Source organism: Athene noctua, chromosome 12 (assembly GCF_965140245.1).
Source record: "Athene noctua chromosome 12, bAthNoc1.hap1.1, whole genome shotgun sequence".
Classification (NCBI taxonomy): domain Eukaryota; kingdom Metazoa; phylum Chordata; class Aves; order Strigiformes; family Strigidae; genus Athene; species Athene noctua.
Window position 1 is genome coordinate 4037916 of NC_134048.1, and position 69544 is coordinate 4107459.

Here is a 69544-nt window from a genome sequence, read left to right on the forward strand (position 1 = left end):
CGTCAGCACAGTATGAATAACCCGGCTAGCGCCCTCTCCCCACTGCTGGGGAAACAACCCTATCCTAGCTGAACCAGAACGCCCCCTTGCACTCCCAGCAGGCAGTAGGCGCTCCGTAGTTCATCGGCGGTCACAGGTTCAGGTTCAGCTGAGAAGTTCCGACTAGTTAACGGGTGTTGGCTGAACTGCTAGTAACGGTGAGGGCGGATCCTTTCTGGGTACGATGAGACCCGCTAATTCTACATGGCGCCGCCGGTAAAACAAGGTTGACGCTCGGTGTTGATGTTTCCTTCCCGATGGCTTTTTCCCAAAACCATGGACTTTGTTTGACAGCTGAAGAGAACCCCGTTGCTTGATGCATTTTAGTGTTGGACTCCCAAAGGAAACGCACGTGAGGCTTCATAACTGGAGAAGCTTGTTCCCCCGACGTGTGCCCTCCCGTCTTTTGGGGACAGGCTGCTGCCAAACGGCAGCAGTAGTGGGATGAATTGATTTAGTCCAAGCATTATTTCTCTGAGTTCTTTGTGCAGCTACTTGTCATGTTTTGTTCCATCCCAGGTCATATTTTTAAAGTTCCAGATCTGTCTTTTCTACTGAGGTAAATCTCAAAAACCAGACAAACCGACAAAAGAAAAAAAACCAAAAAACCACAAACAAACAAACTTGTTTCGTATTTCGAGGCCACACTACTTCTCCTATGCCCTTTTCCCAAAGAACTGTAGTCAGTCCTGATGCTAGCATTTAGCTCTAAGAGTATGCTTTTTGCCTGAAATTCCTTTTTGTAAGGGAGCCCCGAACAGCGAGTGCATGTGCAGCGCTGCCGGCTGCTGAGTTACTCTAGAACGGAGCGACAAATTCTACGTATAAGCCCAGCCTAGAGTGTAAGGGTAGAGGCAAACATTGGGAAGTGCTGTTCGGGGAAGGGGGACGAGTGGCGGCTGATTCAGAGCAGCCCCCGATGTGCGGGTGAGAAGTACCAAGGAGAAGAGCGAACCGTGAAGTGTCCCTGCGCTGCGGGAGAGCGGACGGAGCATTGCGACTGGTGGTGAGAGGCGGCGCAGTTCCGCTCCTCCATGCCACTGCTTTCCTCAGCAGAAGGGGCGAGGAGAAAGTCCTCGAAGCTCGAACGCTGCAGCGAGCTGTGCAATTCGCGGAGGAGACTGTGCTGTCGGAGCGAGGGGAACAGGCTCGTCAGAGTCTTCACGTCATCTTCGACTTGGCATAACATCGCCGGATACATTTTCCTCCCGTGCGGAAGGAGTAAGAGAGTGCCGGGCCGTCGTTGGTTTGTTCTTGCTTTGCGGTGGGGATGTCGGCGAGGAGGAAGGAGGAGCTGTCGGGGAGAGACGGCAGCGCAGGAGCTCCCCGCCGGGCGGGCAGCGATGTCTGTGTCGGTGGCGCCGGTGCCGTCCCCGCGAGGTGTCCGTGGGCAGGGCCGGGCGGGCAGCGCTCGGCAGCGCTCGGTGCCTGCAGTGCCGGGAGGAGGCTGCGGGCGCCGCTGTTGACCGAGGAGGAGCGAGAGGAAGGCCGGAGCGCTGCAGGCAGCCCCGCCCGCTGCGGCCCGGCTCGCTCGCTCGCTCGCTGGCTGGCTCGGCGGCCGGGCGGTCTGCGAGCGTCCCCGCGGTGCGGAGCCGTGCTGCAGCGAGGCGGAGGGGCCGGCGGCAGCGGCCGGGGCCGGCCACAGGGAGCGGCAGCCGGAGAGGGAAGAAGGAGGAGGATCAGGATCCAGAGCCGTGAACGGGAGCCGGAGCCGGAGCCAGAGCCAGAAGCGATTCGGCGGGCGGCGGCGGGTCGGTGTCGGCGGTGTTGCGGGGCCCCAGGGGCCGCGGCGGAGATGTGCGCGGCGGGGAGGCGCCGGGGCCGGCGGGAGCGAGCCCTGCTGTGGTGCGTGCTGGTGGCGGCGTGGGAGGCGGCGTGGGGGCAGCTGCGCTACTCGGTTCCCGAGGAGATGCCCAAGGGCTCGTTCGTGGGCGACGTGGCCAAGGACCTGGGGCTGGAGCTGACGGCGCTCCGCGACCGCGGCCTCCGCATCTTTGACAAGGGTAGGACGCAGTATTTCTCCCTGCACGGGAAGACGGGACACTTGGTGACGGCGGAGAGGATCGACAGAGAGCAGCTGTGCGAGAGTGTGCAGCGATGCGTGCTGCGGTGTGAGGTGATAGTGGAGGGAGAAATACAGGTTTACGGAATCGAAGTGGAAATCACGGACATTAACGACAACGCTCCCAGCTTCCGAGAGGCAGAAAAGGAATTGAGAATAATCGAGACGACATCGCCGGGATCCCGTTTTCCGCTGCCCAGGGCTCACGACCCGGACTCGGGAGCGAATTCCCTGCAGCGCTACGAGCTGAGCGGCGACGAGCACTTCTCGCTGGCCGTGCAGGCGGGCCCCGGCGGGGACCAGCGTCCCGAGCTGGTGCTGGCGAAGGCGCTGGACCGCGAGGAGGCGGCGTTTCACGAGCTGGTGCTGAGGGCGAGCGACGGCGGCGACCCGGCGCGGACGGGCACGGCGCGGATCCGCGTGGCGGTGCTGGACGCCAACGACAACGCGCCCGTGTTCGGCCAGGCGGAGTACACGGTGCGTGTGCCGGAGGACGTGCCCGTGGGCTCCACCCTCCTCACCGTCACGGCCACCGACGCCGACGAGGGGATCAACGGGAACATAAAGTATTCACTTCAAAAGTTCCCTGTGAAAGCATCGAAGATTTTACATCTGGACGCCGAGACGGGAGCGATCACACTGGTGCGGAGCCTGGACTTCGAGGAAGCGGCTCTCTACGAACTGGAAGTGGAGGCACATGACGGCGGTGAGCTTTTCGACACAGCGAAAGTGGCGATCACGGTGACAGACGTAAACGACAACGCGCCTGAATTGAGGTTGTCGTCGACGTTGAGCGAGATCTCTGAGGACGCCCCGTCGGGGACGGTGGTGGCCCTGCTGCACGTGCAGGACCGCGACTCGGGGGCGAACGGCGAGGTGCGGTGCAGCATCGCGGAGAACCTCCCGTTCCGGCTGGAGAGGTCGTTGGGGGACTACTACCGCGTGGTGACGTCGAGGCAGCTGGACCGGGAGGAGGTGGCGGAGTACAACGTGACGGTGCGGGCGGCCGACGGCGGGTCGCCGGCGCTGCGGAGCAGCGCGGTGCTGGCGCTGCGGGTGCTGGACGTGAACGACAACGCGCCGGTGTTCGCGGAGGCGCGCTACAGCGCCCGGCTGCCCGAGAACAACGCGGCGGGCGCGCTGGTGCTGACGGTGCGCGCGGCGGACGCGGACTGGGGGCAGAACGCGCGCGTGCGGTACCGGCTGTCGGAGGGGCGGGTGCGGGGCGCGCCGCTCTCGTCCTACGTGTCGGTGCAGGCGGAGACGGGCGCGCTGTACGCGCTGCGCTCCTTCGACTACGAGGAGGTGCGCGAGGTGGGGCTGTGGGTGCGGGCGGAGGACGGCGGCGCGCCGGCGCTGAGCAGCAACGTGTCGGTGCGGCTCGTGATCGTGGACGAGAACGACAACGCGCCGCAGGTGCTGTACCCGCCGCCGGCGCCGGGGCCGGGCGCGGGGCCGGGCGCGGGCTGGGCGGGCGTGGAGCTGGCGCCGCGCTCGGCGGAGCCCGGGGCGCTGGTGGCCAAGGTGGTGGCGGTGGACGCGGACGCGGGGCAGAACGCGTGGCTGTCGTACGAGCTGGCCAAGGCGACGGAGCCGGGGCTGTTCCGCGTGGGGCTGCACAGCGGCGAGGTGCGCACGGCGCGCTTCCCGCTGGCCCGCGACGCGGCGCGGCAGAGCCTGGTGGTGGTGGTGAAGGACCACGGGCGGCCGGCGCTGTCGGCCACGGCCACGCTGACGGTGGTGCTGGCCGAGAGCGTGGCCGAGCTGCTGTCGGAGCTGGGCAGCGCGGCGGCGGCGCCGGGCGAGCCGGCCGGCAGCCTGACGCGGTGGCTGGTGGTGGCCGTGGCGGCCGTGTCCTGCCTCTTCCTCGCCTTCCTGCTGCTGCTGCTGGCGCTGCGCCTGCGGCGGTGGCGCCGCTCGCAGCTGCTGGCGGCGGGCAGCGGCGCCTTGCGCGGCGTGCCGGCCTCGCACTTCGTGGGCATCGACGGCGTCCGCGCCTTCCTGCGCTCCTACTCGCACGAGGTGTCGCTCACGGCCGACTCGCGCAAGAGCCAGCTCCGCTTGTCGGCCGGCAGCTGCTGCGACACCCTCCCGGCCCGGCCGCCGCCCGACGAGCCCGCGCCGCTGCTCGGGGAGGACCCCGCCGCTGCCCCGGTGAGTTCCCGTGCCCGGACTTCCCGGCTCCGCGACGCTTCGCTCTGCTGCTGCTCGGGCCTGGCCGCGCCGCGTCCCGCCCGCTGCGGAGGGGGGTCTCGCTCCCAGGCAGGCAGCGCTTCCCGCGGCACCGCGCCGGCTGCCGCTGCCTCTGGCTGGCGGGAGGGGAGCGTGGGACCGGGGCTCAGCGCTGCCGCTGCTGCCGGCCGCGGGACAAGGGGCTCACTGTCGGCTGGAGTTTCCTTTGAACGGGGCTTTGTGCTCTTATCGCTCGCCACGTCCTTTCTCATTTTGTGCCCTGCCACGTGTAATACTCGTTTTGCTCTCGGTATTCGTGGGTGTTGCGTTAATAGCAAATGGAAGTTTACGTTATTACCAGGGGCTGACGTTTTCCCGACAGCACATGGGTGAGATTGTTTCCAAACGGACCGTTAATGGTCCCGTGTATAAGCTTTGAGGTCACTTAATACTTTCCATGCGGCCTTATTGCTGCTTTGGTACCATCGCCTGCTCGCGTGTAGTAGCACTTCATCTTTCACTGTTTATTAGATACTACCGTAAAATCCGGGTGTGAGGAAGAGAGTACTGTGTATTATTTATCACCGTACTGGTTAGAAAGGTGATTCCTCTTGTTCTGTGTTCCTTACCAGCCACTGATCAGTTTTACTTATAGGATTTGACTGTTACAAACCCTCAATTATTTTTATCGTGAACGGCGTGCTAACTGAGGTGTTTTTCTCAAGTGCCTCTTTGGTTCATTTAATCAGCACTCTTCTCTTGCTACACATCGTTTTCATTTAACATTGTTTAGGATGACTGGAAGCCATCGTCTGAAACTAAGAGCCGGCTGTGCCTGCTTTAGGGCCGGTCTTGTGCTTGTCTCATAGGTGAAAGCTCCTCACACAGTGTGTTCCTCAGCCAGTACTGACAGCAGTGTCCATTTTGGGCACCAGAATGCAGTGTGCGTGAAGTACCTCTTGCTCAACGGGAAGACCATTCCCAGACGTTCCTGCGAATTCCTTGTTGCTTGCGGGAAATTCCGTGGTTGGGTCAGTAGTGAGCTCCATGCTCCGGATTGAGCGAGAGGGTGAAAGAGGAGTGAAATTACTTGTTGATAGGTATTAAATTCTAAGGTACATGTGTGTACACGAGCACTAGTTGTTCACCCTGGTGGTGAGCCACCGCTGTGCTCTTCAAAGATGTAGCAGAGTTAAGGACCTGGATGTTCCCAGGCTGAATATGTGCTTATAGACTCTCCTGGGGCCTTCAGACGTAGGTGAACTGTTAGAAAGTAGAGGGTATTGCTGCGGTTTCTGCTGGGGTGTGTTACGGACGGCATGGCACCTCAAGAAATGTCAGGATACTTCTGCTGTGAAGGATTATTCACTTGTGCTTTTCATGTCACCTTACAGCTTGTTTCGTATTGCTAGCCCTCATGTAGCAGCGCTTGCTCTTTCGATGTTAAGTTTTTAAAACTGACGTGAAACGGTGTGTGTGTGGAACAGAGCAGCACGCCTTTTTAATAGTGCTCCTGGTTAGAAAGGTTGTTTCCTCCTTCTGTGCTCCTTACCAGCCGGGGAGCACAGCTGGAATCTTTCTACTGTTGGAATGGTTTTGTGAGAACGCTCTTGTTGTCCACGAGAAGCTTGTTCATGCAGCAACCTTGTGGCCTTTCTGCCAAATGAGAGTTAATCTCCGAGGGATCGTTACTGTCCCCTCGGCACTTTCAATCTGCTTTACTGTTTGTCATCATGTCTTTTACAGAGGGGTGTAGTTAGAGGTAGCGGTGTAGCTGGGGGTGTAGCAACAGTTTGTCCTCTTGTGCCTAATGGCAATATAATGTTTAGTTCTTGCTCGGCAGCATTACTCATAGGATTGGACTATTAGACATACCCAGGTATTTTCATCATGAATGTCTTATTCGTTGAAGGTTTTTCTAAAACTCTATCCTTCATTGCTTTATTTATCACCATTGTCTCACAACACAGAGTTTTCATTTCACGTTAATTATTTGAAATGCATGTGAGCGTGTACCTTAGTAATGCATGCAACAAGGTCGAGGAAGGGTGAGATGCTGTGTAAATACCTGCTCAGTATGGGTAGGTGATCTTCTTGTGCATGTCTCTCTACCTGAAGCAGTGTGGCTGCTCCTTTGTGAGAATGGTCTTGTTGGCGAGGAAGAGCCTGTTCTCACAGCAATATTGTGGCTGAGTGATCGTTTCCTAGTAACTGCTATGGCGGAAGAAGCTTGTGACGGGGAAACGGAGTCCTGTAGTCCATGTCTTAGTATATATTGAGGGAGAGGCAAGAGTGGCATAACCGGGAGCTAAGTTATCACCAGGACCCTGTAAAGGAGCACAGTACTCCTCCATGGAGTCGTCTCTTCTTTGGAGCAATAGGAGTGATAGGGAAATCTGCTGTACCTGTAGTTTCCAAGCTCGTGGTCTGTGTAATGATTAAAATGATTCAGGTAATCATAATGTGCCCTGCTCTCTCCATGGTCATGAACTACGATTTGTTCGTTCACCGAGCACTTTGCATTCCACAACTTCCTTTGATTGTCGCTGAGATGTGGTGTTACCATACAAACAAGCACTGAGGAGGATCAAGTACATTTTCATAGGATTTGCATTCAGGTGGGATTTATCCTTTCCATTTCCAGACCACCCTACGTCTGGAGTGTCCTGTGTATTACCGGTGCAAAGCACACGTTGCTGTGTTTGTGTCATGAGTAAATTGTCCTCTCTGGTGGTGCCCCTCTCACTTTTCTTCCTGTGACGTTTTCTTCCTTCCTTTATCCGCCAGTGTCTGACTGTCACTGGGAAAGGTAGCTGATGTGGCATACACCACGGAGGAGTATGCCACGCCTTTTTACAACTTCGGAATAGCACACTGGTAATTGAAGTATTCTGGGCGCATGGACACCTTTTTGCTGCCCGTCCATGTTCTTAGATCAATTTACTTACCGTGTTCCCTGAAAGAAGCAATTTTAAGAAATGCTCTAAGAGGTTTGTCTTCCCAGTTCTAGAGCAAGAAGTTGTGATGATCTCCGTGATTTGTAAAACTGGGAGCATGTACTGATACCGCTTTTGTGGAGAGCAAGGCTTGCCATTTTCTCCCAGTCTCAGTTTCTCTAGGAGGTATATACAGGGATATAAACAAGAGTCCTCTCAAAGGAAACGGGAGCTCTGGTGCTTCCTTTCTACAACAGCTTATCCTCGGAAGTATTTTGCACCTGTTGCTCCTCAGAGCTCGTAGAAATGAAATAAAAGAGCTGGGGAAAGACAACCCACAGCAATAGTAGGAGCTGTTGGAATGTGTCAGACACTTGCTTCAAAGTTACCGGCTTGCACTTACCTCTGCTCCCGGGTGCTGTACGAAGTCTGCCCGCTCCTCCACCGCTCGGTAACACGTTCCCCAGCCGGACTCTTCATTGCCCGTCCCGAGCACAGCTGCGTGGTTCGCCCTTCCGCGGGCATGAGAAAACTCCCCCGACTGAGAGCGGAATCGAGCTTTTCCGTGGCCGATGGCGCCGACTCCCGGCAGCTGCTGGCAGAGCGGCTCCGAGCGCGGGGGCCGAGGCACCGTACGGCCATCGGGCGGCTGCGGTGGCGTCGCGGCGCCTCCGGGTGCCGCTGTTGGCCGCGGGGAGCGGCGCTGGAGCCGGAGCCGGCGCCGCGTCCTGCCCCCGCCGGCTGCTCGCTCGCCCGGCGCCGGCCAGAGCGGCAGCGGCGCGGGCAGCAGAGGCGAGAGGCGGCGCGGCGCGGGGAGCAGCGGCGTCCGAGCCGGCGCCGAGCTCGCTGCCCTCCGGCGGCCCCTGCGCTCGGTGCGGAGAGCGGCTGGAAGGGCGGCAGGGCAGCGGCGGGAGGGAGGAGCGCGGCGAGCGCTGGCGAGGATGGCGGGCGGGCGGCGGCAGAGCCGGCGGCGAGCAGCCGGGCCAGTGCTGCTGCCCGCTCTGCTGCTGGGCTTGTGCTGCCGGGCGGCGCCGGAGCGGATCCGCTACGCCATCCCCGAGGAGCTGGGCAGAGGCTCGCTGGTGGGGCCGCTGGCGCGGGACCTGGGGCTGAGCCCGGCGGAGCTGCCGGCACGCAAGCTGCGGGTGGCGACTGCCGCTGAAAGGCAGCTGAAATACTTCTCGGTGAGCGCGGAGAGCGGGGAGCTGTACGTGAGCGAGAGGCTGGACCGGGAGGAGATGTGCGGCGAGGCGGCGTCCTGCTCCGTCAGCTTCGAGGCGCTGGTGCAGAACCCGCTCAACGTTTTCCACGTCGAGGTGGACATCCAGGACGTCAACGACAACTCCCCGCGCTTCCTGCGGGACACTTTCCAGCTGGAGATCAACGAGTTTACTTCTCCCGGCGCACGGTTTTCCCTGGGAGTGGCCGAGGACCCGGACGTGGGCAGCAACGCGCTGCAGGGCTACGAGCTGGAGAAAAACGGGTACTTCGCGGTGGAGGTGAAGCAGAGCCAAGACGGCAGCAAGTTCGCGGAGCTGGTGCTGCGCCGGGCGCTGGACCGGGAGAGCGAGCAGAGCCTGCGGCTGGTGCTGACGGCGCTGGACGGCGGCGACCCGCCCCGGAGCGGCACCGCCCAGCTCTGCATCAACGTCACCGACGCCAACGACAACGCGCCCGTGTTCGCACAGGACCGGTACCGCGCCAGCCTGCGCGAGGACGCGCCGCCGGGCTCGACGGTGCTGCACGTGTCCGCCTCCGACGCCGACGCGGGCTCCAACGCCCGCATCACCTACGGCTTCGGGAAAACGCCGGCCAAGGTGCTTCAGAAGTTCGTGGTGGACGCGGAGAGCGGGACGGTCACGCTGCAGGAGGCGCTGGACTTCGAGGACACGCGAGGCTACACGCTGCTGGTGGAGGCGAGGGACGGCGGCGGCCTGGTGGCCCACTGCGAGGTGGAGGTGGAGGTGCTGGACGTGAACGACAACGCGCCCGAAATCACGCTGTTGTCGGTGTCGAGCCCGGTGCCCGAGGACGCGCCGGTGGGCACGGTGGTGGCCCTGCTGAACGTGATGGACCGCGACTCCGGGGAGAACGGTCAGGTGTCGTGCGAGCTGTCGGGCGAGGCGCCGCTGTCGCTGGTGGCGTCGTCGTCGGGCGGCTCGTACAAGGTGGTGACGGCGAGCGCGCTGGACCGGGAGCAGGCGGGCGAGCACCGGGTGACGGTGGTGGCCCGCGACCGGGGCAGCCCGGCGCTGTCCGGGCGCGCGGCGCTGGTGCTGGAGGTGTCGGACGTGAACGACAACGCGCCGGTGTTCGAGGAGGCCGCCTACAGCGCCTACGTGGCGGAGAACAACGCGGCGGGCGCGCCGGTGCTGCGCGTGCGCGCGCGGGACGCGGACGCGGGCGCCAACGGGCGCGTGAGCTACTGGCTGGCGGGCGGCAGCGCGGGCGCGGCGCCCTACGTGTCGGTGGAGGCGCGGAGCGGCGCGGTGTACGCGCAGCGCTCCTTCGACTACGAGCAGTGCCGCGAGTTCGCGGTGGCGGTGCGGGCGCAGGACGGCGGGGCGCCGGCGCGGAGCTCGACGGCCACGGTGCGCGTCTTCGTGCTGGACCGCAACGACAACGCGCCGCGGGTGCTGTGGCCGGCGGCGGGCGCGGGGCCGGGCGCGGTCGCGGCGGGGCCGGCGCCGTTCGAGGTGGTGCCGCGGTCGGCCGAGGCCGGGTACCTGGTGGCCAAGGTGGTGGCGGTGGACGCGGACGCGGGGCGCAACGCGTGGCTGTCGTACGAGCTGGTGCAGGCGCCGGAGCCGGCGCTGTTCCGCGTGGGGCCGCACAGCGGCGAGGTGCGGACGGCGCGCGCCGTGTCGGAGCGGGACGCGGCCAAGCAGCGGCTGGTGGCCGTGGTGAAGGACCACGGGCAGCCGGCGCTGTCGGCCACGGCCACGCTGCACGTGGTGCTGGCCGAGAGCTTGCAGGAGGCGCTGCCGGAGCTGAGCGACAGAGACACTGTGTCCGAGCTGGCGTCTGATTTAAACATCATCCTTGTAGTCGCGCTCGCTGTCGTGTCCTTACTGTTTGTTTGCACAGTCATTCTGATATTGTTCTTTAAATGCCGACGCTCAAGGAGCCCCCCCGTTTTTTTAACTTCTGATAAGGAACTGTATTCCAGCCTAGGCTCAAAAGCACAGTTCAACTACTGCAGCAGCACGCTGCCTTTACCCTACTCCTACGAGGTGTGTTTAGCCTCCGAGTCCGGCCAGAAGGACTTCACGTTTCTGAGACAAGGGGCGGCAGCGCTGCCTGACCGCCTCCTGGCCGGGGAACAGGGCTCAGACACTCAGTCCGGGAAGGATTCTCCTAGCCCCGGGCGCTCGGCACAGGTGAGCTTCTGCCCTGGGGTCCCTCCTTGATGGCTTATCCGAGTAATCTTCTCCCGTTCCGCGGTCGGGGATTGTGAGCCACCAGCAGAGCTCAACGTCGCCGCCGGGCCCACTGCTCAATAGCTCGGGGGGGGAGTGTGTGATCCTGACTTTTCCCTTTGATCTGCTCGATCTCATCCGCGAATTGTCGGTTGTGCCCCGAAAAGAGACGCTGTGTTGTCAGTACTGATGTCTGTCTGTCCTACTCCCGGTGGGAGCTTCACCGAGCCGGAGTGGTTGTTGTGGACTCGCGGTGGAGAGGGTGCAAATGTGTTGTGGGATCCGAAGCTCAGACAACCTTTTCATCCTGGTGTAGTGACTGCTTCATTCATTGCCTCTGCCACATTTGAGCGCTTGCCTGTGATAAAGATGTGTGATCTATCCCGGTCTGTTCACCCGGTGAGGGCAGCAACTCTGTAATTCTGTTTTCCCTTCCAGCGTGGTTCTTTTCGTACTGTGAATCCCTCAAGAGGAAGATGTGTGTACACCCTTGACACCTTCGTCTGGGGTGCTGGGGCTGGTGCCTCCGAGCCCAGAGCTAAGCAGAAAATGCTTTGGATCTGCTGCTGCCACCGGCTCCTCTGGAGCCCCGGCAGAGCCGGGAATAGCGCTGAGTGAGTGGCTCTGGCTAGGATTTGTCTTGAATCCGTCCCCGAAGGAATTCCTGGTGCAGTGGAAAGGCGTCTTTCCCCTTACCTGTCGCACGTTTCCACTCCTCGTCCTCCAAATAGGGCTTTCAGGACCTCCGAGTCGGGCTTCCCATCAAAGTGAGGAGACGTAATGTCTCCAGATCAGTCGAAATAAGGGAGATGGAAATGCTCAGTCCTTTCCCGAGATCTCTTCGCTGTACTCAGCTCTTCGCTGCTTGCCCCTCCTACTGCTGCTGGGATTAAGTGTCCAAGGTACTCTGAATACAGGTCGTGTGTGCACTCGTGTGAAGAGAAACTCCTTAAGAAATGTGGTACGCATGGTAGAGAAATTGCTCAATAAAGCAGAGTTTAGAAAAGACACGAAATGTGCAGTGGTTGGGAAAAAGATTGAGAGCTTATTTCAGAGAAAATAAGCGGCTGGAGACCATTTCAAGATTTGTTTTGAAGAGAGCTGTGAAGCTTCTTCTTTTCAGATTATATATAAGAAAGGTGATTGGTATTTGGTTGCGTAAGGGCCTATGAGAAAAGAAATCTGCTGTCAGCACTGTGAGCCTGCAGACACGGTTTGTTACAGAAGCGCTCCAGAACGGACAGAGGGTCATAACATGTATTTATGTGCACGGTGCAGCTGCGGTGGGTAAAGCATACTCTTTTCCTTCTCAAGTCTTTAAATTGCTCCAGAATTAAATTCTATTAAAATACACCGTTAGATGACTGACTTGGGTCTTACCGGGGTGAAGCCTATACTTTTATCACATTGTGTGGACTGGTGATAAGAATGCTCAGTAGAGCTGATAATGGTTTATCTTTCGGCAACGACTATTCGATAGGAAATAACTGAGCACGTAAGACTGTGCTGACCCCTTTGATATTGTTGACTCTTCATATAAGCGCAGAAATACTGCGTCTCTGGGTGAATCCCGGGTGCTCACAACAGTTAACATGACTGTGCGGGGCGAGGACACGTAGCCAGGGTTGAGGTCTCTGGCGGGTGTCGTGTCTCCCACATTGGTGCGGGTGACTTGCAGCCCTTCCACGACTCGCCCAGCCACGACAAGCAGCGGCGTAACAGACAATCAGCCGCAACGTTTCTGAGACAGTTCCGCGGAGAGTTTTCTCGTTTCTCTCCATAAGCGAATCCACGCGTGGGCGCTGTTTTCCAGTCCGGTTTCTTCCCCAGTCATCGCCGTTCCTTCCACAGTCTCAGCCATAGGGCTCCTGGAGCTCCCTTCTCAAACTTCCTTGGCCCCTTCCCATTAGACCGTGACAGCTGAGCGGTTGTGAGCGTGACAGCCGAAATTGCGGTAGTTTTATCCATATGGGCGCTCGAAACGTTGGAAAAAACGACGTGTCACGAGTTGTCGTTGATAGCAACAACTCCAAACGCAGGCAAACAGGCCGGCAAGTGGCTGTTTCTTGCCCAGGCGCTGCCGGTACCGTGGTCCACGCGATGCCGTGACCTGCCGGGCTGTTGCTGCGCGGGAACGGGAACGGCTTCAGCCCCCGGTGAACAAGCACGTCGCAGACTGGGATGCCCCTGCGTCTGGCCGGTGGAAACAGGTACCGTGGAGCAAGCTGGGAAGTGGCGAGAGCAGGAGAGCGTATTAGACCGAGATTTCTACGATATGCCGGGGAAGATGCCTGCTGGGACGGTGGTGGAGGTGGGGAGCAGGAGGACGATGCTCCTGGGAACCCTGCGGCAGGAGCTGCCCCGCGGGGTCACTCTGCTGCGCCCGGGGCAGCTGCTCGTAACTCGGCAGCACGAAATCCGCGTCCTTTTGCCGGCCACACTGCTTTGGTGGCACACAGAGGCGCGACGCCGTGGGATGTCAGGAAGGGGCTGACCAAGCACTGGGGTGGAGGGGCGGCCTCCCGAAGGTCCCGAGGGTGGCAGAGCTGACTCAGAGCTGGCGCGTCTTGCCGGGGGTGATTCTCCCCGGCTCCCTGCGCGCCCACACCGATCCTCCCCACCTCTCGTCCCGCCCGCCCCGCCTCCCCTTGCTGCTCCCGCTGCCCCTTTCCAACGAGATTTTCCTCGAGGGACAGTCCCCCCCGTTTCCATGTCGCCCCTTTTGGCGCCAGCCTTTCCTCCAACTCTTACACCCTCCTGCTCGCACACGTAGTCCCCGTGCCCGACCCACGCAGCCCCTGCCAGCGCTCTCCCAGCCCCGCTGCCCGTTTCAGCTGCGTTTCTCGCAGGGCTGTGCTCTCCCTTCAGAATCGACGGCTTGAGCCCCGCTGCCTTCGGGCCGGGGCGGCCGCGCTCGGTCCCGGCGGGGCTCGGCGGGCGGATGCCCCGCGGTGGGGGCCCCGGCAGCCCTGCGCTCCGTGCAGTTATTGACCGGGACTCTGTGTGCCGCTGTCGGCCAATGATGGAGCGGGGGGATCTGCCGGCCCGGCCCCGCTCGGAGCCGGACTGAGGCGCAGACGGTCTCAGAGCGAGCCTGAGAGCGAGTCGCCGCCGAGCGATGCCCGCCTCCCCGCCGGTCGCCGCTTCCCGGGGCGCGCTGGGCAGCGGCATGACGGGGCGAGCTGAGCATTTCTAGCCGGGGCGGGGCGGGAAGCGGGGAGCGCGGCCGTCCTGTGCGATGAACGGCGTTGCTGTAAGGAGCCGCGGGGTGACGACGGGGCAGGTACTGAGCCTCTTGCTTTTGTTCGGCGTTTCCGACTGGGTTTCCGCCGCGATTCGCTATGCGATCCCCGAGGAGGCGCGGAGAGGCTCCGCGGTGGGGAACGTGGTAGCCGACCTGGCGCTGGACCTCGGGCGGCTGCCGGGTCGCCGGTTGCGGGTGGTGTCCGGCGGCACCAAGAAGTACTTCGGGGTGGACTTGGCGAGCGGCGCGCTGCTGGTGAGCGAGCGGATAGACCGGGAGGAGCTCTGCGGCGCGCTCTCTCCCTGCTCCCTCAGCTTTGAGATCGTGGTGGAAAACCCGCTGGAGCTGTACAGCGGCACCGTGGAGATCCAGGACATTAACGACAACGACCCGGTTTTCCCCAGCAGCCAGGCGAGGCTGGAAATCAGCGAGTCGGTGGTGGCCGGAGCGCGCTTCCCGCTAGAGAGCGCGCAAGACCCCGATGTGGGGATTAACTCTTTGCAGACCTACCAGCTCAGTGCCAACCCGCACTTTGCACTCGACGTGCAGACGAGGGTGGATGGCAGCAAGTACGCGGAGCTGGTGCTAGAGAAGGAGCTGGACAGGGAGGAGCAACGGGAACTGCACTTGGTCTTGACTGCGCTGGATGGAGGAAGCCCGCCGCGGTCAGCCCATGTACAGATCCACATTGATGTTGTGGACGCCAACGATAATGCCCCAGTCTTCAACCAGTCCACGTACAAGGCAAGCGTGAGGGAGAACACGCCCAGCGGTACCCTGGTCGCCAGGATCAGTGCGTACGACCTGGATGATGGGCCCAATGGAGACATCGTCTATTCCTTCAGCAGTCACACGCCCGCCAAGATGCGAGAACTCTTTGCTCTGGACTCAGCCACAGGGGAGTTGAGGGTCAAAGGACAGCTGGACTATGAGGAAACAAAGCTGTATGAGATTTACTTACAGGCTAAAGACAAGGGCGCTGTTCCTGGTGTAGCTCATTGCAAAGTGCTGGTGGAAGTCGTGGATGTGAACGACAACACTCCAGAAGTGACAGTGACTTCTGTGTACAGCCCTGTGCCTGAAGATGCAGCCCCAGGGACAGTCGTAGCTCTGCTGAGTGTAACAGACTTGGACTCCCATGACAATGGTCTGGTGAACTGCCTCATTTCCCCTGGGATCCCATTCATGCTCAGCTCCTCCCTCAAAAATTACTACACGTTGAAAACAAAAGCAGCTTTGGACCGGGAAAAGGTATCAGAGTATAACATCACTATCACAGCCAGGGACTCGGGCTCACCACCCTTGTCTGCAGTAAAACAGATCCTGGTGCAGGTGTCAGATGTCAACGACAATGCACCCAAGTCTTCCCAGGACTCCTATGATGTGTATGTGCTGGAGAACAACATGCCTGGCATCCCTGTCCTTAACGTGAGCGCCACAGACCCAGACCTTGGGCGCAATGCCCATCTCTCCTATACCCTCTTGCAGGGTGACACCACTGTAGGCCACCTCTTCTCCATCAACCGGGACAATGGCACCCTCTACCTGCTCACCTCCCTGGACCACGAGGACCAGGTGGAGTTCCACATGATGGTGCAGGTCCAGGATGGCGGCTCTCCGCCTCTGGCCACCAATGTCTCAGTCAGTGTGTTTGTCACTGACCTCAATGACAATGCCCCAACTGTGCTGTACCCTCTCCCTAACACCACCGCCACCTATACCGATGTGGTGGCACCAGGCTCTCCTGCTGGGCACATGGTCACCAAGGTAGTGGCGGTGGACGCAGATGCAGGGTACAATGCCTGGATCTCCTATACCCTGTTGCAGGCCACTGACCCCAGCCTCTTCTTAGTTGGGCTGCACAGTGGGGAGATCTTCACGGCTCGCCAGCTCCGGGAGGATGATGCTCCCCAGCATGCCTTAGTCATCCTGCTGAAAGACCATGGGGAGCCCGTTCTGTCTGCCACTGCCACTGTCTCCATCTCTGTGGCTGAGATGGTCAAGGAGGTGTTCCCTGACCTCTCTGATGTGGCACCTGCCAATGACCCCAGGAGGCATGTGACTTTCTATCTCATCCTGGCTGTGATTTTGGTGTCAGGAGCTTTCTTCATCACCATGTTGTCAGTGGGCATCTTCAAGTGCTACAAATGGAGGCAGTCAAAGGAGCTGTTCAACAGCTCCAGGAACACCCTGTACAGGACACCAGGGCCCTTCCACCACATTGATGCTGTGCGAGGCGGCTTCACACCACCCAACTTCTACCACCAGGTCTATCTTACCACAGACTCTCGCCAGAGTGATCTCCTGTGTAAAAAGCCCTTTACTTCCAGCCCTCTGGGCAGTCGACAGAGCACCATGAGGAATGGTGAGCCAGGGCTGTACCACCAGATTGTGGGCACCGCCAGCCGGCTCCCCACACCTGCTGAGGTAATGTAGCTCCTTCCTTGGCACGTCCCAGTGCCAGGCAGAGCCATGGTTCATTTATGCCATACGCATAAGGTAGCAGAATGGGGTTGGGGGGAATATTCAGTTGCTCCGCGCCTCTGAAGAGTGGTTAGCTGTAGCTGAACAGGTCTTCTTTGGAGTCAGGTGAGCCGTTCTGAGTGTCAATGACGTTTGTACTGTGGTGAGCAGGCTCAAGTGAGTCAGTTTGCTCAGGTTATTGAACATATGTCTTTCTGATGCAGTTTTGGATACGCCTTGTGTGAGTAACCGGTGAAGGCTGAGGTCAGCTTGTAACCAGTTGCAAATCCTTGGCAGAAAGTTTGCTGCTAATGGTATTTCCTTCCCTTTGCAAAATGAGAGCTGAGGGGAACACTTGTGGGGTCAGGCACTGGGAGGGGAACGTAGTCTCTCTGTGTCGTGCGCTGATGTGGGCTGAGGAGTTGGTGGTAAAAATGGGGCTGGGAGCCACCAGATGCCAGTGGGGGACTGGGGTGTCACTTCCCACAGCATAGCATGCAAAGCTGAAGGATGATTCTGGTTCCTGCATTTGACAGACCATGGCCACAGATCAGTCCCTTCCGTCCGTGTCTCACCTCATGTTTGACTCCTGATGGTTCCGTTCCGGTTTTGTTTCTGTAGAAGTTTTGTGACGATGTTCACTTTCGGGTGGGGGACGGGATTGCAGACTAGTCCAGTTGCTTGCAGAGCTCCACTGAGCTGGACTGTGCTCTAGGCAGGATGGTGAGTTCTCCACGCAGGTGTTGTTTTAACAACCCTGTTACAAGCCCTGCATGATTTGTAATATGTTATCTCCGGGTGTCTAATGTCCTCACTGCACAAACTGCAGTCAGAAAGGCGTTTGTGCATGGCAGGCAGCTTCTGTGCTTCTTCCCCAGTGAGAATTATGCAGCTTAATTTGAGAGCTTTCAATTACAGGAACGCTTCGATCTTCAGAGCTGAGGTTGGGTAGTGGATCCAGCAGAAGGGGGGTGATCTGATGGATTTCCAAGGTGGTTGATGCTGGTAATGTGTCCATGCCTGGGAAGCTGTGAGTAGGAGCGACCGGTTCCTCTGAGCAGAAGGAAGTGAGGTGCAGCGGAAGCTGCGCAGGGGTGTGGGGCTGCGTCTGCTGCCTGCTCACTGCAGCCAAATCACAGATAGAGGCAGAAACCTCTCAGAATTATTTTTTTTTTTTTTTTTTTCCCTACTGTGTCGCTGCTCAGACTCAGCACTTCTCATTTGTGGCAGGTGGAAATGGCTGCAGCAGCTGCAAAAGCAAGTGTTCCTCTGCATTGTGTGGGTTGTCCTACAGCTAGGGACAAGGATGTCCCCTCCACCAAAGGGTCCTGGCAAGATGCCTCTGGGGTTGGGGACAGTAAGTGATTTGAGAGTGGGAATGGAAGGAGCTGATAATCGGCAGGTGGTAAACCTGAGACCTAGCCATGGCTCCCCCCTACTCCCCAGTATACACTGGAAAGGCACTAGGCAGTGAGAAACCAGCTGGGCTGGCACTGGGCCCTGGATTTTCAGTCTTTATGGTCAAAGAAGATCCAGCCCAATGCCACAAACTGTGTCAAGCCTGCAAAAGCTTTACACCTCTTTGCTCGGCAGGGCAACAGTCAGACTGCAAAACTGATGTAGTGAGCAGGGTGCTGCCCCTATCTGCGGCAGGTGGCGTGATCTGCAGGGTCTCCAGTGATCCCTCAGTTCCCTGGGTAGTCTGGGTCAGAGACTTTCCATAGGGTGACCTCTGGCCCTCTCAAAGGGGGACATCTCTTTCTGTGTCCTAGACACCCCACACCTTTCCTGCCTTGCCACCATCCCCATCCTGGGCTTTGGCAGACCCAAACAACAGCAGGATCCCCCGTGTGAAGCCTGTTCCTTGCTCCAGCCCCTTGGTGGCTGAGCCACCTTGGGATGCTGAGTGGATTCTCTGAGACCATGTGGGCTTCACAGGGGCCTTCTGCTGAGGCACCACAGCAGCATCAAACCCGTTCCCAAGGGCGCAGCACCCTGTGTTGCCAGCGGCAAGGTCTGTCACCCGGCTGTGCTATCCCGGGCCCTGCCTGGGATGGGGACAGGGCACATCCCAGAGTCGAGGTTACTGCAAAAGCTTCCTGCTAGTGGCACAGTCGGAAGCCCTCGGGGAATGAGTAGGTCTGAGCAGGTGTTGGGCTCTGGACAGTGGGGAATCCACTTGTCCAGCGTTTTGTTGCATTGGGCCTTTAAGAATGCCTTCTCCCCTTCCCCGGAGCAGGCAGTAGGTGGGACCCGGGCGCTATTCTGCACCAATCGCGACGTTCCTTTCTCCATCTCTCCCTGACTGGCAGCGCGCCTGTTCCGCCCCGTGGCTCTTGGAATGGGCAGGGAGGGGGCTGCACCGGGGAGGGAGGCCCCTCGACGGCAGCACTTCCACCGTCTCTGTCCTCGCCCAGAAGGATAGTGTCCCTGCCACCGTCCACTGTGCCGGGCATGGTTGCCCCTAGCCTCTCTCACCTGTTCCCCCAGGTCCCCTTGGTGCCCGGGTGGTGGGTACAGGCAGGGTCCCAGGCAGGAGCTGGCTCCCCTGCCTGCCATACCACTGTGGACCCCAGCCCCCAGGGTCTGCCTGCACCCAAGGGGGGCCAGGGGGGCCTTTGAGTGTGCCAAGGATGGGACTCCAGGGCATGACTGCACAAGGCTTCTGCAGGGATGTGAACCAAACTAACACTCTGCAGCTTGCCACTCTACTCTGGGACAGGGAGAGGGGAAAATTACTGCCCCACTCCTCCTCGGGGAGGCTGAGACCCCTGCTTTTGCCCTCCAGGAGATTGGTTAGCTGCAAAGCTGTGTCTGCCACAGAATTTCATTGTGTGTGTCTGTCACATACGAGACTTGGGCCTCCTTCCCAATCTAATGTCCCGACCCTCTGTTGTGATCCGATGGTGGTCTAGTGGACTTGTCGGCTGGTTCTGTGTGTGTTTGCAGTAACTTGGGTCCTGAGAAGGTCGACCCCTTACTTATCCCAGGGTGAGGAAGGGGCATCCAGCTGTGTGTGTGTGTGTGTGTGTGTAGCAATTGCATTCTAGTTTTGAATGGCTCACCTACCTCTGCCTTCCCACACTCTGCCTCCGACACCCATGGGGGCTGGCAGGGGTGGGCATCCCTGTCTTGGTGCGAGCTTTCCTGGCTGATGGTGGTACTGGTGGTAGTGATGCCTCACTTACAGAGGCAATCCTGGGGTCCGGGTAGTAGCCAAAGCATTAGCTGGAGGGGAGAAAAGGGTTGGGAGAAGAGCCCCTGGCACCTCAGGGCTCTAACAAGCACCTTTTCATCAGGCATGAAAAGTCCTTTGGCCCGCGTTCATGACAGCTGCCCTTTGTCTGTGGGCATGATGTGAAGCCACCATTGAGGCAGGGGGAGAGCACAGGGAGGGCTTGTACCTAGCTTCCAGGCTGCCAGGACGTGCAGTTTCCCTGCGAACGGGAAGGGAGCTGTTGGAGCAAGTGACTCAGGCTGGCGGAGGGGAGGCCGGGGGTGGCAGCCCCGCTGATGCCGGCTCGGGCCCCCGCTTCCCGCACCTCCGTGAAGCCACCACTGGCCGAGAGGCGACGGAGCTCTCGGCCAATTGGGCGCTGATCTGAAGCGGGGGGGGGGAATCTGCTTCTCCCCCCCCCCCCCCCCCCCCTTCCACCTCCGCGCTGGGGCTGTGATTCAGTTCCCCTCCCCCAGCCCACCCCCTCTGCTCGGAGGCTGACAGCCGGAGCCGCAGCTTGCTGGAGCCCAGGAGCTGTTTTCCGAGCCGTGGAAGAGAGACCCAGGGATTTTTTGCAGTTCCCCAGCGCCTGCTGCGTCCCGGGCCGGACGCGCGCACGGACATGGAGAGAGTCAGCCTCCAGCGACCCGCCTGGAAATGGCAAGTACTGAGTTTGTTTTTGCTCTGCGGCTGGGGCTGGGTCTCCGGGCAGATCCACTACTCGGTGGTCGAGGAGTCAGAGGTGGGAACCGTGGTGGGGAACGTGGCCCGGGACCTGGGCTTGAAGGTGGAGGAGCTGCCGGGTCGCAGGCTGCGCCTGGGCTCAGAGGAGAGCCTGCGCCACTTCGCCGTGCGCCTGGACACTGGTGCGCTGGTGGTGAGCCAGCAGCTGGACCGGGAGCGTCTGTGCGGAGCAGCTGCCAGCTGCGTGCTGTCGGTGCAGGTGGTGACAGAGAACCCCCTGCAGCTCTTCCGCCTGGAAGTGGAGATCCTGGACCTGAACGACAACTCCCCGAGCTTCCCCACCACTCACCGCACTCTGCGCGTTGCCGAGTCTGCCACAGTGGGTGCACGCTTCCCCCTGGAGAGCGCGCAGGACCCCGATGTGGGCACCAATACCGTGGGGTCCTACTGGCTGAGCCCCAACTCCCACTTTTCCCTGGACGTCAAACAGCAGCAGGATGGCAAACTCTTCCCGGAGCTGGTGCTGGAGCGTGCCCTGGACCGGGAAGAGCAGCCAGAACTGCAGCTGGTGCTGACGGCCGTGGATGGGGGAAGCCCAGCCCGCTCGGGCACAGTGCAGATAACAGTTCTGGTCCTGGATGTCAATGACAATGCACCCACCTTTGACCGTGCCACATACAAGGTGCAAGTCCCGGAAAACACTCCTGTGGGGGCCCTGCTCCTCCGGCTCAATGCGTCTGACCCCGATGAGGGGCCCAATGGGGAGACGCAGTACTCCTTTGGGGTTCACACCTCCGACTTGGTCCGGAGGCTCTTCACCTTGGATCCCCACAGTGGTGAGGTCCGGGTGAGTGGGGCCCTGGACTTTGAGGAATCACCTTTCTATGAGATCTATGTGCGAGCCCATGATGGAGGGGTCCCGGAGATGGAGGGCCACTGTGTACTGCAGGTGGAAGTGGAGGACACCAATGACAATCCCCCAGAGGTGCTGCTCACCTCCCTGCTGAACCCAGTGCCAGAAGACACCCCACCAGAGACCGTTGTGGGGCTCTTTAACATACGGGACCGAGACTCGGGGGCCAATGGGGATGTAAGCTTGGAGATCTCCCCCGATGTGCCTTTTGCTATCAGGTCCCTTCAGAACCACTTCTCCCTGGTCACACGGGACAGCCTGGACCGGGAGTCCACCTCACAGTACATAGTGGAGCTGATTGCCCAGGATGGTGGATCTCCTGCCCTCACCACGACCCTCACACTGCTCCTCAACATATCTGATGTGAATGACAACCCACCACACTTCTTGCAGCCCTCCTATGATGCCTTCCTCCTGGAGAACAACCCACCTGGCTCTCTGCTGTGCACTGTCTCTGCCTCAGACCCTGATGATGGGGATAATTCCCGGCTTGTTTACTCCATAGAGAGTGGCCAAGTGCAGGGTGCCCCTATCTCTTCCTTTGTCCATATCAATCCTGACAATGGCAACCTCTACGCTCAGCGCACCTTCGACTTTGAGCTGCTGCAGGTTCTGCCCGTCTCTGTGGCTGTGCGGGACTCAGGGTCCCCCCCGCTCCATGCCAACGTTACTGTCTACATCTTTGTGTTGGACCAGAATGATCACCCCCCCACCATCCTGCACCCTACCAGCGACAGCGACATCCCAGCACCACGGAGGGTCCCGCTGTCTGCCCCAGCAGGCTACCTGGTCACCAAGGTGACAGCAGTGGATGCGGATGCCGGGCACAATGCCTGGCTCTCATACCACCTGCTGCCACAGTCCACCGACCCCTCCTTGTTCCACGTGTCACTGTACACCGGGGAGGTGCGGACGGCACGTGCCCTCCGGGACACCGACGTGGGAACACAGCAGCTCATTGTCCAGGTGACGGACAATGGCGACCCCCCACTCTCCACCACTGTCACCATCACCTTGGCCCTGGAGGAGGCAGCTCTCGAGGAGAGCTACAAGCCTCGGGATTTCCTGGCTGGTGCCAAGGAGAAGCCGGACCTGACCCTCTACCTGATCATCGCGCTGGCAGCCGTTAGCACTGTGGCGCTCGCTACTGTCACCCTCCTGGCTGCCCGGTGCCTCCGCCGCAGAGGCCGTGCCGCCGCCTCGCCCTGCTGCTGCTGCTGGCTCAGCGAGTCGCCCTCCCGGGACTTCTTCAAGCACTCCAGCCCCAAGCTCCAGCTCAGCTCCGACGGCACCCTTAAGTACATGGAGGTCACCCTGCGACCCACTGACTCCCAGTCCCAGTGCTACAGCACCTGCTTCTCCCCCGGCTCCGACCGGAGCGACTTCACCTTCCTGCGGCCTTGCCCACCCCCCGCGACCCTGCCGAGGGCAACCGGGGCTTTCCTCCCCGCTACCGGTACTCTGCGGGACCCCGGCCAGGTGAGAGCCTAGGGGCAGGGGAAGGCGGTGCCGGTGCGGGACTCGCCGGGCGGCCGGGCCGCGCCTTCCTTCCCCCCCACCCCCCGCTATCCCCGGAGCCGCCCTCGCTGCCCCGGCCCGGCGCGGGGGGTGCGCGGGGGGTGCGCGGGGGGCGCGGAGCCGCCGCCGGCGCGCGGGGAAGCGCCGCGCAGGTTCGCGCCGCGCGGCAACAGGCGGCGGCTGGCGATTGGCGCCGGTGTTGCTGTCCTGGGAAAGGAGCGCGGCCATTGGAGGAGCCGCGCGGCCTCGGAGCCAATGGAGAGGCGGCTGCGCGGAGCCCCGGCGCCCCCCGCCCGCGCCGAACCGCGTCCGCCCCAAACAATGAATGGGAGCGGCGAGCGCTGAGCGCGGCCCCGCAGCGCGGAGGGCATCGCTCCCCGGCCGCCCACCCGGCAAGGATGCCCAGGGCAGGGAAGGCGGGCCGGGCCCTGGGGCTGCCGCCTGTCTTCTCTTTCTGTTTGTTCTTGCACAGCTCCTCTGCCCAGATCCGGTACAGCATCCCGGAGGAGCTCACCCGGGGCACCTTCGTGGGCAATATCGCGAAGGACCTGGGCACCGATGTGGCGAAACTGGCGGCAGCTAATCTGCAGGTACTGTCCGATTCGGATTCTCAGTACTTCTCGGTCAATGTGAACACCGGTGTCATAATGGTCAGCGAGCGGATAGACCGGGAGCAGCTCTGCGGGCAGAACCCCCGCTGCTTCCTCCACCTGAAACTTGCCATCGAGAACCCAGTGGAGTTTTACCGCATTGAGGTGGAGATCCTGGATATCAATGACAACCCCCCAGAGTTCCCCAGTGACGAGGTTTCCTTGCGCATCTACGAGCTGGCGTCCCTGGGTGCCCGCTTTCCCATCCAGCCTGCCCAGGACCCTGATGTGGGCACCAACACCTTGCAGACCTATCACCTGAGTGCCAATGAGAACTTCAACCTCAACGTGAAGGCACGCACTGACGGTGGGAAGTTCCCTGAGCTGGTGCTGGAGAGGGCCCTGGATCGGGAACTTAGAGCTTTCCATCACCTGGTCCTGACTGCTGAAGATGGGGGCTTTCCCCCCCAGTCCAGCAAGATACGCATCACTATTCAGGTCCTGGATGCCAACGACAACCACCCAGTCTTTGACAGACCATCGTATGGAGCCCGCTTGGTGGAGAACTCACCACTGGGAACCCTCGTGGTGAAGTTAAATGCCACCGATGTGGATGAAGGGCCCAATGGAGACATACGCTACTCCCTCAGCAGCCACAACTCAGCTGCCCTACACCAGATCTTTGCCATCGATGAGCAAACTGGGGAGATTCGTGTTCAGGGCAACCTGGACTTCGAGGAGGCGACGGTGTATGAGATCGAAGTGGAGGCCAAGGACATGGGGTCACCCACAATGGAGGAGCACTGCAGTGTGGTGGTGGAAATCACTGATGTGAATGACAATGCCCCTGAGGTCATTCTCACCTCCTTCTCCAGCTCCCTGAGTGAGGACGCACCCCCGGGCACAGTGGTGGCCGTGATACACGTCAGAGACAGGGACTCTGGTGAGCAGGGCAGGGTCCAATGTCATGTCTCTCCAGACCTTCCCTTCCAGCTGCGTAAGGACTATGAGCACCAGTATTCGCTGCTAACCAGCACCCATTTGGACCGGGAGCAGATTGCCTACTACAACATCACCATCTCTGCCTCAGACCTGGGCAGTCCCCCACTCTCCCGCCATACCACTTTGCCAATCGCCCTGGCAGATGTCAATGACAACGCGCCCCAGTTTGAGCAAGCATCCTACGAAGTGCTGGTGGCAGAAAACAACCCAGTGGGCAGCGTGCTGGTTACAGTTTCTGCTGCCGACCCTGACTCGGAGCAGAATTCCCGCCTCTCCTATTCCATCCTGCGAGCTGGTGGGACAGATCCAGGCCTGGATCCAACTCGCTACCTCTCCATACATCCCACAAGTGGGCAGATCTCTGCCAAACTCCCCTTTGACTATGAGCAAACCACCTATCTCCAGTTTCATGTGGAAGTCTCTGATGGTGGCTCCCCGGCCCTGAGGAACAGGACGCTGGTTCATGTTTTTATAGTGGACCAGAACGACAATGCCCCACGGGTGCATTTCCCCAGGGCCGGGGAGGACTCCGCTACCCAGTTCCGAATCTCCCCCTCCACTGCCCCTCCTGCTCTTATCACCAAGGTGGTGGCAATAGATGCGGACTCGGGGCGCAATGCCTGGCTCTCCTACCACCTCGCGGAAGCCACAGACCCGGGGCTTTTCAGCGTGGCCCTGCGCTCCGGGGAGATCCGGATCATGCGGGCCCTGCAGGAGACGGATGCCTCTGCGCACGAACTGCTGGTGGTGGTCCGGGATGCCGGGGAGCCCCCACTCTCCACAGCTGTCACGCTGGTGGTGCTGGTGGAGGAGAGGGGCCCAGAGGCTTTGCAGGGCTCTGAGGCTCGGGCCACTGACGGTGGGGGCTTGCCCACAGTTACACTTTATCTGATCGTGTCCCTAGTGCTCATCTCCACCGTCTCGCTGGTGGGACTGGCAGTGCTGGGCGTGCGGTGCCTCCGGTGGGGCTCTGCGCCTGCCAACCAGAGCTGCTGCGTGGAGAGCGTGAACACGCTTCAGCCCCCTCCCAGCCACATTTTTGGGCACTTGCACTATGAGCCTAAGCAAGGGGACACGGTGATGGGCGTCCAGGTGACAGCCACGGCACCCCCTGCCCCGCGGTACCGCTCCTGCTTTTCGCCGGTCTCGGACATCAGCGAGTTCATGTTTGTGAAACCCTCGGCGGGTCCAGCCGGGGCCAACCCGCCGGATCCCACACTGTGCAGCGAGGTGAGCTCGGGAGCGTGTCCCCCAGCCTGACCGCAGCCCCGGTGTCTGCGGGGCTCGGCTCCGGAGCCGCTCGGGGTGCGGCACCCCCGGCTGGCTGCGGGGAGGGGGGTGCCCGCCGGTGCCGGCTCCCAGCAGCCGGGCGGGGCGGGGAGGGGCGGAGCGGGGGTTCCCGCTGCCGGGAGTCCCCGGCGCCCTCCCGGCGCGGCGGGAGCGCAGTGGCGGCGGCGGGGCGCGGGGGGGGGATGGTTACGCCGTGCGTATTTTGGGGAAGGCGGCGGCAGAGGGAGAGGAGGAGGAGGAGGGAGAAAAAAGGAGGAGGAGGCGGAGGAGGGGGCTGTGGAAAGACGTAAAACTGTCACTAGGTCCATCCCCTCCGCTCGCCGACTTTGTGTGTCTTTGCGTGCCGAGGAGCGGCTCAGCCGGCCGGGCTGCGATCGCCGCCGCCCCCCCCCCCCCCCCCCCTCCGCCCCTCCATCCCTCCCTGCCCGGCTCCGGCGGCTCCGGCGGCGGCTTCCTCCCTGCGCAACCCGCTCGGACCCCCCCGGGGCGCGGGGGTTCCGGCGCGGCGGCGGCTGCCGGGGCCGGCAGCGGGGGCGGGGAGGCGGGGGAGGCTGCGCGGAGCCGCCGCCGCTCCGCTCCGCGCTGCTCCGCTCTCACACCCGGCACGGGATGCTCGGGGGACGGAGTTTGCCATGGCAGCTCCCGCTGCTGCTCGCAGCCCTCTCCTGCGTGCCGGCTCCCAGCAGCTCCCAGCTCCTCTACTCCGTGCCCGAGGACCGAGAGCCGGGCTCCTCAGTGGGCGACCTGGCCAAGGACCTAGGGCTGGAGGTGCGGAGCCTGGCCGCCCGCAACCTGCGCCTGGTGAGCGAGGGTGGGCAACGGCACTTCCAGGTGGACCTGGCGGCGGGCGTGCTGCTGCTGGCCAGCCGGCTGGACCGGGAGGCTCTGTGCGGGCAGAGCCCCACGTGCTCCCTGCACCTCCAACTCGTCATGGAGAATCCCCTCCAGCTCCACCGTGTTGAGGTGGACGTCCTCGACGTGAACGACAACGCGCCCCAGTTCCCCAAGCCGGAGGTGGTCTTGGAGATCACTGAGGTAGCCAACCCTGGGACTCGGCTACCCCTGGAGGTAGCAGAAGACCCGGATATGGGCTCCAACTCCATCTCCACCTATGAGCTCAGCCCCAGTGAGCACTTCACCCTGAGTATCAACGTGAGAGGAGATGGTGTTAAGATGCCTGAGATGGTACTTGAAAAAGCACTGGATAGAGAGAAAGTGGCTGTTCATCACCTAACCCTGACAGCCCTGGATGGAGGGAATCCGGTGAAATCTGGCACTGCCAAGGTTACCATCCATGTCCTGGATGCAAATGACAACCCTCCTGTCTGTGACCCACCCGTATCCAAGGTACATTTGGAGGAGAACGTGCCAGTGGGCACTCTGGTCACCAAGCTGAATGTCACCGACTTGGATGAAGGTCCCAACGGGGACGTGGAATATTCTTTCAAAACTAGCAATAATGCGCCTGGTAAATTCACCAAGCTGTTCTCCTTAGACCCCCGGACAGGGGAGATCAGAACCAAAGCCCCGCTGGATTATGAGGAATCCAGTGCTTATGAGATTGCAGTTCGAGCCAGGGACAAGGGTTCCCCAGCCATGGAAGGACACTGTCACCTGCGAGTGGAATTAATCGATATCAATGATAACAGCCCAGAGATCATGCTGACCTCTCTCTCCAGCCCAGTGCAGGAGGATGCAACCCCAGGAACTGTGATTGCCCTCATTGGTGTGAAGGACAGCGATTCTGGTGACAACGGGCAGGTCCGTCTGCAGATAGCGAAAGAGCTTCCATTTAAATTGGTGTCATCTTTTAAAGAGCACTTTTCTCTGGTCACAAATGGTCCCCTTGATCGGGAGAAGGCCAGTGGATACAACATCACGGTGAGGGCTGTGGATTCAGGATCCCCACAGAGGGCCACACAAAAAACCTTTTACCTCCGAATTGCTGACGTGAATGATAACGCACCGAATTTCTCCAGCCCTTTTGATACAGCCCATGTTCAGGAAAATTCCTTTCCTGGAACTTCTGTTTTTTCGGTGTCAGCATCTGATCCTGATGAGGGTAGCAACGCCAAACTGTCTTACTCCATCCTGGACAATGGGATGCAGGATGTACCCATCTCAACCTACTTCAGGATAGACCAGGACAATGGCACCATCTACACCATGAGGGCTCTGGACTACGAGCAAGACAAGGTGTTCCAGGTGCCTGTGGAAGTGAAGGATGCTGGGTCTCCTGTGCTCAGTAGCACTGCTGTGGTCCATGTGTTCGTCCTGGATGAGAATGACAATGCCCCCACCATTGTCTACCCATCCGTCCCCAAGGGCTCTGCCTTCCACCAAACCATCCCGGTCTTGGCAGAACCTGGCTATCTGGTCACCAAAATTGTAGCTGTTGATGCTGATAGTGGCCATAATGCCTGGCTGTCCTACCAGCTGCAGGAGACCGCAGAGGTTTTGCCTTTCCAAGTGGAACGCCGCTCTGGAGAGATAAGGGTTGCACAGGCTCTTAGGGAGTCAGAAGATCCCCACAGGCTGGTGGTTGAAGTGAGGGACAATGGGACACCGTCCCTCTCGGCCTCCGTGGTAATAGTCATTTCACCAGAGGAAAACAGTGTTCAGGACTTTGCCAAGTCCTTGGACCTCCCCAAATCTTCTCCCCAGGAGACCAACCTAACGCTTTACCTCATCATCTCCTTGGTGTCCATTTCCCTTGTGTCCTGCGTGATGTTTGCTGTGGTGGCTGCCCGGTGTCTCAAAGCTGGCACTGCCAGCTGGACCTTTGCGGATTGCTGCCGAGGGACTGGCCACAAGCCTGCCTCCCATTTCCGTGGGCAGATGAAGCCAGATGGCTTCATCAAGTACCTGGATGTGGGAGGAGCGGGCTTGACCTCCCAGGCACAGAATTACACCTCTTGTTTCTCACCTATGTCTGACCAGAGTGATTTCCTCTTTGTAAAACCTTTCAGCCATTCTAGCACTGCGGAGACCGTGGCTGCCTACGAGCAGGTGACCAGCACCTTAGCGAGTCCCTGCGACGGGGTAAGAGGGGGGTGTTTCTTACTGTCCTGTCCACTAGCACAATGGTCCATAATATCTGGGCCAGCTGGCTGTTCTCTGTCTGTCCTTCCACCTAAGAAGGTGGCTTCAGGGCACGTGTGTCACTGTCACCTCCTGGGAGGTGGCAGGTGAAAGCTTTGGCTCAGCTTGATGGGAGTGGGGGAAGGGGCTGGGCGGCACTATAAAGTCAAAGACTGTGTGTTTGTAGAAGTGGAGAGTTTTCCCTTGGCCCCGTTCATATTCTTTTATTTTTAAAGTGATTCTTAACATGGTCAGGAACATATTTTTTGGGCGTTTAACTTCTTGATTCTGCGTGGCATATGAACTGCGATGCGGGAGGATGTTATCTGAAAGCAAAGTTGTCAATGTTTCCTTTACTCTGTTTTAGAGGTGCTTTGTAGAAATTTCTCATTTCTTAACTCCTAAGTGTTATTAATTACTGGTTTTGCCCCGACAAGGGATCATTTTCCAGCTTGGTCATTTTAAGCGAGGGGCTGAATTCACTATTCATCACTAAACGTAGTGACATTATTTCACAAAGATCCTGGTGACCTTACATGCCCTTGGGCTTGCAGAGACCTAGGCAGCGGCGTGCTTTGAAAACTTTAGCCACTTGTATTCAGATGTCTAAATATGGATGTAGGTGACTGTATTTAGCTGTAGCTTTTATAACTTTGGGATATAAAAAGTAAAGTAATTTTGTGTCATAAATGCCTGTCCTAAATTTGAAAGTGGTAATTACAACAGGAATTCAAAATATAGATTGGGAAGGTCTTATCTAGTTCAGGATTGTGTGTCAGCGTGTGCAAAAATGTGTATCTGAAATCCGCAGGGCAAGTATTTTAACAGCTTAATTTGCATGCAGCATGGGTACCAGTGGGGCCTCTATTTTAGGGGAGTAATTTATTCTAATATATTCTTTCATAAGAATCATCAAAGCTGTGGAGAAATTAGTGAAATCACATTTACTAAATAAAAATCTAGGTCAGCTGTACCCATCTTCACTTTTCCTTAGTAATTGCATGTACAAGCAGAATAATCCTATAATATTGATGTTCTACTCTCTGGACTATGAACTGCTCATTCCTAAGGTTGTCCTTTCCAGGTAGCATGTTATCATTCTGGAGTTAATTAAGAAGATTATGATTTTCGGAAGTATGCATCTTCCAGACAGAAAACAGTTCTGCTACTTAGTGCTCTTCACAAAGGCGTGATTCAAACAGGAATACGCAAGCCTGCTTCATGTCCTTCCTTATTTACAAAATCTCTATTGTCTGATAGTAAAATAACACAAGCAGAAAGTGATATTACTAATGAAGTTACAAAGTGTGCTGCTGTGTCCGAAGTTTACTGTGTCTCCTAGACAAATAATGCTTTTTTCTTTTGCTGTTGGAAGTTCATTCTTTTCTCTGCGGACAGAAAAATATTGTAATGCTCCGAGGCCACAGCATCTAGGAAAAGTCATTCAAATACAATGTGTGAAATCAAGATCTCAGGCAGGCCTTTTTTAAGGACAGAAGAAGGACAGATTAGGAAGGTCTGTTATCATTTTACCTTCTGGCATTAAAAGCATCCTTCTCAGTATCAATTAACTGTGCTACCCCCACCCTCCTCCAAGCTCATTACTTTGGTACCATTGCTTCTGCTGAATTGATGCCCTTATCAGTTTATTTCATGCTTCATTTCTTTCACAGCCTGGTTTCCTGAGCTGCTTTGGAAGATTATTCGCTGAATAGTTTTTGTCATGCTTTTTAGTATTCATGCTGGTTCAGAAATACTCAAGAAAGGGGGCAGGGGAGCTTTCTTTTTGTTCTAATTGATTTGCTTTACTTGGAAAGAACACGCTGATATTCCAGACTGAAGTAATCCAGGATCAGTTCACTTTCATTTTCAAAGGCAAGAATGGAGGTATTAAAACAACTCTTCTATTTTCTCTGCAGCAAGCTCAGCCTAACACAGACTGGCGCTTCTCTCAGACCCAGAGACCTGGAACGAGTGGGTAAGTGCCTCTTTCTCCATATATATGTCTGGTGAAGGTTTCTTTCCTTTGCATGCCACTTTCAGGGCTGAAAAGTCCTCAACTCACAGCTCTGAGAACGGGTGTTCCCTGTCATTGGGAGAATTGTCCAGCCAAAGAGTCAGAAGTAGGGCTGCTTCTGTGTCAGCTTTGTTTGCTGGTGGTGTGACAGCTGTTGTTTGTTTTGGTGTCTACAGCTTAAGGAGGACAGTCAGGAATCAGAGGCAATTCCAGGTGAAGTTATGAGATGGTTAAAGGACTGGAAAACATGCTTCACAGAGAAAGGCTTCTTTAAGGCGATTTTGAGCATTTAGACAAGACTCAGAATCCAAAATCTTGATTATTCCCCTTGCTACTGGAAATCACTGTGTGAGTCCTTTTACCAGCCATGGAGCCTTGAGCTCTGTGCTGCTGAAGTGTATTGCCTGCTCTGGCTTGAGCACCTCGTGCCAAACCACTGTGTAAGACCCTGTAACAGCCAGAAGTGAAGTGAATGAGCCTGAGGTCCCCAAAGGCTCCTCTAGAAGAGTGTGTCCCAGCCATATCTAACGCAGCAGGAGCAGGTCCCTCATGCAATGCCACTGTATGTCCTTTCTCCTGTGGGCTAGTCTGGCTGAACTGGAGTTGGGACCCCCAGATCCAACTATATTTTTGGGGGAGTTTGGAATCTTTCTTGCGGTCTCTGGGAAGTACCATCACCAACACGGGGTGGTTTATCCAGGTGAGGAGCCTTCTGCATGCTTCCCACTGGAGCTGGACCACTGAGCAGATGGAGGCTAAAGAAGAAGAAATGAAACCTAATGGGTCAGGAGACTCACAGGAAGGATGTCTCCTAAGGTCTGGTCTTGCTGTCAAAACCATGGCTGAGTTTTTGCCAATTCTCATGTGATGTCAAAAAGATAAGAAACTCTGACAGAAGAGCAGTGACCTACCTCCTGAGATAGTGCCTCTCTCTTAATTGTGCACTCTTTCCTCTGGCCCAACGAAGTTTGTTTTTCTTGGTCCACAGTGAGAAAGCACTGAGAAGAAAATGTTGAGCAGATGCCCTTCTCCTCTCACATCTTCCCTCCTGGTTCATAAGCAGGGTCAGGGATCCTTCTCAGATGGTGAACTTCCTTGAGGTTACTGTCTATGAGGAGACTGGGTCCAGGTTAATTTATATGTGAAAAAATTATATCCTTTGGGGCACACCCAAGTACTATACCCTTGGAGCAATCAGGAGTAAATTCAGATACTGTGCTTCCTTGGCTGGCTGGGTCAGGCCCTGTATCTCTGAGGAAAAGAGAGGAGCTCACACCACTGTGCTTTTATCATTCCTGGTGACCACTTGGGCAGCTCCCTGGAGGTTTAAAGGGTACCACAGGGAGCATCGGGTTCTGGGTTTCAGTGTTGGAGCTTGCAGTTAAACATCTGCAGCAGCTGGTTGTGTCTGAGTCTTTCTCTGGGTCTGGCTCAGTAATTTAGCATAATAGAAAATTAGACTGCTATAGCCAAGTTGTTACAGTGGTTAAACTTTGTTACTAGGCTTTTCTAGCTGACAAAGCTAAAATGGATTGAGGGTCTGATGTAAAGTAGATAAAGCATTCCTACTAGAAAACAGCCATTGACTTTAAAACAAGGCTGTCGCTGGAACAGTTTTCTCAGAGGTCTGTTGAATTCCCCATCACTGACAACATTTTAATCAAGGAAAATCTTTCTAACCATTTATGCTCTAGTTCAAATGACACTTAACAAAGCCCTGTTATTGCAGAAGTGCGCCAGAGCTGCTGTAATAGTTTGGTTACGAGAAGCGAGTAAATGAGCCCCATCAGAGCAAGCTCGATTACTGCCTGTTCTAGCATCATGCTGGAGCTCTTCAAGGCACAGAGCTGATGCAGTCCAGGCCTACTTAAGTCAGTGACAGGGACATTTTCTCAGGTCATGGGACAGTGACCTTCACTCCAGCCCCCAGCCTCTGCCTGAAGCTCCTTGCAGCATGTGGGGTGGGAAGAGGGGGGGCAGGAGAAAAGGCAGCCTCAGAGTCTGTTCATGGGCAGCTGGGCTAGCATGACATGTTGGTTCTGGTGCACAAGCCGTGATGTTACCCCCAATGATCTGTGAGCTGGGTGCCCACAGTAGTCCCTGAAACAGCCATCAGTGGCTCCTGTCGGTGCCTGTTGAGGCAGGGGTTCCCGTAGCATGGGCTGCCCAGGCTGGTCCCCGGGTTTGGAGAGAGACTTTGCCTAAGAACAGGCTGGTACTGAAATAAGTCAGTGGATTTTAATTCCTGTTGATTTTCCACACCTGCCTGTGTGCAGATACCGCATTTGCAATGAAAGAGCTCTTGATGATTTTTTTTCCTCTGTTTCTTTTATCTTGTTTTAAGTTAAATCAAGGGAGATGTTTTTATTCTAAACCTGTTACAATACTGAAGGATGGAAATACAAAGTTCGGCATGTTCAGTGCTCAGCTGATATCTCTCTTGTGATCAAACAGGCAAATCCTGAAGAGCAGTCCATTCCCTGTTGTGCTTTTCCCAGTGTTTTGATATCTGTTGTGTGAATTCCCCAGACACTGGTTGGTAGTACAGCTATTAAAGAGAGTGCAAGGCCAGCTGCTTGAGCCCTGTTATGCTCTCCAGTGTTATCTCACTGTATATCCTGCTGACAGGTGAACCTCTCTAGCTCTCTGAGCTGCAGAGCTTGGGGGACACAGACCACTTCTTATATGAAAAGAAAAAAAAAAGGGATGTGCTCTTAACTGCATTTGTTTGACCCAAATTAAATAACAATAAAGACAAGAAAGCTTAGGCTAGTGGTTTGAATGGATCCCGGAGGGCAGTCCAGCACTGACCTTAAGCCAGAAAGCAGGCTTAAGCTCATGTTGTGATTTCTCTTTTACTGGGAGTTGGAGAAGGAACAATTCAGTCTTCTCTCAGCATAGCCCTGCCCACCAAAACAAAGCCCACATGTCTCTGAGCACCTGGAAAACTCAGGATAAGCTCAATAGGGCAGGAACTGTCTCCTGATCTCATATATTGCTGCATTCAGGATGCTGTTACAACACAACAAAGAGAATTTGATCTTTGTTCTGAAACACAGGAGAGCTCTGGTGCACATGCTCAGAAAATAAGAGCTCAGGCAATATCCTCTGAAAATGTAGTAGGGAGTCAGACTTGAGTAGACCAATTCTCCGTTAATCTTGTTGGGAGAAAGAGAAGGATAGATTAATTCATTTAATCATTCTTGTATTTTGTTTTCTAAAAAAAAAAAAAAAAGCACCTGTGCAAATGTACATGAATACAGAATGATACTGAGCAGCAGATGCCATTGCCAGACAAATTAGATCAGTGGCTGGGCTGTAGTGGAGATTACAGCAATGAATTGTCCAAAGTGAAGGAGATGTACAGTCCGGCAGCATTGCAGGACATCCCTGCGGGGTCAGCAGTCCGGGGTCTCCATAGCGGCGCGTGGGGGTATGGAGGGAGAATGCAGGAACTGGGACTGGTACTTGTTGCTGTTTCACTAGTTGCCAAAGGAACAGAGACCAGGTTTGTGCCCTGTGTGTTCACGGTACTTGCCTGACCCCTGTAGCTCCTTGTTTTGATCTCTGTGTGACAGTTTATTCAGGAAAACACCAGGATCAAGTCAGGATTTCCTTCCTGGAGGAGTGGGGAGGGTTCTGTGGTGCTCACAGGTGGGCATGGGAGGGTGAGACATCCCGGGCTGGGAAGTGCCAGTGTGTCCTGGGCAGCTCGTGGAGGAGTGGGGACAATCTCAGGCCGTGTGGGCAGGCTAGAAGGAGATCCCAGGCAGGAGGCACCCCAGAGACCGTGGTGGGGGACTCACAAGGAGATGGGAAGCAGTGTGGGAATTCCAAGTCACTCTGTGGGAGGGAGGAGCAAAGCATGCAAAGAAGATACAGAGTGTCATTTCACACCTCCTCTCTCCCGTTTGTTTTCTTTAATCCTAAATGTCTCGGTGCTACTGGTTTCCCACACTGTTGCAAGCCAGACTCCCCTTCCCAGGGCCAACACAGTTTGTTAAACAGCGTCACAGCCACCTGGTCTGACCCCAGCCATCATCACCCAGGCTGTGCAGAGGGAGGAAGGAGGGTGCAGCAAAAGGCTTTGCAGCAGACAACAGAGGTGCCCATAGGAGACCTATGAAGGAAAAGGGTTTTTTCATTCTTTTTTTTCATTTTCATGCCCGAGCTCCAAGAATTGGGCTTGCAGGGCTAATGACAGCCTGCCTGTGCGTGGTGGGAACCAGGGAGGGGAAAAAAGGTGTTCCAAGGGTAGTCCTTAAAGCTCTCAGGAGTGTTCTTGGTATGCAGAGTCTGCAGGTACCACCAAAGGGTGACTGCAGCTTGGGGGGCTTCTAGTGTGTGTTTGGGATGGGCGGGAGGTCCCGCATAACAGCAGCACCCAGCAGCCCCAAAACATGCTCCCATCAAAGGGACCCCACATGTGCGTGTCTGGGTGGGACATCTCAGAGCACACAGCAGCTGGGGCCAGAGGACAGAGGCAGAGGGACACACCGACGTTCATGGGTTTATGCGATGCGGGGGCAGATACACAGCAGAAAGACAACTGGCCACTGATGCAGGCTTTAGCATGTCCTTCCTAAAAAAAAATACTTGCTAACCCAGCAGCCACAGGCGTGTCTGCCGGTGTTGTAACCCCCTAGGAATTTACGTTGCAAGTTTGTGTAACATTACATAGCGGATACAGTAGCGAGTGCCATAAACCATACGCACAGCTGCACCAGTGGGGTTGTCTGGGTAAACACTGACAGATTGACCTTCTGTCCACATTTTGATTGAAAACGTTGTGAAAACTGACATGTGCTGGGCAGAGGCGCTGGCCAAGCTGCAGCCTGAAGCAGTTCTCTCCCTCCCTTCCAGTGCTACCACTGGGCTGCAGAGCCAGGTCCCCGTGACTGTGACCCCTCCGTCCCTCTCATGCCCCACTACGGCTCTTACGGCGTCTTTTCATGGAAACACAGGAGAGTTTGGGTTGGAAGGAACCTTCAAAGATTTTTTACCACGGACAGGGACACCTTCCACTAGCCCAGTTGCCCAAAGCCCCGTCCAACCTGGCCTTGAACCCTTCCAGGGAGGGGGCAGCCACAGCTTCTCTGGGCAACCTGTGCCAGGGCCTCACCACGCTCGCTGTAAGGGATTTCTTCCTTATGTCCAACCCAAACCCTACCCGCTTTCAGTTTAAAACTGTTGCCTCTTGTGCTGTCACACCAGGCCCTGACAGAAAGTTTTTAGCTTTCTTACAAGCCCCCCTTCAATACTGAAATGCCCCAGTAAGGTCTCCCTGGAGCCTTCTCTCCTCCAGGCCGAACAACCCCATCTCCCTCAGCCTCTCCCCACAGCAGAGCTGTCCCAGCCCTCGGACCATTTCGGTGTCCTCCTCCGGACCCGCTCTCACAGGTCCATGTCTGTCTTGTGCTGGGGGCCCCAGAGCTGGACGCAGTGCTGCCGGGGGGTGTCAGGGGCGCAGAGCAGAGGGGGACGATTCCCTCCTCACCCTTTGGGCACACTGCTGCTGATGCAGCCCAGGATGCAGTTGGGCTATGAGTGCACATTGCCAGCTCGTGTCCCACTTTTCACCCACAAGTACCCCCAGTCCTTCTCCACAGGGCTGTTCTCAATCCCTTCATCCTCCATCGTGTACTGATATTGGGGATTTCCCTGACCCATGTTCAGGATCTTACACTTGGCCTTGTTGAACCTCATGATGTTCACATGGCTCACTTCTCCAGTCTTTTAAGGTCTCTGGTGTTTTCCACCAATATATATATTTCACCACAATATCTGCTCTTGCTGCCCTCTCGTGCACTATGCAGTGAGGGCCTCCGTATGCTCCTCTTCTCCATTCCTCACCACATCTGCAGCCTCCTGCTTTCTCTGAGCCCATCCCCAGCACCACTGTCATCCCACACAGCACCCCAGACTGTGCCCAGCTCTGCACCAGCAGCAGAACAAGCAGCTTTTGCAATTTCCAGCTACCAATGTGATGACAGGCAGTGACAGGTGAGCTTGTGGGTCAAGCATGGCTGGTAACTGAGCCTTACCCTAGCAGGAAACACCAGTGAGGGTCTTTTTGTTGATTTGCATGCAGATGGTGGAAGAGTAGCATAACAGAAACTTCAAATCTGGTTGAAACCGCTCAGCAGTTTCCAGAAGCCAGGGCTAATGGAATCAGTGGATGGGCAGCATGGGGGAAATAGGTTGAAAAAGGGAAAAGGAGACAGTTGTCAGGACAGGTGTCACCAGGATAACATGCAGCTAGTGGGATATGCACCACAGCTGGTGTCACCATGGTTCCTGGGGAAAGCCAGGAGCCCTGGGAGCAACTGCTGGCCCTTCTGGGCTGTGCAGGTTTCCCACCCTCAGCTTCTCATTGACAGAGCCAAGAGGAGCAGCAGAAATAACTGCCACCCCGGGAAGTTTAGGAAATAATTTTAATCCTCAGGTTTCCATCCCAAATGCACTCAAGGGTGCAGTGGTATTTGCTTTGCCAGGTGAAGTGCCACGTTTTGCAACACCATGCAACAGTCTTTGGGCTAAAATTACTGCTTCTTCAGGCTGGTTTCTATTCGTCTGCCTATTCAGATGCTTGAGTGGTTGCTCTACTGTTCCTGCAGCGTGCAGTGTGGAGCTGCTCTCAACTGCCACCCCAGGGCCTCAGGAAGGTGTGAGTGGAGCCCAGCAGCTTGAAAAAATCACAGCAGTCTCTGGAGATTCCTTTGAAGTCATTGCTTTTCAGGAGCAGCCATAATCTAAGTAATACAGCACTCTCCTAAGATTGAGAGCCTTTGCAACTTTAATGTGAGCTGCAGACCCCTCAGTGAAGGAAGAGTTGTGTTAGTAAAGGGGCTCTGCTCTGAAGGAAGTGTTTTTACCCTGTCAAAACCTCTGGGGCTGCAGAGCTCAGATCACCAGCTCTGTTGGTGTTCTGGTGTAGCTTGTGTCAGATCCTGTGGAACCTGAGAGAGGACTTGCCTTTCTGGGGAGTACTTGAGGTGGTTGTTCATGCCTGATGATGTAGCCAATGCCATCCCCCGGCCTGCTTGTGTCTTTTGCTCAGTAAACACCTTGGAGGGAACCACTGGAGCCCAGCAAGGGCTGGATGGTCACATCTGTCAGATTTGGTGTTGCCCTGGTGGGTCTTGAAACAGGAGAGGTTGAAAATCAGTCAGAGGCTCATGGCTTTGGGGTGCTGGAGTGTGGCCAAAGAAGAGCAATGAAGCCAGTGAAGGGTATGGAGAACAAGTTTTATGAGAAGTGGCTGAGGGAACTGGGGTTGTTTACTCTGGAGAAAAGGAGGCTGGGGGAGACCTCATCACTCTCTACAGTTACCTGAAAGGAGGTTGCAGCAAGGAGGGTGTTGGCCTCTGTTCCTAGGTAACGAGCGCTAGGATGAGAGAAAACAGCCTCAAGTTGTGCCAGGGCATGTTTAGAAGGGATATTAGGAAAAACGTCTTTACTGAAAGGGTTATCAAACACTGGAACAGGCTGCTCAGGGAAGTGGTTGAGTCACCATCTCTGGGGGTATTTAAAAGACGTGTAGATCTGGTGCTTAGGGACATGATTTAGTGGTGGACTTGGCAGTGTTAGGTTAAGGGTCAGACTCAATGATCTTAAAGGTCTTTTCCAACCTAAATGATTCTATTGTTCTATGAATGTGGTTTCCTATAAAATGCTGCAGAGAAAACACTGCTTTAAGGCATTATGATGCTGCTCAGAGCCTGGATTTCCTCTGAGCATGCGCTACAGCCCCACAATGCAATTTTGGGATGCTGGGACAGACAGGAACTGTTTTGATGCTGGGAGCAGGAGTTGTCCTTGAATAACTGCTCTCCTTTCCCTGCCTTCCTGCAGAGCTGACCCAATACTGGGATTGGAAATGGAAAGTTTTGTAGTGATGTGTCCCAGTCCCACCTCACCTCCTTTTCCACAGCCAGGAGACCACAGAGCTGCACTGCCAAGCTGTGCACAATACCCGTGAGCATCCCTGCTTGCAGGGTTCACCCTTTTGTCTATTAACAGCCCAAATCTCAGCAGATACAGTATCTGAGCTTCTTTCTAGATCATGTAGCCTTCTTCAGCTGAATGTTTCCTTCCCTTATTGACCATCTTGGGCCAATAATCCCTTTATCTGCATTGTGATGGCCCTTGAAGTCTGAGCCATCCAGATCCTGCCAGGCAGGACAAAAGCTGAAGAGTCTTTTATGAAGAAAGAGAAATATTATAATGATGGGACATGTTTCTCATTCTGGAAAGCCCCTAGAATATCAGGAGTTTCATCATCACAGTGTTATGTATAGAAATGTTATTTTAGGTAATTTAGCAGGTGCTATATGTACTGGTTTAATTTTTCTGTCTCCATCTGCTTCCTGCGCAGCTGAGCACATGCCATGGCTGGCTGCAGAGGCACAGGGATCTGACAAATAGGCACAATAACCTTTCTAAAGAATTTCTCAAAATATCCTTCCTGGCGTGTTTGGGGCATGGATGGCGGCAGGGTGGGCTGGGTGAAATAATACTTGTCTCAGTTCCAGCTCATCCAGGAGGAATGAAGAACCCCTGGGAGGGGGGACTGCCCCTGGTCCCCATTTTAGAGACATCATGGCCTTTTTTTGTTCTGCCTCTGCCTGGCAGAGCAGTATCCCAGCAGCTCTTGCTGGCTGGAAGTAAGGACTTGCTGGTGCTTTGGGAGGCTGCAGATCTTCCCCTTGCTTGCCTGCTAGCATTTTCAATCCCATCTTTGCACAGTCATGATCTTAAAGCTGGGTCTCATCCAGATCGTCTCCAGCCCTTGTAATTGCATTACGGAAGCGGCAGGGAATGTGTGGAGCCGGGGGAGCATGGGGGAAGGGCCAGCAGCATCCTCTGTTAAGGAAGGGAGAAAGGATTGTGGTAATTTTGGATCCGGTTCCTTCTTTTTGGAGGCTAGGGGAGGCAGGAGGGTGGTGGGCTGTAGGTTGGGGCTGCAGGAGGCTGGTGTGGGTGACGGGACAGAGGGATGCTGACCCTGGGGCTGCATCCCCAGCCATGGGACCGTGTCCCCAGGACACCTTGAGTGTAGCAGAGACTCAGCACCGTCAGGGACAGATCTGTTCCCTCTTGCTTGTCACTTTGCCAGTCGAGAAACACGCAGGCTGAGATTTTATTTCTGCTGCTGCCTCCGGCTGGAGCTGTGTGTGGGAGGTGGGAAGGGGGGGGGCAGAGAGGGCTTAGAGGAAGCTGGGAGAGAGGAAACAGCATTGAAGGGGAAGTTAGTCTGGGGGTGCAGCCTCGGGGGAGCAGGAACTGCCCGGGAAGGGGGCTAGAGGAATGGGCTTGAAGATACCCCCTGAGCCTGGGAACTGGGTGGGGAGGGAAGGGCAGAGTCCTGCCCCAGCCAGCCTCCCAGTGATGGGATGCAGGAAGCAGCAGCCAGAGGTGGGGAGCAAATGGGAACAAAAGGGGAAGAGGCTGGGAGGAGACACAAACCCCAGCCACATCCCCCTCCTGAGAGTGGGGAAGCCTGGCAGCAGCTGGGGCCATGGGTTGGGAGAAGTGATGGCTGGGGTGCCACTGCCATAGGAGCCAGAAAACCTCAAAGGAGGGAGGATGCTGAGGGTGTCCTAGGAAAAACCCCCGGCCAAACACTGCCCACAGTCCTGCCAGGCACCCCTGGGGTGCCAGGATCTCATCCATGGGGTGCTGAGTTGTCCTCTCCAGCCCTTGGGGCTGTGACAGCACCGCTCTGGCATGAATAAACTTCAGCTTGTTGTGGCACTGCTACGGCTCGTGTTTCCAGCTGCAGAGTGAGAAAAACAATTTTTCAGGAATCCACCGGGCAGTTGTGCAAATAAATGTTTGCGAGGCCTTTGGCTGCCATAGTGACGAGCTCCATAGCAACCCCACAAGGAAATGAATAATTCTGTGCTCGAAGAGGAAATTAAAAAGGGATGTGGTGGCTGGGGGTGCCACAAAAGAGCTGGTCAGTAAAGCTCCCCGGTCCACCCTACGCTGCCTGGGCAGCTGCTTGTGGAAGCCCTCGGTAATGGGGCAGCTTAGCGACATAGCACGTGGTGTGGCTGTGTCAAGGCTGCAGGGCAAGCCTTTCATTTCAGCATTCCCTGATTTCCATGTAGCCAGGTTTAATGAAGGCATTTGCAGATTGTACACCGGCTGTACCTGCCTCTGCTGGCACAGCCCCAGTCCTGTGCTCCATGTCCACCATGCCCTGAGCCCCCTAAGATGCTGCATTCCTGGGTTTGTCTCAAACGTGGGTTCACTTCTCTCTCCAGTCCTAGCTGTGCTGGAAACGTTCCCAAAAATGAAAGCCAGCTCTTTGCTGAGCTTTGAAGTGTGGAGTAGAATTGAGCAGAGAGGAAAAAAAAATCTATCCTATGGGGGATGGGTTTTTAGAAAAAAACCTATTGAGTCGACGGCATTTGTATTAAAACCAGCAAGTCCTTGGAGTCATTTCCATAGGAACCACCCCCCCTGTTCCCAGCAGCCTCCCCGCAGCAGCGCCCAAGGCTGTGGCTGAGCGGGGAGCAGTGCTGCAAGGGGGGGCTCTCCTGAGGTCTGCCTGCCTCAGGCAGGGGGAGCAGGGCAGGGCAGGGCAGGCTGCTTGCTATTGAATTGGTGATTCACAGCTCTGATTCACAATTCCATCCTACAGTCATGGAAGATGGCCAGATCTGGTCATCAGCTGTGTGCCTTTTTCCAATACGAGAAGTTATTTTTGGGTGTTTTTAGATTACAGCACTTGTTTTTTTTTCTGTCTCTGAATTCTGGATGATTGCACTGCAAGTAATTGAGGCACTTGAACTTCCTGCTTAGAGAAGTGAACTCAATATCATTTTTTGCAATGCTAAGGCATTTCTAAAATAGCTTTTCTGCGTGGCATCATGAGGAGTAAGCACACGGCTTTGGGGCTGTTTGTGAAAAATTTGGGAGCACTGGATGCAGGAAGTTTGCAGAAAAAGCCATCAGGTTTAACATGAGTCACCAGTGCACCCTTGCTGTGATGGAGACTGACTGGGTTTTACTGGTAAGATGGTAGCCAGCAGGTCAGGAGAAGAGACGGTTGCCCTCAGTTCAGCACTTATGGGGTCACATCTGGAGCACTGCACCCCGTTTTGGGCTCCCCACTGCAACAAAGACATGGCCATATGGGAGCCACTCAAATGATCAGAGGTCTGGAGTCCAAGGCAGGGGAGGAGGTGTGAGAGCTGGGGGTCTCATTGCTGTCTTCAGAGGTGCACAGTGAAAGGACGAGGGGCAATGGGCACACATTGCAACAAGACAGATTTGGAGTAGATGTTAGGAAACATTTTTCACCCAAGGGTGGTCAAACACTGGGGCAGGAAGCCAGAGAGATGGAGAAATCTCATACTCAGAATGTGGCTGCTCAGGCCCAGAACATCTGTTATCAAGTTGGGTCCAGCTGAAAGCTTGGCCCTCTTTTGCATGGGGTGTTGGACCAGAGACCTTTCCACCTTCATTAGGCTGGGTGCTTCATGTCCCTGTCCGTCTGAATCAGTCTGTGGTTTTGTGATCCCACAGGGCATTAAGGGGAGGTAGGGCTTTGGCTCTCCCCCTGACACTGGAGTATAGCCGTAACACAGGGGCTGGTGAAGCCCACCACGTGAGTTCACATGTATTCACTCCCTCTCTAAGACCAGAAGAGGAGAAAAGGCTCTGAAATGCTGCCTCTCTCACCCTCCTTCAGGGATGAACTTTCCTCTGCTCACTGGTGCTGTGCGGTCACGCTTTCCTGGGGGCACACAACTCTAAAACAAGAGCTTAAACCAAACTGAACAATATCCACAGGTTTCTTGGTACAGCTGCTCCTTTTGTGCTGTGCACCAGAGGGACTGTCACTCAATCCCCTCCCAGGCTGCAGGGACTAACCACGGCCTTTCTTCCCCCTCTTTCCAACCCAGCCCTGCCTGGGCAAGTCCAGTGCTTAGTGGTGGCCAGCTTTGCTGTCTGTGCCTGCGTGCAGCCATGGGGCCAAGGGTCGTTGGGGTGGAGAGTGAGGAACACCTGGTTAGGGAGCTCAGTGAAATTGGGGTTCCTGGTGCTACTTCCCAGGTGAGTGCCCTGACCACAGGGTGAGCCTTTCCTTCCCTGCATTCTGCTGGCCTAGGGCACGGAGGCATGGCTTTGACAGGAGGCAGGAGCTTCTGTCCAGTTGCCCAAATGAGAGGTGGGAAGGGAGGAAAGAATCTTTTGGGAGGTGAAAAATGTGATGCCAGCACTGCTGCATCAAAGAGGAAGTTGAATCTGAACCTCTGATTTCCCAACAGAGTTCAAAGCACTGGAATATTGCAATTAAAAAAAAAAAAAGAATTTGGCACTTCCCCATGTTTTGCCTTTACCCACACCCGGATCCCATTAGCATGCAGGGGCAGACCCCAGAGCCAGGAGCAGTGACTGGGAGGCACCAGGATGTTTCTTGGCAGCTTTCCTGCAGCTCTGAAAAACCTGGGAAACTCAGCTGCCAGCCAGTGGGGCAGCTGGTGGGGCAGGAGCTGCTGGAGTTAACTGGTGGGTAAATGAGTTGTGGTTTGCAATGAGGTTTAGGTTCTTAAGTCCTTTATTGGATCTAGCCCAGGGCTCTATTCCCAGCCCTGCTTGTGACATTAACAGGTCAGTGCAGCCCCAGGGCTGTCCCCTCCTTGCCCTCGCTGCCTGAGCTCTGTGCACAGCACTGAGTGCAGGGCAACAGCACCCACATCCATGGATCAGCGCAACCATCATGCAAGCGCTGAAATCCATTTATGAGGTGAGCAAGTCTCACTGCTGGCCTTCTTGAAACTGTGCCACCACACGTGTCGCAGAGAAAAGATATAAATAGTTTTCAGGATGCCTGAGGTTGCAGCAGAAGGCAGGTATTTCAGAAGCGGTGCTGTCGGCAGTATCGTGCCAGGGCAGCTTCTGCCACATTAGGGACTGTTTGCATCCTCCACAGATAAGGCAGTATGAGAGCAGTGCCCTGTGCCTGGCTGGCAGTGGATCACACAGGCGGTACAGAAGGGGAGGGGATGGATAGTCGTGTGGTCCTGGCACAGGTCTTGCTTGTCTTTGGACAAGTTTACTTAAGACCAGTCTTTCCGCAGAGTACCTGAAATTGTCCATACACTCATCCTTACACTCAGATCTTGTGTTTCAAAGGGAGTTTGCCCATATATACCCCTCACTGGGTTCATACCAAGCTGTGTGACCAAGCAGAGCCATGTGGGGTCTGAGCAGAGCTCACAGGCACCCTTATCCATTCCATTCATCTGCAGATTTTTTTCCTGTGTGCAGAATATTGCACAGAGAGGACAGAGAAAGCTCGTGCATTCAGGGCTTCCCTCCTTGCAGAGCTTTGATGCAGCTGAGGCAGTGTCCTAGACACAAGAGCTGCCCATGCTACAAGGTCGCTATGGCAGATACAACATTCAAGGATGGGTCCGTCTCAGTTCCAAAATGAACATATTGAGCCTGTCCTGCATGTGAGGGCTGCAGCGGGTGCAACCAGTGGGGGGACTGAGGCAGTGGGATGCTCGGCATGGTGGCGAAGAGCCCATCTGCCACCCAGCATGTGGTGTTGAGTTGGCACTGGTAGTGCCTGCACTGGCATTTGCAGCGTGTGGGGTGCCAAGTGCTCAAGCATGGAGCTGCCTGCAGGAGACCCCAGAGCTGGGGGAGATCTTGGCTGCTTGAGCATGTCTGAGCAGGGTTTCAGGGTCTGAGCAGGGCTTTGGGGTCTGGCAGCTCCTGGAAGTAAGGGCTGGGACTATAGCAGTGGAGGAGGAGGCCACCTCCATGCCTTGCAGCCTGGTGGTTTGAACACTTGCCTTGGAAACAGGCTCAGCTCTCTCCAAGGGCTTTCAAACTCCGCCATCTCGCTTCTGGAGAGCTCCCAGCTGCAAGAGTGGGGCAGCCCTCCTCACAGGCGAGCCAGCACGCAGCCAAGGGGCAGATTCTGGCATCCCAGTGGGCAGGAAAGGAGAGACTGACTGGTGGTCTGAGTGATGTGGTCACTCAGGGTGAGAGCAGAGGAGGAGCCAGGAAGCTGGTGAGATGTTTAGGTCTCTCTGCTGGAATCAGGGAGGCTCTGGAGGGGCTCCGGGAGCACAGCCCTGACCTCTCTGGAGGGGAAGTGCCACCACCAGTGAACAGTGGCCAAGCACAGCTGGCACCTGGCAAACATGAAAGCAGGGTTTGTTAGACTGCTCACAGACTGCTGATTGTAACCTCGGTCACAAAACCTCCTTAGTGGAAGTCTGATAGCATTCACAGAGGTTTCCCAGGCAGATCTGCAGTGCTCAGCCCCACCATCAGCCAGTTCCAGTCAGGTGCCCACCTCCCTTCTCTCCCGTCCCTGTTGCTCCAGCCTCCCCAGGACTGTTTGCTGTTGGCTCTGCAGAGCTGGCAGCTGCTCTTGGACTCCAGTCAGAGCAAGTTTTGTGGTGCTGAGCAGCTGGCTCCATGCTGATCCTAAAGCCCACTATGCCATGGGGTCTTCTCACCCTCTGTCTTCCAAATAAAGCAGCAGAATGGGGTTGTAGCCTGAAATAGCTTGAAAGGTGCATCCACATATGTGACGTGCAAAAGGAACACCAGACCTGGGTTGTACAAGGGTGCATGCACCTCTGGGGCTTTAGGACCAGCATTTTTTGTAGTGTTACATTTTATTGGAGGGATTTTGAGGTGATGAGTTGCTGGCTATCTCTGAAGTCAATAAAAGTTAGATAGGTGTTGCTGGGAGCACCAGTGAGCCCCCAAGTGCTTTTGGTATTGGTGGTTATTCTTCAAAAGCCCGGTGAAGGATGGAGACCTCTGAAATTGTCTTGGCTCTTGACTGTTATTTAATAGAAAGATTTAAAGCCGAGCTGTAGTAACTTGCTGTTTCTTTTCTCGTAGCTCCCAAAATGGAGAGGAAGGTGGAGCCTGGCCGAACAACCAGTTTGACACGGAGATGCTCCAAGCCATGATCCTGGCTTCAGCAAATGGTTAGTCTCCATCGCGTGTGGGAAAACTGTAGCACTTGCTCTCTCATGGACATCTCAGATGCATGCTGTTAGATAAGATGCTTGTGGGCTTGATATATCTGAGTTAACTGGGGTGGCTTCAAAACCCCTTTAAGAGATGCTGGCGGAAAAGCACTGCTGTCTGTTTTACCCTGCAGAAGAGAGGGTTGGAAAGGATTCAGGCAGAGGCGACACCAGATAGCCATCAACATCAGGCATGCCAAAGACAGGGGTGCCTTTTCCACCCAAACTATATTATCTGTGTACTGGACAGAATGTTATCTGGCTCATGATGGGGTTGTGATACATGAAAAAGCCACTCTTGAGATGATATTTTATAAACTACTTGGTTCCATAAGGTTCCAGTAAATGAAACGTGTGCTGTGTTGCAACTTGCTGTAAGGTGGAAAGCCTGAAAGGTTTGCTCGTGGCTAGAAGCTGGGCCAGGAATACAGTAAATTCCAGACTCAGTATTCCCAACAAGCCTTATGTCCAGAGACACCAGTGCATGCTCTCTGCTTGCACTGGGTCCCTCTGCCGACAAGAGTTTGCCCCACTGGCTGCTGCTGTCTCTGCAGTTGTAGTTACAGGGGTTTGTTTGGTTTGGGGTCATTTGGGGTTGGTTTGTTCTGCTTTGTGTCTGTGCCATATGGAAGCAGTGGGCAGGGAGGGGTGTTCCCATGCATTCACGGTCTCCGTGGCTTTATATAAAAGAAGTGCAATTATCACTCTGCACAGCACTATGGATAAAGAGGCTGGGTTTCATACAGCCTTTATTTATAAATACCTCCAAGTCTTTTCCCCCTTGATTTAAAAATAGAAGCAACAGCGCAGCCATAAAACCCTGTGCAAAATATTTGGGATATTTCCTTTGAGCTGTTGGGAGAGAAGGAATCTGGGGGAGGAGGGATGGCTTTGGTGCTGCTTTCTTGGAAAGCTGCTGCAGCTGAACTTTGCTGCTCTGCAGACACCAGGCAGCCTGGAGACACAGCTGTGGTGGCAGGGGAAGGGGATGAAGGTCTTGGGCAAGGGAGTTGTTTACACTCAAGGGAAAGAAACTATGTGAAAATGTGTCTTTGCTCTGAAAAACGACCATGAAAAAATAGCCTTCCGGGTTGCATGTGGTTATCATCACCCAGTGCTTCCAGATCTGTTTTCCTTGCCTGCAAATAAAGCTGGTTTTCTTACTGCTGCTCCAGCAGTCCCTGGGATCTGAGAGCTGAGCAGGTCTCTTCCAGGTTAAGCACTGACTTCCATGTAGCCCCAGGCCCTATTGCAGCAAATCTCCCCCAATACACAAGTCTCAAACAGTCCTAACCTCTCCCACTGGCCTCACTCTGCTCTGGGGGTTAATTTAAATCAGAACCATCTGCTAGATAAGAGCTTTCCCTTCTGCAGCACCAGGGAGAGGATGGCTCTATGCACTCCATCCTTTTCTTGCCCATGCTGGTCCCTTGCTGTGCTGGCTGGCTGGCTGGAGTGAGTCAGGTGGGGTCAGAGCACAAACTTTTTCCACCAGCACTGTGTTTTCATGTCTCCCCTGCTCTCTGTCTCCCCCTTTTCTGCTTTCACCCGTTAAGCTAACCCAAGAGGGTTGATTGGAGAGGAGTTTGATTAGGGGCTGTGCTAACTGCCAATTAAGCTTTGTGCTACCCATCCTTAGGTAATGTTTCCTGGTTAATTAAGTGATCCTTATCTCTTACTGTCACCTGCTGAGCTCTGCCTGAGCTCTGGGGTGACAGGTGGGACACAGTGACACGGGTGATGTCACTGTGCCTTTTGCTCACCCTCTCCTCCGAGTGTGAGCTGATCCTGCCAAGAGCAGTCAATGCTGACTTGCACTGCACCATGTCAAGCCCATGCTCGAGTCTCTGTCAAGCAGAGACCACCTGGGTGGTCATTTGCCCAGTGGTTAAATCACAGTCCCAAACCAGAGTGCTAGGAGAGCTGGTTCTCCCCAAAGTGTGTGACCCTGCTGACAGTCGGGCTTCTGCCTCCTTTCCTGGGCTCCCTTCCTCTGACTTCTTCACCTTCGGAGCTGAGAGCTTGGGAACATGAAAGCCAATGTTTTGAGCCATCTGAAGAGACAGAGGCAGCTGCTGAGACAGATGGAGGAGCACAGGTGCTCCAGGACACCAGACACTAAAGGGCAGGCATCGGAGGCACCCTGTCCTTAAAATACTCTGGCTTCTAGCAAGGATTTCTAGAGGTGCTGTGACACAGCAGGAGAGCAGATTGAAAGGCAGCCCGAGGAGGTCCTTCTCCCCAGCTCCACTGCCTCCAGACAGGGGCAAACATGCTATACTGGGGTCTCCTGAAATCCCCACCAGCAGCTGCAGTAGCACGGGCACCAGGACTGCTCCCGAAGGCAGCCCAGCCCCTCTGCGATGGCCTCTCCTCCCCTCTGCTTTACCAGGGTGATGGAGCCACTAGCTGGTTATTTTTACTGCAGTCCAAATTTGTGTTTTTCTCCTCCAGACCATTGGGATAATGGCTGGCTGCTGGTAAAGGCTGAGTGTAACCTTTCCAGTAACAAGAGCTTAAGTGCCCTGCTTGGCAAGAGCAGCTCAGTGCCCAATTATAAACTCTATTGTCCCTGTTCTCTCTTCTTTTCAGCCTTAATGTCAATGTTACCTAGAAACAGCTCTTTGCTCTTACCCTCGACCAGCTAACAGGCTGGGAACTTCATGGGCTGCTTTTTCTCCCACGCAAAAACTGTGCTGTGACTGTAAACTAGTTCAAAGGGACCAGTTGTCCTGGATGGCACTGGGGGCCCCAGCTCCCTTGCTGCTCAGAGCCCTGGTGCATGTGGGATGGACCAGGGGGGAAGTGGGGCAGCAGCACCAAGGGCACAGGAGATGTCCAAGCCCACAAAACCCCAGACTGGGCTGTCTCCAGCTGGGGCAGCCCAGAAAAAAAAATCTCCCACACTGCCAGAGGCCGTACCCCACCTGCAAGCCAGTCCCTGGCTGCAGCTTGGCCTGACAGCACATCTCCAGCCATCCCATCCCCGTTCGTAACACCCCAGCGGGTCTGGGGTTGAGTTGGTTGTTAATGAAACAAGCTGCTGCTGAGGGGAGCAAGGATTAGTGATAAATATCACTGACTGTACAGGCACATCTCCTCCAACGCTCTTCCAGCCCAAGGTCTTCAAAGCCTGGCCAGGTCTGGGACACATTTAACGGGGACTATAGAAAAATTGTCCTGCTGGTGAATGCTTCCGCAGCGGAAAGCAAAATGGCATCTCCCCACACTGGATTATTGTGTTTGTACACTGTCCTGTGGGTCCCCTGGCCTCAGCGCACAATATCCTGTCTGTTTTTGGACTTGCTGTGCGTTTTCCTCTGCCTGCTGCAGCAGAGCAGCTGTAACTTTTCGAACTGCAGTTGCTTCATACTTCTGACCTCTGTGAGGGGATGAGCAGTATTTCAGGGGTTTGGTGAGATGTGGCCCAGTTTTTTGTCTAGCTTTCTGGCTGGCTTAGCCACCTCCATCTGCTCAGGGGAAAGCTAAGACAGCACAGAGGCGTGTACAGATCTGGTCTGAAGAGAGGCAAAACACGAGGGGACCAGCCTCCATTCTCTGCTCATTGTTTTTCTTTATTATCTCAGTCTCTCTGACTGTGAAAGGAGGGAGCAACAGCCCCAGACTCTGCTTTGGGTCCTCTGGGTGCCCTTGCTGGGTCTCTCCAGCCTCCCAGGAGCGTGTGTCGGTAGCCCCAGGCGCAAAGCAGTTAAAAGGCTGAGATTGGATCCACAGTATCCAACGCAGAGGCAGGGTTTTAGCAAACCATTTCTGAGCTGGGCTGTGCAAGGATCCCACCTTGAGTCATTGGCTGTGATGCTGGAACAGGTCATGCAGTGGCTCATGGCAACAGCATCGCTTGTGCCCTGTCACCCCTCCGTGCTCATTTCTCCCCCTGCCTCCTTGCATCCCCCTTCTCTCCATCTGGTCTTTGTCTTCCAGCAGTGCCCCAGTATTCCGGGGTGGGGAGGTGGGGCAGGGGGTGGGTGGGCTGTGCCCTTCCCCCCTCTCTGCGCTTGCTCTCTCTATGCTGGAGCTTTGCATCACGACAGGAATGAATTTGCTTTCCCCTCCCCCTACTCCCAGATTTGGACCATTGGATGTGCTTCAGCATTGATTTGCTTCATGCTCGGCTTCCCAGAGCCATTTTGTGGTACTGCAGGGGAGGGATTTTCTTTCTCATCTCATGTGCTCTGCTCCCTGAATGAGCCTGGCTGGAGAAATACTGGGGGCAGGGTTTTAAACGCAGTGGAAAAAAAAAAAATATTGGATTTCCCTTAATGCATTACTAATGGTTATGGCTGTACAGTATGTTTGTAATGGGCTGCTTTCGGAGGGGCAGTGTGTTTTGCTGTGGAGGCAGCAGCTGGGGAGGGGAGCAGAGCAGGCAGCATCAGGCAGAGAGGCAGGGACAGGCAGCCCCATCACTGCCGAGGGCAGAGAAGAGGTTGCCCTGCCCCCGGCCAGCCTCCAGCCCCAGATTCCAAACCTTTAGCAGCAATGTGAGATAGGAACAAGGGATTTTGGTGCAGCACCATGCTCCCCAGCACACACATTGCAGCCGTCCTGTGGAGCAACAGCGCTGAGGGGTGGGGGTGAATGTTGATGGCACCGAGGTCTGGGTTTGACCCCACATGGGAGCCTTCCAGGACTGCTGGGCCTTGGGGTGGGCTCTGGCTGGCACTAACAACCTGCCCTTCTCTTTTGCCCCCCTCCTCTGGCATCCCCCACAGAAGCTGCTGACGGCAACTCGACCCTGGGTGGCGGGACAGGCACCATGGGGCTGAGCGCCCGCTATGGCCCCCAGTTCACCCTGCAGCACGTCCCCGATTACCGGCAGAATGTCTACATCCCGGGCAGCACCGCCACCCTCACCAACGCCGCTGGCAAGCGCGATGCCAAGAATTCTGGCTCCTCGGGAGGCAACAAGAAGAAATCCGGGAAGAAGGAAAAGAAGTAGAGAAGAAAAAGGAGACCTTAGAGCTACAGGGCAGCCGGCTCCAGCACTCCCCCAAACCACAGCCCAGGCTGGAGGATGAATGTGAATTATTTGTGATACAAAAAGTAGGAAATGCTGCGAATGTATCTCATCATCATCATCAGAGCTAGGAGCAGGGTCTCGCTGCTGTTAGATCTCGTGATGAAAATGAATCCGGAAGCTAAACCGAATGCAAACAAGTGCCCTGTGAATACTTGCTAATGTTTTATACAATCCCTTGGGTATTAGAATATGCAAGGGCAGAAGGTCTTCTGCCAAGTCTTTGGATCCGATTTTCTCCCAGGTAGTCTGAGAAAAGCACAAGGCTTGTGCTTGGCTTTGCCCTGTGTAAATAATTTAAATGTGGAACTTTTAATTTATAGACCTTTGATCATTTTTTGGAAAGGAAAATGAAGTTCCTAGCTTAGAGCCCGTGCTCCAAATCTTTGCTCTTAAACTTTCCATTAGTAAAATTCACCCCCAGTTAATGATAGTGATGGATTTGTTGCTGAGAAGTTGGTAGGGAGTGCTTCAGTTCCTGCTTACCTGTTACCCGGAAGAAAAATACCTAAGTGTTTATATTGCATGAGTCAAAGGGAATGTGGCAAAGCTGCATCCTAAACATTTTTTTTTTTTTTAAGTGCAACCACTGATGGCCTGAAATATGAGACAAAAAAAGCGCCAACCTCCTGATGTCTGAGAGATAGGGAATTCAATAAGGAGCATGCCGAGGCGTGCGGCAGCTGCCCCAGCAGTTCTAGGGGTCTCCCAAGAGCAGACACATCTCATTCCTTCTTTGCAGTAAATATTTATATGTACAGTCAATGTTCTTCTGGAAGTAAAGCTAAGAGAGTCTCACTCCCCTGCGTCCAGTCAGCTGTCTGGCCAAGTCCCTGCCAAGGGGACCAGGGGATGATGTTTCACGTTTCTGCACACCGTGTCTGCATGCACATCCTTCACCTTGCACCTGCACTAGCACAGTTAGCTCCACGGACCCAGAGAAGTCCTCGCATGCCTACACAGCATGGTGGGAATGCGCCAGCAGCTACCCGAGCCGCCGCGCTGGGGCTGCCTTTGGCAGGGGGGAGGGATTGGTCAAGCAGGATGGGGAAACTCATCGCTTCTTATTTGTGGTGTAGACCCAAATAAGACCCAAAAGGTTGAGATTTGTGGTGCTGCTGGTGCATGGCTTTGCTGCAGAGTTGGTGACTGAGTAAGTGACACTTGGGTTGGTGGTGTTTGGGGACCAGACCTGGAGAAGGGCCCTGAGAGCTGGAAGTGAGCATGGGGTGATGCTGCAAAGCCAGCGAGCCTGGGCAGCAAAGAGAGGCCCTTCTCTGGGACCATGCCGGGCCAGCCTGGAGGAAGTGATGCTCCCGTTGGCTTTGGGCTTTCCACCCCGCAGAGGGAATCAAAGGATGAGGAATAGAGTTTCTCCACATGCCCATCACCCTTGCACCAGGCCAGCTTCCCATATCAAAGCAGCTCTGAGCCCCCCTAGGGAGGCAGAGGGGTGCTTTGTGCAGCCAGAGTGAGGAGAGAGGCTGCGGGGTGGCCAAGAAGGGGCCACACCAGGTTTTCCAGGGAGCGTGTGTTGTTTTTTCCCTTTTTAATCACTAACATGTAACTCACCCGAGCAGATCCAGCCCTCTCAGCCAGGCTCTGGCATGGCAACAGTCACCCCGCCACCACCCCTTCCCCAACCCCAGGGCAGCAGGAGCATCCGCCGTGTTTAATCTGGATCCGGCCACCTCCGGCACTGGCTGCACTGGGAGCAGTTCCCACCCTGTCCCCCGCAGCTGCCACCTGCCCCCCTCTAGAAATGCTGTAGCTGAATTGTAGTCTTTATATTTCTTTTTAATCTGCAATCTGAGGTAGCATAGTGAGTGTTGTGTATTTAGTGGCGTGTTATTTTTAATCTCGGTGACTAACTTGTGAACACCAGTATTTTCAATTTTCTCTGTATCTTATTTCCATGTGGTCTGTGCTCCGAGTGTACGTGAAATGAAACACGTTTGCCCTTTCAATGTGTCTAATATTGAATTATACTTATATATTATATATATGCTTATATCCTTCTTATACCCATATAGACCAATGTCAATGTGTTACACGCAAGTTTTATACTCTAATATTTATATTGCTTTTTTTCTTTGGGGAAAAAAAAATAATAAAATGGTTTCTTCTGAATAAATTGTATTTATTCTAATGGGAAGAGAGGGGCACAGATGGGGCCAAGACTGCCAGTAGGGTGGTGGTTCTGCCCCAGCCTGGCTCTGGCAGCGGGCATGGTTTTGGAGCAGCCTCAGTCCTTTGGCAGAGGGTGACATCGCTGTGGGTGGCACCGTTGTGCTCCCCACTGGCAGTTTTGGGGGAAGCCAGGGCAGACCCAGGTACACCCCACCAAGAAGACCATGTTTTTTCCAGCCCCTTCCCCACCCCCAAGGGATCCAGTTGCCCTTCCCCATCACTGGCAGGGATCTACTCTCTCTTTTCCAACACCGAGGTAATCCACTTTTTGTGGTGCCCAGGCTGTCTGCTCTGCTCTTAAGGGGGGGACAGGAAAAAGGGGGTGTCAGGCCCTATGTCCAGGATCCCCTGGCCAGGACAAGCCCTCACCCTCTCCCTGCCCGGGTGTCTGACACAGGTGGGTGAGAAACGTCCTGTGACTTGGAGTGTTGCAACCACGGAGGACAAAATAAGCTGCTGCTAGCCAGATGTGAGGGGGAGGGTGGAGGGGGCAGGGGCAGAGCAGCCCCTGAAGTCAGTCAGACAGAGAAACAGACGCACACACTCACAGCCCAGGGAGGGAGAAGTGGGGAGGGGGCTAGGGCTGCCCGCCCCCCCATTAGCAGAGCACAGGAGGCTCCAGGAGTGCAGGGCACAGATCTCCCCCCATTCCCACCCTCCACACACCCTACACCGCTCCCTGTGACTCCATCCGGGCTGCAGCTCCGTGGCCTCCACCCCCCCCCAACACTGCCCTCACACACAGAGACAACCACCCAAACCCCACTTACAGACCAACAGACACTCCCCAAATCCCCCTGCACCCCCAAGAGACACCCCTCTTCCCCCCAGTCCTGCTGCACTCCTCCAGACACCCCTGGAAATCCCCATCCACCTCCCATAGGGACACTCTCTGGCCCCCCCCCCCCCCAATTCCTCTGCACCCCACAGACCCAATCTCCACCCCTCCCTGTGCACACAGGGACAGCCCTGGGCTCTCTCTCTCACACACGTGTACACACACACACAGAGGAGGTCCGGTGGTGACAGGGCAGGGACCTAGAGCTGTGGGGCCCTTGTCATGCTGTGTCCTCTGCCCCCAGGCCCAGGGTTACTGTCCCTCCCACGTTGGAGCACCTGGAGTGTGTTAAGGGGAGCTCAAGGGGACGATGATGGGGATCAATCACATTGACCCACTGCTAATGGGGACCAGCGCTGAGAACATTCAGGTGCCACCCATGGGCTGTCCCCAGCACCCAGCCTGGCTGGGGTGACATCGTCCCAGGGCACTGGGCGTTGCTGCCCACTTTGTTGGGGATGCCATCAGGCACCTGGAGCTGGGGGTTGGTGGACGAAGAGGTGATGGTCAGGCCAGCAGGTCCCCCCCTGGGTGACAGCCACTGCTGGTGGGGAGCAAAGGGGCTTTACAAGGCTGTGGGTGTGGGTCTGGCACCAGGAGCCCACAGCCTCCCCAGTGCCCTGAGCCCCACCATGTCCCCGTGTTCCCAGCTGCTGGTGTCAGTGTAAGGATGTGTGCAATGTGAGGATGTGTATTGAGTTTCATTTTGTGTCTCCTCTTTGTTGCGCTAAAATCACCCAAGGGCACTGAGAAAAACGGGAAAGGAAATGCATAGAGACACAAACCTGGCCAATTAGCACTGATGAAGGGAACCTGGTCAGCTGCACTAATTAACAGGGACACGTGGGAGTGGGAACATGTTCATTGCAGCATGGTTAGCTGATGGAGGACTTACTGACCTGGGGTGATGAGAAAAGGGAGGCTGACAGAAACAGAGCCCAAGTCACAGCCCGTACAGCAAGGATGCCAAGAGGGTAGCAAGACTGAGTGCCCTGGCAGCCACTCAGGCTGAGAGACCATCAGGGGATTAGAAGCATCACTCCCAGGAAGGACAACTTGACCTTGGAAAGGAGGGGATGATGCTGGATGGGGGATGGGAGCAAGTCAGCGGGTGGAGGGAGGGGTTTTTCACCTCCAGCGGTGGCAGGGGACTGAGGGACTCTGTGGCTGGAGCAGGACCCAGCGTTACATCCTGTGTGCCTGGGCCGGCTGCTGGTGGGGGTGTGAGTGGCTGCATCCCGCCTCCTGCAATCCAAGTGTGCGTGGGGGGGTGGGGGGTGGGGGTGTGTTCACCAGTAAACTTGGAGGTGGTTCAGCTGTTGAGCAGAGAGGGACTTTGGGTCTGGGCCAGGTGAGGGCCCAGCTCAGACAGGTGAGGGTCTGTTCCGGGATGCTCTGAACATCCCTCAGCAGCCAGAAGGGGCTCTACCCCAGTGCCTTCCTGCTTGCTGTTTCACTCTGCTTCTTCTCCTTCATCTCCTTTCCCCCACATTGGGAGCAGCCCAGCACCTCTTCCCCCCACCCCCACTGTTCCTTGTCACCCTCCCAGGTACATCCATAACATGGGACCAGAGGAACCCTAGGCTGCTCTGCAGGCAGCTGAGCTGGAAGCCCTTGGTGGTACAGGAACAGGTTACACAGCGCTGGGGACCCTGCTGTCCTTCCTCTGAGGAGTGTTTCCAACTCACTGCCTGTTCCTGGTGGGGCTGGAGCCTGCAGAAGGGCAGTGCTGGCCCTGTCTCACCAGCTTGTGGGGCCCTTGTTCACAACAGTGACATTTTTGCCAGTTGACCTTGAAAATCAAACCAAAACAATAGCAAAAAAAAAAAAAAAAAAAAGAGGAATTGAGCAAACCAAATTTTCCACTGAATTTGTGAGCTGAGCTGGCCTGCGGTCACTTGGCCCTGGGGAGGGCTGGGTGGGGAGCTGGCATCCTGCCTGCTGACATGCTCCTTGGCATCATTCTGCAGTCACGGGCTTAGTCCCATCAGGCAGCTCCTCCAGCAGTGACCTCACCCAGCAAAGAGTGGGGGAAAAAAAATCACCAAAAAACCTGAATTGTCACGCAGCTCCTTCTTGCTCACTCCTTCAGGGTCCCTAAAGACAGTTGGGAGGTTGCCCTGGGTCTGATACGGACATTGGGAGCTGCAGGATTAAACAGGGCTTTGTGCTTTCCTGTGCCAAGAGCCTGCAGTTGGATTTGGAGCCTGCCTCAGAAGAAACCCTGGGGAACTGGTGGCAGTCGGGGGCTTTCTCCTCCCATAAGCGTATCAGCAGGGAGGACAGCTGATGGCATAAAAAACCACTTAGAAATCTTGGTCCTTGGGATAGAAAAGGTCTAAAAGGGACTCGCTGGGGCAGTGAGTGTAAACGGCCGGGCAAGGAGAGCAGGTGCCCATAGCAGGGTGTTCCGCAGCCCGGCTCCCCGTGGCCCCTCACTGGAACATCCCCCTGGGATTGTATTTCCCCCTGACACAGCTGACGCCTCACACAACCTCACATTCCTTGGTGGGAACAGAGGTTTCACCATCCTCTGTGTTCCTTCCTGGTCCACAAATCCACGTCCAGATGCTGTGATTTATTTAATTTTTTTTTTCTAACTGCTTAAGCTCAGCATGCAGAGATGGAAAAAAAAATGTCTTTTGCTGGTTGAAACCTTGCAACTGTGGTGAAGGAGACAGTGGAGGGAGGGCACTGCCTGCCCTTTGCCAGCCCTGCCAGGGCTCAGTGGCTGCCAAGAGCTCATCCATCTCTTGGAGGAGCAGGGCCAGCCCTCAGCCACTCTCCGGGCTGCAGGAGACCAGGCAAAATAGGATGTGATGGGATTTTGCCCTTTTGCAGCCTGTGTGACCTCGTGGTGGTCTCTGCTGTGCAGTGGCATGAGGTGCTTGGAGCCTGCTCTGTCTGTCCGTCCTCCCCTGCAGGGCAGAGCCCTTGCCCCTGCTGTGCTGGTGGCCAGGAGCCAGAGAAGCCTGGTCCTGAGGAGCCAAGGGCAGAGGCAGCCAAGCCCTGAAGTCATGGAGTGGGGGAGAGGGGAGGGCAGCGAGAGGGAGGCGGGGGAAGGAGAAGGCTGCCAGGTGGGATGAAGGCAAACTGGGCAGAGGGGGGAGATGCTGTGGGCACTACTGTTGGGCCACGGTGTGGCTGGAGGGGCTCAGCTCAAAGGGGACACTGCTGACCCCCTCCCCATCCCCCCCCAGAGCCCACAGACTGCTGGAACTTGCTGGGGACCCTGTGATGCTGTGGTGGGACCTGCCAGGGTCTCTGTCACCGAGCTGCTGGCAGAGGAGCCAACCTGCCTCTGCAGTCAGAAACACCCCTTCACTCCCCGAGAGCTCAGTGCTGCCCCCCAAACCTATCCCTGGGGAGCCCCTGGTGGCACGCAGCCAGGCAGGGCTAATTCTCTGCCGGATGCCCCCAGCACCCATCAGCCCCCAGGGAGTTTGGGCAGAGGCAGTGCTTTGGGAAACCCCCAGCCAAATAAAAGTCAAGAAATGCCACTCATGGACAAAATGTTCCTCCGGCAGTGAGCATGGCAATGGGCAGGGGCTTCCTGTGCCCAGCGCTGCCTGTCCAGCCCTTCTCCCTTTGGCACGTGCCAAAAGTGGCCATGCCCAGTGTGGGGAAGGGGTTTTTGGCACCTTCTCCACATGAATGGGAAGTGATGTTGAGCCAAACTACCCAGAGCTTTGCCAGGGTGGCTGGGAGCAAGAAGAGGACTGAAGGTGGCTGTATTGAGGCATATCCCCCTTTCAGGGGACAGAGATGTGGGTGGCATCGTGCCAGGGACAGCCCAGTGGCCAGGGTTTGGCTTGGAGAGCAGAGACATGCCCCAGAAAAGTCCCTTCCTCTCCCACAGGACTCATGACACATGGGATTTGGGTGCAGCCAGCTCACCTGGGTCAACCCCCAGTGACACAGCTGGTGAAGGGAAGGCAGCTGGTGAAGCCGTGCCAGAGGAGGACTCCCCCATGCCAGTGTCACCCTGGCTCCAGAGGGCTTCGGGGAGCAGCACCCATGGCTCGTCCCAGTGGCAGCTGCACAATTGGTCCCCAGGATGTGGATGGGTGCCAGGGCCGGCAGGGTGGGCTCCCCATCACCTCCTGACCATGGCACAGCCACGGGGTTCCTGTGAGCTGCAATGGGGAAACAGGGGGGCTTAGACCCCCTCCCCAGAGATAAAAAGAGAAGGAGGGTCCTTGAGCTGCAGAGGGAGGGGGACAAGATGGGCGCCAGGGAGGGAGAGCAGCCAGATGGAGGGGAGGAAGAGGAAGAGGCAGACAAAGTGGCTTTGTGCAGGGCAGTGTCCGGGGTGGGGGTGGCGGGGTGGGGGGAAGGAGGGGCATGGGGAAGGAGCTCGCTGGTGCCAGATGTGGGGTCCAGGCTGGATCCCTCTGAAACCATGGTCCCCAGAGTTGGCTGCATGAGATAGTCCACTGAGATGCAAGAAAAAAATATTTTTTGTACTGTTAATAAATAAAAAAATACTTTAAAAAATAGTGCTTATTCTATCTCTCCTCCTTTTTAAATTTCTATTTTAGTTTTTAGCTTTACAATGTACATGTTAGGCCCAACAGTATGTGTAAGTAATTTATAAAATGATAATTATATTGGGGCAGTGTGCATCAGAAACTTTGGATCCTACTGCTCTATATGATGCTGGTAGGTACCTCATAGTGTTAGAAACAAAAAATCCCCCCCCCCCCCCCCCATTTCAGCACCCTGGGACAATGTGGCACCTCTCCCTGCTGAAGCCCATGAGGTCTCTGCTGGGCCCTGCAGAGCTTTGGGGTGTCCCCACTCACCAAGCAAGCACCACTCCTATGCCCCTCTGAGGCCACCCCCATGTGGCTTTCCTTTGTCCTGGTCAGGCCCAGTGCCAGGTTTAGACAATTACTTTATCATGGCTCTTTTTTCCCTGTTTTCACAGGACAACGGGGGTGCATTGAGCTGTGGGGCACCTAGGGAGACCCTGCTCCCCACCACTCCAGCTCAGGACCTCCTGCTTCCTGATTAGCAACTTGTCACTGATGAGCTCATCAAAAGGCTGCTAAAAAACCCCAAAAGAACTAAGGAGATTTGACACAAACTAGGGCAATAATCAGGTGTCTGTCCTCATGTTTAAATTAGCCCAGAAGTCCCCAGCATCCATGCCAGCAGGGACCAGCTCCTAAAAGCCCTGTGGAGCAAACACTGGCCAGTCAACCCCATCCCGTACCCACTGCAGCAATGGGGATAACTTGAAGCAGAATGGGGGCTGGGGAAGAGGCAGGGAAGGACATTTTGGGGCACATGTCTGTCTGGTGGCAATATCCCCCGAAGACTGAGGGGGCAGGGAAGACACAGAGAAGGATCAGGGATGGGGAGGAGATGCTGGTGGCAGCTCGCTGCAGCAGGAGGGGTTAGAGTAGCTCCAAGGGATCCTGAGGAAGTCCTTGGTCTTGACCCACCACCAACTTTCTAAACCCATGGCAGCAGGGAGGGGAGCAGAGCTGCTTCCCGCCACAGGCATGGGGTAAAGGCAGCGCTGCCCTGGGCAGGAGGGGATGGGGCTGATGGCAGAGGGGGTTTGGATGCCCCATAGGGTACCTACCATGAGATGCCAGCAGCAGGATAGCCGCTGCAATGTGTGCTTGGCCCCAGGATGAGGAACACAGCCCAGGCTTGGTTGTCCATGTGTAAAGGATGAAGCTTTTTGCCCTCGGCTCCAGGCCCATGCACAGAACCAGTCGCAAGGACAAACTCCTCCTGTGCCATGAAGCCAGTGCCACCAGCATGTGGCAAAGCATTTGTCTTTCCAAAGTGGCCATCTGGGAGAAAGCATCCTTCATCCCAGCAGAGCAGCAGGGAGGTGCAGCCTGGCCGATTTCTGGCTGGGTTGACCTCTAAATTCAGCCATCAGCCAGGCTGGGGCTGCTCACGTAAGAGCAAGGGCAGGAAGACCCCTCCATGGGGCCAAAAGGAGGGACACTGCTTGCACAGAGCTGCCACAGGGGTATGTACACCTTTAAGGACAAGAAACGCTCGAGCGGTGTGACCAGGGCTCTACTTACTGTTTTATCCCTGGGGAATATCCATCACGGCAAGTATTTGGACAGTGAGGGTGGCTCCTGTCCTCATCAGCTTCCCCCCTGCCTGGCTTTCAGCCTGCGTGACATTTGGGCAGGGGGGACACCTCCATCCCCCAGACCCCACTCCATGTCTGCACTCTCAGGCACTGAACCAGGTTTGCCAAGGCAGATTTTCTGTGCAGGGAACAGGACCTTCAGCCTCCTCCCAGGACACCATGGCAGCACCCAGCCCACTGCAGGCACTTGTGATGCTGCTCCAGCTCCTCAGCAGCCCACCCCAGCCCACTCCCTGTGGCTCAGTGCCACGAGGATCCAAGTTTGTCTCCGCGCTAGCAAAATTATGACATGGATACAAGATCACATATTTATATCAAAATAAGTATGTTTATTTCTCCATCTTTTGTACATACAAATGGTCATGGTAACAGTGCTACCAGAGTATCACCTGCCCACAGCTGCAAAGCCCTGAAAAAAGGCTTTATATTAAGGAAACTATTACGTGAAAAAGCTCTGAGGCAAGGCTCCAGGCTGGCCTGGGTGCAGCTCACGTATCCCAATTTCTCTTTCATTTTGCAGCTTTCCCGGGCTTCCAAAAGCAGCCATGGGCATTTTGCTGCACAAAGGCAACTCCTGCTGCACTTAACAACCTGGCAGAGCTTGCCACCACTCTGACATGAGGGTGGCACGGCTCTCAGCCCTGCAAGGAGCCTTCTGATGGCCCCGGCACCAAGAAGGCAAACAGACTGATTTCTTAATTGTCCTGGCTGCCCTTTTTGACTCTCTCATCCCTTCTGGGGAGGGATAGGAAGGGGTCAAGCCTTGCTTAAAGTGGGCTCCTGGTTCACATAGATTTGAGCGTGGGGAGTCCCTGGACCACGACCAGCACCATCCTGCCTGATCAACTGCTCAAGGCTGAACCAGAGCAACTCTTTTACCCTCTACAATCAGCATTTTTCTCTTTAAAGTACAAACCTCTTGCACGCAGGCATGCACCTACCTCTTCCCAAGGGCCTATCTGCAGCTGCTCGCTCGCTGTTATTCTCTCCAGTTCACGCACTGCTGGGTTCGCATGCCGGAGCCAAGCACCTGGGATGGAAGCAAAATAATAGACATGAAGTGCATTTGAAGCAGGGAGCAGGCATCGTGCCCCACACAAAGAGCCCCGCTGAGCGCAGCCACCGCCGCTGCGAGGTGACTGGCGGCTGTGCCATGTGCGGCGCAGGGCTGCTGGGCTGACCTGGCACCAGGGCACACGGTCTCGGGCTGCCCAGCTTTTTATTAGAGCTTCCTACCTGTGATGTGATGTGATAACAACCCCCAGGAACACCCGAAATGCTATGAAAAATAGAACCGTATTATTATTGAACATAAAAGTGCATTAAAACTAAAAGGCTCGGCGGGACTTCAGGCAGGACCAGTGCTCCCAGTAGTGACTGGATGGGCAGAGGGTCCTGCAGGAAAGAGCCTGCCGTGTGCTGAGTGACTCTCAGCTATGCTGAAAGGCTCCCAGACCCTGCTGCATGGCCTGTGCTGGCTCACCCCTCCCTGGGTGGCTCTCCAAGATCAGAGGGTGCCAACCCGCCTTCTCTCTGAGAGCATCCCCAGCCACCCCCTTTCCTTCTCCGCCCTCCTGGTGCCCCGGCTCCTACCTGATCTGGGATCAGTGTGCCTCCTCCTGCAGCAGCCAAGCTGTGTGCTGGTCCCAGGTGATGCTGGACTGTTATGGATCACTCCATTACTTCAACATTACAAATATATTAAATTAGAGCAAGAAAACAACTCAACGTCTTGAAGCTGCAGGTGGGACAGAGCCGTTCCCATTGTAAACTACTGCACCAAGAGCCAGCACCCTGCAAGACAAGACCTGGGGTCCCTGCTTTGGCACCCCAGCACTGAGCTATGTGTAGGAAGTGCTGTGGCTTTACCCCCTGTCCCTGCCTTTCTGCCCAGTCTGCTCCAGCATAAGAACGGCAGATGATGTTCTTCCCCTTGGCTGAAGCCTTTGACCCTTCAGTTGTCTACAGGGGCAGACCAAAGAGCAAGAAGGAAAATAAATTATACTTCATAGCCATGCACAGATCCCAGCGAAACTATTTTACTTACTGAAAGCTCTCACAGGTCCAGCAGTTTTCTGCCTTTGTCCAGGGACAACGCCTAGCTGGTGCAGCTGATGATCTCTGTGATCTCCTCAAGGATGCCTCCATCTCTTGTCACCTTGCTGGCTTTGCTTGGTTCTGAAAACAAGGCGTTGTTAAAAAGAGAGGGGGGAAGCAACTCTAGGCCAGCTCTGGTATGGAGCACCTCCCTCAGGGCAGGCTGGGCTGGAGGAGCTGTCTGACCTCAGGACACTGCAGAATTAAGAAGTTCTTACCCTGGGGTCCAGGGCTGCAAAATGGACCATATTACTGGTTCAGACCTCTGCCTGTATTCAGCCCAACTCCAGCCAGCAGGCGTAGCTCCCCGAGGGGCAACACTGTGACCCAGACAGGACTCCACAACTCAGGACACAACCTCCTTAGGGGGCCCCTGTGCACCCCGTGGGAGAGGACAGCAGTGGTGTGATGGAGGATACTGCCTGCCAGGCTCTCATGGGGCTGTGCCAGCAGAAGATTACAGCCCCCCAAATCTCCCCATGCTCCGCGCTTTGGCCTTATCCATATAAGCCTGGCACTGCCTTCCAGATGCAGCTGAGTGCTGGTGTCCCAATAATGAGGCCCAAACAGCACCTACCCTTAAGAAGCATTTATAGTTTAAGGCCTGAGCTCATCCGGCTCATGATGCCACGCTCAAGCTGGCAGCCCTGAACCAGAGCAGCGGCCGAGCAGCCGCAGGCACTGGGGCAATCGGTGGCGGGCCAGCGTGGCCAGCTCAGCCGCAGGCAGGGCGTGCTGGGGAGGCACTGGCACAGCCACGCGGTGCTGCCTGCACAAGCTCCTGCCTTCAGTGCTTCTGAAGATGTATTTTTATGATTGGGAGGGCAGAAGGGAGGGGACCAGCTCTGGAATACAAAGCCACAGCTGAATCACTGCAGGCATGGAAATTAACTCTTTCAGAACTGAAAACCTTTCATGCTGTCACCCTGGCTTCTGAAATACCAAGGGCAGGCACAGAGAACTGTGCAGAGAAGACAAACCATAGGCTCCTGTGCAGAATTTAAAAGCCTTTTGGAGACTCTGTTAAGTAGCTATCATGAATCCAGCATCCCTCTCTCCGAGCCCTGGAGCACCCCTGAAACTACTCCTCACCTCTCCTTACCACACCTGCCTCTCCCTGTCCTGCTCTCCAGCCCCACAGGGTGTCCATTTCACCAGTGGTGCAGTAGGCAGGAGACAAGACTTAGGAGTCTGTCCCTCACCTCCCCCAAAGAGAAAAGCAAGACAAACGTGTGCTATGGACAGGAGACAGCTAGGACAGCCCTTCTGCCCTGTGCACAGCAGGCTGATGTACGCCGATCACACGCAGAGTCCGGCTGGGAAGGGACCAACAGTCTCCAAACCCAGACATCGATCACCCTCCACCTTCCAGGTCTGCTGGCGAGATGCTCCCTGTGCTGGGGAGCATTTTTCAGTGCTGGACCCTGGTGTGTGGGTGCTGCTGACGGGTCAGCCCCTCCAGGGGGTCTCAGGTTGCTGCTGCTGGGTTGTGCGAGAACTGCCCAGGAGCTGCTCTCCCATCTCCTTCCCTCAGGGAGCAGGGAGGTAGCATTTGGTTTGCGCAGACAACACAGGGAGCATTCAGAGCTGCCAGGCTTTGTGCACTGATCCCCTCGGGGCTACAGCAGAAAGGAGCAGGGAGGGGGGGTGAGAGACGTCCCCCCGGCTGCCAGCTGGACCTTAGCATAGCTAGAAAGAGCTGAAAGAAAGCAGGAGCCTGTATTCAATGCACTTCTTGTCTTCTTCATCCCTCAGCAAAGCCTCCTCTCTGCAACAGACTCACACTGATCCAGCAGCCCCTTCTCACCCCAGGCTCTTCCACATCCCCCAAGCCCCAACCCACAGAAGCTTCTCACTCCCCTGGGCAGAGCTGTCCTCCTCCAGCAGCCCGGCTCTCCCCCAGGCCAAACCTTTCCCAACAGACAGCATGAACCCAGAAGACTGATCCCTCCACCTCCGCTTCTTGCAGGTCTCAAATCCTCCCTCACGTTCCCACTGACACTCTCTCATCCGTCTCAACCAGTGAATTTTCTCACATCCTCCTACTTTTTTCTTCCATAAATGTATTCAGTTGCTTTTTTTAACCCATGTAAACTCTAAGCATCTGCAACATCCTGTAAAGAGGAGGGCTGTGAAACTACAGCTTGGCATTTAAGTCTGCCCCTCCCAGGTTCATTCAAGCTCTTGCAGAAGAGACACAAACATCACCAGTTTATATTTCATATGTCTCCTTCATGCCCCTTTTCTGGATTAAGCAAACACAGGTCTACTCAGTCAGCATGTTGCCTCTCTCTGCACCTTATCTTGCTTCTTATGATGCCCCTCCTCAGGCAGGGGAACCAGAACTACAGGCAGCACAACACATTTAAAACAAACAAAAAAAATGCTGCCGCAGTCACTTTACTTTCCTCTCCTTCCTTTCCCAGGGCTTCCTAGATTTTGGATGGGGATTCTGGGTTTTAACTACTGCAGAGCACTGGGCTGACATTGCCACAGACACCCCATAAAGCCCATACTTCACTCCAAGGGGCAATGGTCAGCTTGGAGCATTCCTCTGCTCACTTCACAGTTAAGTCTTGTTTTTTCCTACTGAAATATTGTCAGAAATATTCCTACTCTTCACAGTCTTCCTAATGTATTTAATTTCCTGCCTTAGAGCCTACTAAATAATGGATTAGCAGTCATGTAGGAACATCCCCTCTCATCCCGTGGGACCTTAGCTTCTTTAGGAGACTGCAGGAGACCCCTTTGGAAATCCAGGTGGGCTTTATCAACTGATTTCTCATGCCATCATCATCAGGACAAAAAGAAAATACTGGAGCTACTGAACATTAATAGTATTTGGGGCAATGACCAAGGGATTGCCAGGCTGGAAACCCATGCCCAAAGATGCTATTTTGGGTCATCCCCAGTAGATCTGATTGAGATTGCAGAAGACTGGCAAAATATTTCAGAAGGAGTTGGAAATTGCTTCCTCCTCCTCCAACACACAGATTTTTGCCGTGGCATGATTGCACTCACTGGCAAAGGCTGCAACCTGCCCTGCTCCCTGGCTCAGTTTGTGCATCACCGGAGTTAAAGATGAGCATCTTCCTCCCTCCCACAGACCCAACAACAGCCTGAGCAATGGGGCAAGGGGTAACGTATCTGCTCTGTACACAACAGCTTAATCCTGTCTGAACAAGAGTGCCCTTGTGTCCAGCTCACCTCAACCCTCGCTTTCTTTCCTTTGGATACCCAGGCCAGCAGCAAATTCGGGGTGGGAGAGATGGATTCACAACTGGTTATCTGCCTTCACTTTGCTGAGTGGTGAAGAGCAGATGGCATATGCGTGACATCAGGGCGACAGAAAAGGACACTGGTTGAGTCACCTCAACCACAAACCAGTTCTGAATCATCTGGCTGAAGCTCTGGGGTTAGGACAAGTGCCGAGCTAGACCAGAGGAAGACAGGGAGCTATTGTGTGTGTGCCCTGCCATGGTCCGCACATCTTTCTCAGTGAGTTGGCTGCAACACTCCCCTTTTGCTGACCTCACTCCCCCACAACAGGTCCTTTAAGCTATTAAGCAGAAGCCAATGGCTTTTCCTATTCCTTCACAGTCTAGGGATGAAGCTGCTCGTGGTTGAATAGACACAGCTGCCTGGGCAGGATGGGAACTGGGGATCAGAGCTGACAAGGCTCATACGCTGAGCTCCTGCCTTCCTCGGCAGCTGTGACGGGGGATGGAGAAATGTCCTGACAACTGGGGTGATGGAGAAAGACAATACATCCCCCTGGGAGAGCTCCTCGGGACTGCAAAGCATCAGGCAGGAGGCTCACAGAAGGAGAAGTACCGGCTCCAGCAGGACCCTCTGCAAACACACTCTTGGAACACCACCTGGCAATACCAGAACCAGCACAGGCTTGGGACCCACTGGGGGTTAACCGCAGTGTGCAGCTCAGCCCCACAAAGCCACTCACTCACACCCTCCCAGAGGGATGGGGGGCAGAATTGGAAGGTTAAGGGCTGAGCTAGAGGCAGTTAAATAGGTAAAGAAACAGCTGAGCATGCAAGCAAAGCAAAATAAGGAATTCGTTCACCGCTTCCCCTCAGCAGGCAGGTGCTCAGCCATTTAGCAGCTGGTGGTGTTTTGCTGCCCACTGGGGTTAAACCACAACAGGACCACAGGGATATTGCACTGTACTGAGATCACCTTTCGAAAAAGAGCAAAAAAAGGGGAAAACCCAGAGGACAGGGGAAGGAAATCTCAGTGACAGGCTGAGTTTAGGCTCACGTGCCTGGTACCACCCTCCCTGGCTACTACCCATGAGCTTGGCCCTTGCACCCGGTGGGCAGTGAGTCAGGGCCCCTTGTTTTTGCAGGTGTAGAAAGGGAAATCCTCCCCCTCCAAGGGAAGATGGGTCTGAAACAGCTGCGAAGGCAGTGAGTGTTCCCCCCAGGGTTTTCATTACAGCAGGGGAGCTTCCTTCAATCTCAGCACACAGTGCTCCTCTGGGAAAGGGCCAGAGGGGTGAAACCAAGTGGGGGAGATGTCAATGGAACACAGGGCACGCTGTCACCAACAGCCAAAGTGGTATACGGGAGCACACACAGTGCTGTGGTCACACGGGTTTTGGGCTGCTGCCTCTCACAGCCACAGTCCTGTCACTGGTGGAGGAGCACAGGCACCCTGCATGGCCAACAGAGCCACAACACGTGCCACACTGACACCAAGCTGATCAGGGTCTGATGGGGCAGCAAGGCGACACTATCCATGTGTTAGCCTTGGATGCTGCTGAGGCCAAAAGGCAAAACAGCCTGTTACTTTAAATCCCTGCCCTTTACTGTGTGTTAAAAGATGAGCAAACATCCCACTGCTGCTGTAGGCTGCTGAATCAGAGTTGAAGATTTCTCTCCTTGCTTCTCCTGACCATCCTCCTCCTATATTTGAGACAGAGAAATTGTAGCTTTGTCTCTTCTACATCTCTATTCTGGGTTTGTTCGGGGTTTTTTTTCAAATACTTGGCTAAAAGATCTTCCCCACTCTTCTGGTCTGGTCACCAGCTTGTGGCCACTTCTGTGGCACAGATCTAGCACCGTGTGTCCTTACTCCCCTGCTGGGTCCTGTTTTTCTCTGCTTTCTTTTCCATCTGGAGCATGTCACATCCCCTTTACCCAGAATCTCCCATACAGGGACCACTTCCAGCAGCACATGAGCTGCTCGAATATCTCTTCACACAGTTCTCCTCAAACCCTGTCATTTCTGAACCTGCTTCCAAGCTGTCTCATTTTTCAAATCCTTTTGATCTCTCTTCCTTCTGCTCCTAACATGGCACAAGCCCCCTGTGCCTTTTCCTGTAGCTGCTGGCACCTGGGGGTATCTCCATATATCCCACTCCCACCTCAACTCTTCCGATCTCTCTGCAAGTCTTTCTGGCAGAAGAGTAACAGTCCTGTCTTGACCACACTCATACATAGAAAAAGTATGATTCTGCTTCCTCAGCCTGGAAGAAGACTTTTTAGTAGGGCCTGTTGCAATAGGATAAGGGGTGATGGTTTTAAACTAGAAGAGGGTAGATTCAGACTAGATATAAGGAAGAAATTTTTTATGATGTGGGTGGTGAGACACTGGCAGATTGCCCAGAGAGGTGGTAGATGCCTCATCCCTGGAAACATTCAAGGCCAGGTTGGACAAGGCTCTGAGCAACTGGATCTAGTTGAAGATGTCCCTGCTCATGGCAGGGAGGCTGGACTAGATGATCTTTAAAGGTCCCTTCCAACCCAAACTGTTCTGTGATTCTAAGAAAAAGTCTGGTATCCCAGTGCACATCACTGGCTGGGAGAACAGATGATGGCAGGGGGAGTGCATGGTGAAAGGTGCTGTGCAAGCCAGTGTGAATGGAGGGGTGGACAAGCTATTTTGGATATGGATTAAAAGGACGTAATACGTCAGCAAGGGCAGCAATACCAGCTGGGTATGTGAACCATGCCATGGTTTCCTTGACAGATGAGAGGAAAGAACAAACACCAAGTAATAACAGTAGGCATCATTTTTTTTCCTTCCCTTAGGAGCCCTGGAGCTCCCTGCAGGAAGAAGCACAGAGGGGCACAGCCCAGTAAGCAGCACCTACCCTGCCACACTCTCCTGCTCCGGTGGGTCAGACTGCCGGACTGCAAAGCTCCTGTAAAACATCCATCACCTCGTTAGCCACCTGCAAAGAACACACAGGACCCTGTGACACCCAGGTGGAAGGAACAGGGAACAGAGCCCAGCATCTGGACTCCTTTATGGAGGTTTGTCAGCAGCAGCTGCACACCCTACTCTGCTATAGAAAATAACATCTTTTGCCTCTGGTATCACAGAAAAGGACAACAAATATTCCTTGCCCTGTTCCTCTATGTCTCTCAGGTATGGGGTAAAATCCAGTGGGTCTTCACTCTGTATATGCTCCGAGGGAATGTTGGGGAGTGGGAAGGCATCCACCTCCCCAGCTCTGGATGGAAGGGGATGGATTAGGACCCAGACTGCCTGGCAACACCTTCCTCCTGGGGAGGAGGGGGTGGGGATGGCTCCGTGAGGATTTTTGGGCATGTTGTCTAAAGCCTTTCACTTCCTCAGAGATCCCAGCTGTTGGGTTATTTGCTGCTGACAGAGGCCTCTCTGGCTCCTCCACTGATCTTCCCTAGGATCTTCTCCCTCTCTGCTTGGCTCAGTTGTCTCCTTGCTCCTCTCCAATGAGCATCCTGGGTTGCTAATGCCACCCTGTCCTCTAATCTTCCTTTCACTGTCGTGATGGTGCTCAGGCCACTAAGGAGATTAGCCTGGCCTCAGCTGCTCACCTCCCTAGCAACAGGGATGTCACCCCTCGGGAAGCTGTGCGATGGGGTGACAAACATGCTGTCACCACCCCAGTGGCAGTGCAGCTCTGGTGCCCCCTCCTGTCCAGCTACAGACCCAGGGGAGGTGCCTGAGCCGCAGTGTACAATGAGATGTGCTGCGATCAGGCTTTAGCAGGACATTGTTCCCCCCCGAACTGAAAACCTGGGAGACCTGCATCCATCCTCTTGTTTGCATGAGAGTCTCCCAAGCTTGAAAACAAGAGGGCCAGAACACCCAGACAGAAGACGGAACCCTCCTGCACCCCTTCAGGCACAGCTTTGTGCTCCAACAGGAGAGGAACATATTTTAAAACGCTATCAAAACCCCAGTCCTAAATAACAGAGCGCATTCCCGCTGCCTCTGCAAAGCCAGGCAGGGGTGGTGAGCTCCAGGCACAAATCACTCACCGCATGCCTTTAAGAGGAGTCTCCCGGCGCTGCTTGCTACCCTGTGCATCCTCCACCAGCACCGAGGCAGTTAACACCGAGTGCACAGCTCTCTGCAGATCTCTGTTTCCGTGACAACAGCTCCCGATGAAACCCAGAGCTATAAAATCCCATTAAACATCTGCTAGAGCCTGCCTGAGAGCCTGCTTGCGCTGCCTGCACAGGCTGCCACCTGCCGGCACCCCCCCGCCAGGCTGACCCATATCCTCCACCCGGGACAGAGCTGGAGGCACCCAGCACCCCAGAAACACGGCTGAGGGGAGCAGGGACAGCTTGTTGG

At 55.5% G+C, this 69544-nt stretch overlaps 1 protein-coding gene and 1 long non-coding RNA gene across 16 annotated transcripts; one reads left to right on the top strand and one right to left on the bottom strand.

Moving 5' to 3' along the window:
* The first annotated feature begins 1796 nt into the window (after window positions 1-1796).
* LOC141965011 (protocadherin gamma-C5-like) lies at window positions 1797-52839 on the top strand. 15 transcript variants are annotated; one of them, XM_074916041.1, is made up of 5 exons: window positions 13726-16272; window positions 27239-27259; window positions 30550-30608; window positions 45537-45625; window positions 50401-52839. In XM_074916041.1, exons 1-5 carry the CDS (start codon window positions 13867-13869, stop codon window positions 50625-50627), a joined length of 2802 nt encoding a protein of 933 aa, XP_074772142.1. In that variant the 5' UTR covers window positions 13726-13866; the 3' UTR covers window positions 50628-52839. The 15 variants fall into 15 exon arrangements, with proteins under 15 accessions (XP_074772141.1, XP_074772146.1, XP_074772148.1 ...); XM_074916033.1 differs by lacking the exons at window positions 13726-16272; window positions 27239-27259 and adding exons at window positions 20014-22628; window positions 23153-25489 and having other exon boundaries at window positions 50404-52839; XM_074916032.1 differs by lacking the exons at window positions 13726-16272; window positions 27239-27259 and adding exons at window positions 20019-22628; window positions 23153-25489.
* A 7378-nt stretch (window positions 52840-60217) lies between these two features.
* Window positions 60218-69336, bottom strand: LOC141965017 (uncharacterized). The gene is made up of 3 exons (XR_012634413.1): window positions 69226-69336; window positions 68070-68150; window positions 60218-62038 (listed from the first exon to the last, which is right to left on the bottom strand). It is a non-coding gene; the product is annotated as an uncharacterized LOC141965017 (long non-coding RNA).
* Between the last annotated feature and the right edge of the window lie 208 nt (window positions 69337-69544).

Coding starts and splice junctions, on each gene's coding strand:
- LOC141965011 (XM_074916032.1), top strand. CDS start 20,175: ATGGAGAGAGTCAGCCTCCAGCGACCCGCCTGGAAATGGCAAGTACTG. Junction 25,490..30,549: donor ATCCCACACTGTGCAGCGAG/GTGAGCTCGGGA, acceptor TTTTCTCTGCAG/CAAGCTCAGCCTAACACAGA. Junction 30,609..45,536: donor CAGAGACCTGGAACGAGTGG/GTAAGTGCCTCT, acceptor CTTTTCTCGTAG/CTCCCAAAATGGAGAGGAAG.